Below are 72,089 nucleotides of genomic sequence, written 5' to 3'. Positions count from 1 at the left end.
GCTATTTCTATTTTCTATTTCTTGTTGCTGGCCAGGAAGGAAGTCTTCCCTCCTCCAGCTGGGGTAGTAAAGTGGTTGCACTTCCTGTTTGGGGTCAGTAAATGACCTCTTCCTGTTGGGGTAATTGATGATGAGTGACACGGCATGAGAGCTCCCTCTACGGGCCTTCCAGACTCCAATTCTAGTTGAGGTTTCCTTTTGTTAACACTCACAGCATGTTTTATTGGCAGGAGGATTCACAATGAGGGAGAAAAGGCCACAAGACTCACCATAAAGAAGGCTCAGAAATTCCTGGGTGGGTCCAAGGGAGGCACAAGGTGGCTGTGGGGTCAGCTGGTGGCCACAATGATCACGTGGTTCCATCTGATGGGTTTGCAGCTCGATGTGGAATAGTGAATAAAAGGGTCAGTTCATCCTATCAGAGAAGCATGAAACTGAGATAAGCTTCCCACTGCTAGAAGCATCATGAGCCTTCAGAAAAGAACAGAGAACATGTCTAAAGGGTTTGGGAACATCAGAGCCATATCTCCTCAGAGTGGGACTCCCCAGGCTCTCCAGGTCTCAGTCCCCAACTCTCCCTCAGGGACAAAGCCTCCTCACCACTGTCCTTGTCAGCTCACTGATCCCTAGAGGTCCTGCCTATCCCTGAGGACTTAGGTTTCCATGGAGACAGGTTGGTTGAGACCTAGTGATACAGTTGACCAGCCTGATATGCAACAGTTCCCACCACCCTGGGGCAGTTGGGCTCAGGGACACGTGGCTCTGGACCCCATGTGGAGGGTGTCCTTGCACGTCAGCTGTGCCCCAGAAGAGCCAGTAACGCCTGTAGCTGTCCAACTGATTCTCAGGGTATTTTCCTGGGAGAGCCCTTGGTCATCTGACCGCCTATCCAGGAAGCCCCGTGACTTTCTGACTGCTGCCTGTCACGCCAACAACACACCTGTGAAGGTTCTGCTCTGCATGGCCATCTGTCCACCAGGCCCCCCCTTCTAGGGACCCAGATGCTAGGACCACACAAATGCTGAAGGAGTGTCCACCTGCCTAAGGTACAGACACCCCTGTATCCATCTGCATGATTTCTACTGGGAATCAACAACATTTATGGGGATTCTTTGGCCCTAAAGAACAGACCAACCTGATAGGAGCAATGCAATGATTCACAATTACCAGGGTCAATGCACATATACAGGGGCCCATAGCCCCAGATGCCCCACTCACAATTCACATGGGTGTCCCATACGTACCCACCGATGCCCAAATATTCTTGCTTCATACATACATACATCCAAACACGCACATCAGTGGTGTGCTGGTAAGTGCTAAAAAACTCTCCGAGAAAGGTGGGAAAGACTTCACCTATGCTATCTACGTGGTATAAATATTCCCAGCATGACCAATTTCAAGCTACCCACCTGACATCACTGAACACAGAGCTGGGAAGAGATATGCACCATTGACTATCCCAGGATAGTATGAACCAGTTCCAGCACATCCCATACCTTTTCCTATGAATTTGTGCACACAATCCACTTACACCCCAAGTAGAACCCTCAACTCCCATCACAGATATATAACCAAAAGGATACCACAAACACATATGTGTTTGTACATATACACACACACACACACATATATATATATATCCTGAACACACACGTACATTTCTACCCTCACCCTGAATAAATACACAAACAGACTACCTCTTACTACCTAAATTTTTACAGACAAAACCTTACTCACCCTGAATATTCACATTCCACTCTCACAGCTATATATACACACACAACATGGGCCTGAAAACAAACATGTGCAACCAATATGCCATCCAGATGTACACACTGAGTACCTAAACACACAGGCTCACCAAGTACACAACTGTCTCATGGGCAACCCAAAAAAGACCCATATGCAATCCCACAGCCCTAAAATACATATACTCCAGGATTCCTGCACACACACATAACCTACACGGTCTACTGGTTTCCAAACACACAAACTAAACTCTCACATCCCCCAGAATACATACCCCAGAAGCCCCAGGAACTCAAAAACACACACAGCCACATATAACCTATATTTATCAAATACAGCTGACCCTTGAACAACTTGGGGGTTAGGGCGCCAACCCTCCATGCAGTGGTTCTGCATCCATGGATCGTGTAGTAGTCCTGTAGGATTTACTGGAAAAAAAATCCACTAGAAGTGGACCCGTGTGGTTCAAACGTGTGTTGTTCAAGGGTCAACTGTACATATAAGTCCACCTCACTAATACTGAGAACACACAAACAAGCAACACCACTAAATTCTTCAGGCACTACATTTTGAAATAGACACATAGAGGACTCTAAGCCTCCTGATATACTCACAAATCACAAATACACACACCCACAAACTACTCATGAGTATACACCCCAAATGCTCAGACACACTCAAAACAGAAAAACACCGACAACCTCTGCAGTCTTACTAATATACATACACAATTCTCACACACCTATGGACACACACATGCAAATATTCCCAAGCCCTAAACATACAGATCCCCTCCCAAACACTATACATTATGCTACCTCTCCAGAATACAAGCTCCCCACCACGACCCCAACATATAAACTGTATATGTGTGTGGGGGTGTTTATATATATATATTTCTACCCTCACCCTGAATATATAGACAGACCACCTCTTACTCCTACCAAACACATGTATAAACACCCTAGCATTCTCCAAAGAAATACACTTTGAATACTCCTAACAACTCCATACCTTATCAACAAACTTTGATAATGCATGAACCTGATGATGGACACACACACAGATTAGAATACACAAGTAAGATACATGGAAGTGTCTCCAGCAAACCATTTATGAAACAACTTCCATATATCAAATGATCCCTAGCTATTAGGAGCCAGCTCACACATATGCAAGTACTAACAAATACCCGTATCACATATTTCTAATACATAGAAATGCAATTGTCCAACTTCCCTGTAGAAACATAGAACCCCACCTCTTTATCAGATACACATATACTCACTTCCCAAAATACATAAGCTTCAGAGGCTCCTACTGAAAATTACAAATGCACAACCTCAGCAAATATTCCTCCAAGTGGCCATGCCCCTTGAATACACACACAAACTCATTTAACACATAACTCTCCACAAGTCCCAAATGCAACCACAATTACCCAGAACACTACCAATATGCAATAATATCACCCTATATGCCCTTTGTTCCAAATACACATACAGTACCACACTACTGGCATATACATAACCCCACATTCCCAACCTCTCACACAGAATTAACTCTGCCATCTTGCAGAATACAGAATCATACAAACACAACATACCTACATATACAACATCCACCAGTCCCATAGAATAGTCACAGACTTGCCCTCTACACATCCAAATATACATAGACAGCTCCTGAAAATGCACACACACAAACACCCCATAACCATACAACATGCCCTGAATACACAAATGATCATCCTACATTCCCCAAATATACAAAATAAAGACTGGACACCCAAAGTAATATACACCACTATTTTTCCTGACATTGCCCTTATGCATATGCAGATAATCCTTCCAAATCCACCATTAGACACACATAAATCCCCAAATTCATGGGTGAAAAAAACACATGTAAACATATTCCCCAAACACCTAATTACAAACACCTAACCACCAACTCCTTGAGTATGCCTGCGTCACATCTCAACACCCTCCAAGTACAACACTCACTCTTACACACTCTCACAAAAACACAGACATGACCTCCCTTCAGACACAAACATACACAGACAAAACCAACCCACACATTTGACTACATATCAGATTCCCACCAACCAATTAAATACGTACAGACCCCATCTATGCTTGCAAATCAATCATGATTTGACATCAGACTACAAATACATGTTTATTACCACATTCAGCAAAGTTGCTCCCATCACTGACAAAAGAATGCAGTTTGAACATAAGTGGTGATTGATGTTTTTATGATAAGAAGGAAGACACTAGTGAAACCATGAGTGTGTTCCTTCGATCTTCACTCATTTTCCAATCAGCTGAGCTACACCTTTGGAACCAGATGAGGGTTTTCAACTCGTAAGAACGTCCCTCTAGCTTTTGTACTCTTCAGAACGCGCAGCCTAGAACGGCACCTGGGCACCTGTTTAATAGCTCACACACACTATTTACCCCCCACTGTAGGCCCCGCAATCACTGAACCCTTCATGCAGCCGGCTCCCCAGCGGTGCCAATAACCCTGGGGTAAACCCCTCAAGGGAATCGAGCTCTATGGGGGCCTGAATCCACATTGTGGGGAGTCTCCTTACACGGACAAGGGCACAAAGAACCCACAGGGTGAACAACAGCGCAGAGCGGTGACACCTGAGGGGTGAAAAGTCCCCGTACCCCTTACCTCAGGGTTCCTGGAATTGACTCTCGAGGCCGCCATGACAGGCCCCGCCCCCGCCGGACGGCCGTTGGGGCCCCACCCTCCGCGCTCGCGCATGCGCTCCTGTCTTCCGGAGCCGACTGCCCCAACAGACGCCAGGAGCCGTGGGAGGACGGCGGTCCGCGTGCCTGAGAGCCCCGCCCCAGTGGGCGTGCGCAGGCGTGCAGGCGCGGGGCACGCGGGCATCTGGTCCTGCAGCTCTCTGCCAGAGAGGAGAGAGGTGGAGTGTCGGGCACGCTGCGGAGCGTCTCTGGCGACGCTCCTCGCCGGGAACTTTCGTGATGGTCTCTTCTTAAAACCAGCTCTTGTGAGATGTGCACTCGTGATTTTTCTATTGCACACGTGAAACCCATGCACTTAGCTACAAAGAGTTCTGGAGAGCTCCGCTCTAAGCACAGTAGCCTCAAATTGGGGCAAGTGCTTTCATGCCCTTTAGACTGCAGTTCCTTGGTTCTTGTTTATGCCTTTCAAAAAACAGTAGGTCCTTTTTCCTAGCAAGCCTGAAGTTTCCGTTAAAGAACAATTCTAGCAAAGAATTCAGACCTGGGAAACACTCTTAAGATACTGTCTCCTGACTCCGTTCCTAGAGTTTTTCCAAACGCATTTACTCTACTAGAATATTTTTTCTCAGTGTATTTAATACATGGAGGTTTTTCAATAAATGTTGATTCACAGGTGTTTCCTTTGTACGGTTTTTTTTTTTTATAAATAACTTTGAGAGAGAGTGGACAATCTGGGCCAATTTCAGCACAGCAGGTAGTATGGGAACAATTTTCCTTTCCCTCCCTCCTTTTTTGTAATATCTTGCAGACTTTCAGTTGGCATTAAAAACAACAACAACAACAAAAATAGTAGCGGGATCAACTTACTGACCTGACTTTGTAATACTTCCCAAAGAAACTTCAATCATCAGATCCTCTTTCTGGTCAATTGCAAGATTAGAGCATTTCTCACTCAACAGGATGCCTCTGAAGACCCCTCACATCCAACAGCACTAAGCGCCTCCAAGTGCGCAGACTTGAAAACTCCACAAGACACAAACATGGTATCTCTTCGTTTCTTTAATGTTTTGTGATTGAGTGGAAGATGAACTGTCTTCTGAGGCTTGTGATGCATGTCCAGAGTTGTTTTTCTCAGTAGTCAATGCCTGCCCACAGCCTCTGTGCAGGAATAGTCAGAGATAATGATCCAAAGGACTTTTAGATACTCCCTTCTGTGACTGCTCTTCCCAAATTACATTTGGGCTAATTTGATTCTCTCTGTCCCTGGGGTGTAGGATTTTGAAGTATTACAAAAGTGATTGCAGAATTGGGACTGGCTAATTTTTGCACAGTGCAATTTTTGTATCAGTGGCCTTGAGAAGAGTCCTTCCAATACTGTATCAGAATTATGAGTGAGAATCTTGTAAATAATTGGTTGAATGACTGAACAAAGGGAGGAAGCAACAAGGAAGCCTGCCTTTCTCGAGTGCCTGGGTACAATATTTTGCCTCACCATCCCTTTAGTATGAAGTTATTGGTTGAAAATCATATGAGTTTTCCTTCATTGTAAAAGCTCCAGTACTGAGCGATATTCCCAAACTGTTTATTTTTTTCAGTTCCCGGCAGGAGTTTCTTTAGATATAAAGTTCATTTAGAAACTTTATGTCTAAAGTTTCTTTAGATATAAAGTTTCACCATGATGTTGCTTGAAATATTCTCACCTTATCTTCTCATCTTCTTCTGAGTCAGTTTTTCCTGACAAGGGGCAAGGAACTTCTTAAGCACCAACAGGAGTCTTTTTCACACTGTGGAACAGTCCTTCTAAACCTCTGTTTCCTTCCCCAACACCCCACAATCAGTTGGAGTTCTACTGCAGCTACAGCAGTGAGAGAATCTCGTCTCGCAAGAGATTTGGTTGCCATCCTCTTGAGGTTTTCAGCCTTCATCTCCCTTGACAAGTTTCCTAACAGTCCTCTCTTCTCACAACACAAAACACGAATACTCTTTCATATCCTTTTGATAGTGGTAAACTGACTGACATGGATTCTGAATATGAAAATAATAATCAAACAAGTTTTGTAAAAGGAATGCTACCATGATTCCCATGCAGATGGGGCCATATGCAACGATGAGCCTAGATGGTAAAGAGCAAGTGTATGTAATGCAGACAGGAAATTAACAAACTTGTAAGCAGGGCTTGCAGGCTAGGATTTAGATGGAAGTGGGCTTGTCTGAATGGGGATTGGACACTGGTGGATAAACTCTTGGCATTGTGTCAAGGTGCACATCCATCTCATGGGTAGTGGACTTTTAACACCTAGAAAAACCAGGGCTCTAGGATGTTTAGTCCCTTTAACATAAGGAAAGAGAAGAAGATTTTCTGCCTTCTTGTTCCTTACTTCTGTCCTTACCCCTACTAAGCCAAGATGTTCAGTGCTATATGATGGCTCTTCCAAATCCATTTCATCCAAAGAGCCTGCAGATTTTGTGTATGTTTACAGTTGTGTTTTCTGTTGGAGCCAAGGTGCACACTTGAGTCTCATCACTCCAAGTTCTCTTTCTCATAAGGATGAGTAACTGATAATAGCTTAGTATGTGCTGATTTTTTGGTAGTGTTGCCAGATAAAATACAGATTTCGAGTTAAATGTAAATTTCAGATAAACAGGGAAAGAATTTGCAGTAAAACTATGTCCAAAATGTTGCAGGGGACAAAGTTGTACTAAAAATGAATTCATTGTTTATGTGAAATTCAAAAGTCAAATTCAGTTAGGCATTTGTTACTTTTCTTTACTAGATCGAGCCACCCTATTCTTTCAGGTGCTTTGAAATTTAAGAGACTAGAAATTCTTGTTCTAGGAATCTAGTGCAGAAACAGAGGAGCCACGATACCCGTACAAAGACAATCATTGGAAATATCCTCAGATATATTGGAACATATATGAATTTTCAACTAGAAAAAAAATGAAGGCATTTTATAAAATGAAAACAGATTGCCTTCGTTTTTAGTTGCATGACGTATCTCTGGGAAGATTTTAGTGAAAGAGATAACACTGGTTTCCTCCGGGAAAGAGGATTGGGTTGACAGGGGAAAGAGGTGGGAGGAGGACTCGCCACTGCATATTCCAATTTGCACAATTTAATTTTGAACCATGAGAAGGTGTTGCTCGCTCAAAATATTCTACTAAAATCATTTAAAAGGTAAAAAACTAAATCTTTTACAACCATGGAATACTATGAGAAAGACATTTAGTGAATTCTGGTCTTGGACATGGGGGCTGCATGACGGTTTTTTGATGGATGGGGGCTTCCCAGCACAAAGGATCATTAGTAAGGCTGGTCCTGCTGGATGTTGGTTGGAGCACAAGGACCACTCCCTTAGGAGTGATGTACATACAGCAGTCAAAGACACTGGATCTGCTGAGACAATCCTAATTTCAAATACTCAGTTCCATGTGGCCATAAATACCCAAGTGTTTATCAGACTAACAGTTCTGAATTTTGTTCAGAAAGTCTAGTCTCTGTTGAAGTAAGTCAAGAGCCAGGTAGGAAGCAGAGTGTGTTGAGGGACACAAAACTAGGTTGATGGAAAAAGAAGTGAAAGGAAGGGACCGTCAAGTCCAACCTCGGTGCCGTGAATCAAAAAAACAGTCTATAAACTGCGTAAAGAGGCACACGCCAATTGTGTTGCCACTGTGTGAGGTGGAAGGAACTTCCGGTTCTTGCCTACCTGCCAGAGCCCTCGTGGAATGTCTCCCCACCCCCACCCTACCCAGACCCAGGTGCCCTCTGCCCCTCCCCCACTGCAGAATGTTTCAGCCACATTCTACTATTATGATTCAAACCTGCCCCTCCTTCACTTGGATCCTGAGCGTCTGCTGAAGCAGGTCACTCTCTGGGTCCTGGTCTTGACTTTTCTCATTGAGGCTACCAGGCAGCAGTAGTCCGTGCCCAAGCCTGCAGGATGGCTTCAGAAGGAGGTAAGCTATAGGCTGGGGGTGTGTTCTCAGAGACCCTGCCATCCCTCACATCCTTCGGGTTCACTCGTGACACTTCACGGTGGGCACACAGTTGGACTGAAGTAGAGGGAGAAGAGAGCACTGGACACACGAGGACATTTCACCTGGGGAGACTGGGGAGCCTGAAGAAACCTGAGACTGCACTGGGGAGGAGGGGTCATTGGAGGTGGATCAAGAGGAATTGCCCTGGCTATGGAGAAAGGATGGCAGCAGGCAGGTTGATTCTTTCTAGAAGGGAGACAAGCCACTTTGAAACGTGTGTGTAAGGATGTGTGTGATGTCCTGGTGGTGACACAGGGAGGGTCATGAGGAAAGCCTAGACCTGTCTTGTGTTCCTGAGGCACCTGAAGCTTGCCTCACCATATCTTTCTAAGGGATTTGAACAGGAGCATACTGTACCTAAGGGGGCCGTGGGGAGAGATGGTCTTGGTGAGAAAACTATTCAGCGGGGCTGTGTGTGGCCACACCTGCAGTGAAGTGTCCTCTCCGAGAGCTAGGCAGGAGGTTACTCTAACTGCCGCAGCCCACACCTCGTCCAGTCCTCCCAGCCCAGAGCTCACTTCTCAGTTCAGGCAACTGTTGCTTGGGATTCAACAGGGGATGGGCAACCGTGTAACTTCAGCCAAGAGAGGGCTCAGGTTCCTGAGTTGTTCTGAATTGTTCTTCCTTTTGTGGAATCGCAGTTCTTCAGACTTATTTCATCTCATCCAGTATCTCATGGTGGACCCTCAGGCTGCCTTGAGAGGAAGAGTTTGTTCATATTTCCTGTCACTCCTTCATGGACAGGGGACAGATGTGGAGTGGGGTTGTTTCGGGTGGAATGTGTGTGAAGGCTGCTTCCTCTTTTAAAGGGGGAAGGAGCGTAGCCCAGGGGCAGGAAGAAGATCTTCTGTGTTATTATTACACGTCCTATGACACCTGTTCTGATTAATTAGGTGCACCGTTTTGTGTACCTTGTTCTCCTGAACAGGGATGTGTTCCAGACAATTTGATCGCCATGGCAACTGGCTTATGCCTGCTTCTCAGATTGTCTTTCCGTTATTGGGAGCTGGAAGGGGAAGGACCACAGGCGGTCTGTACTCCCATGACCAATGTAACATGACAATTCCCTGGCCCTTGTTTAATCCTCTGCAGCCATCACTGGCTGTGAAATGACAGAATCTAAGGGACACGTGCCTACTTCTCACACACCACTCCCTCCCACCCCCGCCTCCTAGGAACAGAACTCCTGAGTGATGACAGTGACTCTGGGCACTGGGGAGGGGGTGGCAGGACGTGGCCCATGTTACGTGTCTGCTGTGGGTTGTTCTGAGATGCAGGTGCATTCTGGGCCAATGTTATGGGTTTGTATCGGGATTCCATTAGAGAGATATTTTCCAGCATTTTGTTTTGTTTTGTGAGGCTAGGAAAGAAAGAGGGGATTTATACTGAGCATCAGGAGAAGGAGGACTGAGGAGGAGGTGGGGCCCTAATATTTTACACAGTGCCTGTCCACAAAGGGCCTTTGGGTGCCTAGAACTTACCTTGGAGAAGGTCCCTACCTGCTAGTACGCCGGCTGTGGGGCATTTCTCACAGAGCGGATGTCCACACAGTTCCAGGTCTTGGGAGACAGCCTGTGAGGCTTAGGTGCCAGGGGGTGCCTTAGGGAGGCTCTCCAAGTCAGTGCTTGCTGAGGCGATTTCTTCTCGGCAGACAGGGGTCAGGGACCTTGGTGGATGGGCGCGGGGTCACCATGGAAAAACTCTCAACTGGAGGTCAGGGCATGAAAATCACTTGAAGACATTTGCACGCTGCACAGTTTCCCTTGTCCAAGTGTCCCTCACCTGTGGAGATTTACACTCTGATGCCACAGAAAGCCTCAGTCCCACTTGCCCATTCTCCTCCTCCATTCACTCCTTTCCTTTGCCTCAACAGCATCTCCAGTGCTGGGAACGGATGTGACCATGAACCCCGGTGCCTCCTTGTCTACTTTCACGGCAGTGCCCTTCCCTCCACCCATTCCTGGGGCCCAGCACTGGCCACCCTGGCAGCAGCACCTGCCACGTCCCATCACCCCAGCATTCCCTTCTGGCAGCAGCCTGCTGCTGCCAGCTTTCCCCAGGACGCCTTTGGTGGCTAATGGTGGCCGTGGCCCCAGTGCCCCTGGGGCTTGCAACCTCACTGTCCAAGTCAGGTCACAAGGGAGGCCAGTGGAGGCCCCCCAGACTCAGACCTTTGTCGTTACTCAGGCCCCCCTCAACTGGAGCACTCTAGGGGCCCTCAGCAGGAGTGCTGCATGTCCTGCACCCGTATTCTTAGCAACCCCTGTGATGGGGACCGTTGTGACTGCTCCAGCTGTTGGAGTTAGTCAGGCTGGCAAGGGAGGCTGGACCCCAGGCTTTTCTCCTGAAGCTCCACCACCAGCTGCCCAGCTGGCCCCTATCATTCGCCCAGTGAACTCTGGGCCATGGCCACATGGCACTTCCAGGGAGGGCCGCCTGGCCACCAACCAGTCCAACGCCTCGCAGGATGGCTCCTCTAACCCCCAGAGAGAGTACAGTAACTTCCGACGTTGGCAGCGCTTCAAGCCCCTGGCCCGGAGACACTTTCGCCTGAGTCCTGATGCAGAAGCTTTTTCCTGCTCTCTCATGTGAGTGAACGCTCATGGGGTCCTGAGCTTATGGGAGCTTTTAGATAAAGAGGAACTGGGGATGGACTCGCACGTTAGGTTTCTAGGGATACTGGAAGGAAGGTGTGAGGGCGATGTCCATGCTATGAGAGGGCACATTGTCGGTCACATGGGTGGGCCTGCCAGTCCGTGACATCAGGACTGAAATGTGCCCTATCTCAACGGGCCCCACCACCCTGTGAGTGTGGCCAGCTTGCTCTTCCATGATTCTCATGGTAATATGGACTGAAGACTTGCAGTCAGAGAGGGTCGTGGTGTAAGGTGAGGAGCCAAGGAGTGGATGCCGCACTCTCCTGTGGTGCCGTGTCCTTCATACAGGACTTGAGTGTACATGGCCAGGGGAGGTCACTTCAGAGGAGGGGGAGGAGCGCGGGGCCCAGGAGAGCGCTTCATGCATGCCTCCACTTCGTTGTGGAGAATTCCACTAGGAACAGGGTGATGGTAGAGCTCTCCTAAGGGCGTGGGCTCTCTGCCACTAGAGTTGTGAGCCTGGCAGGCATTTCCATCCTAAACCTCCGGTCCCTCGTAAAAAGGGGACAGTTACACTTCACTCAGAGGACTGTGCAGAAGACGCCTTGGGCTAATCTATGAAGTGTGAGCAGATTGCTTGGCACATGCCATGCCTCATTGATGATGGTGATTTTTATTATGAAAATGCAGCCTTGAGGAGGAAAAGAGCTCCCCAAGGCACAATGTCCCAGCTCTAGCCTGGGAGTGGATGGTCATCCTTGAGTGAGTGTGAGGCGGTGACAGCAGTGGCCGGGAAGGCTTGTCTTTGCCCTCCCAGACGCCCGCCTCTCACCCTCCTGTTGCTCAGTCATTCTGGGTTGAGTGATGTGTGGTCCACATGGGCGGGTGGGGTCAGGCAGGTGGGGGCTGGGCTGGGCCCGGAGACTGACCCCGAGGGCTTACAGCCCAGTGCTTCGATCCGTGGCCCGCCTGAATCCCACCATGCCGCTGGAGGAGGGACTGCGGAGGGCCGTGCAGGAATGGCGGCGCTTGAGCAACCTTGACCGGATGATCTACTACGAGATGGCGGGAAAGTGAGTCAGCGTCCTGGGCCCAGGGGCTTCGTGGAGGGTGAGGCGAGTGGGTGAGGGCAGGGTCTGGCCGTGGGGGTGCTCATCAGAGAGGACAGAGGAGAAGGGCTGTCACCCAGCACAGGGGCCCCGCAGCCCAGGGGCCCTACTGTCCCCCAGAAACCCCTCCCTCACCTTGAGAGTTTGAGACTTCTGTCCTTCCTCCACCAGGAGCTCTGCCTTCCCCTGATTTTGACCTACCCTTGCCTTGACATGAAGGTCTCAGGACGGGGCAGGGTGAAGCTGTGAGTCCAGTAGGGGTCCAACTCCGGCCATATGGGCTGGGCCGGGGAAAGAGCTCCACCCGCCAGCCTGCTGCTTCCTTAGTGGTGGGTGGCTGGCGGCCACTTAACATAGATTTGGGACCACCTCTCCTCATGAAAAGTGCCCTGAGTGGGTACCCTGGCATCCCTGAAGAGGCTGGGGAAGCCAGCTGTCGTCGGCCCAAGGGTCTCCGGCCCTTCCAGTGTTTGCTCCATGGTAATCCCCTTGGTTTAAGAAACAAAAGCAAACAAACGAGCGCCTCTCAGAGGAAGGGAAGGCCTCTCCTCTAAGCTCAGCATCCACATCGTCCAGCCTCTCCTGGGCCCTGTCCCCAGGTCTATGTTCCAGGACTCTCAGTCCTAGCCCAGTGTCCTGGATTCGGGCAAGGACCCCTGTGGGGAACACATGCCTGTTCCAGCCTCTGGCTGTCAGCCCTTCATGTGGCTCTGGATGGGGATGGGGGGCATGAGGAGGGTGCCCATGGGTCAGCCACGTGTCCCGTTGACCTGGTTCAATTCAGCGACCTGGGTCTATGCTGTTGAATGCCCTCCAGTGCTGGTGAGGCAGGAAGGGTCCCAGATCTTGTTATCACTTCCAGGAGCAGCTCTCTGCTGTGGACAGCACCTCACAGGGCCTTGACGGCCCCAAGGCACATCCTCTCCCAGTGCCTCATTCTTGGCTGCCTTTGTTGGGCTCCAGAACCCAGGCCTTTTTCTCAGGGTGGCCTGTGCCTCCGTCACCCCCCAGGTTCATGGAATTTGCGGCCGAGGAGGAGATGCACATTCACAATTTGCAGTGGATGCAGTGCGCGCAGGACCTGCCTCCTCCAGCCCCACCGAAGCTGGATCCTCGGGGGCCCCCAGCCCCGAAAGTGGGCCTTCAGCCAGGCACCCAGGTTCCCACTGGAGCTGAAGGCACAGGTAACAGGGGCCTAGGGTTGGCCACCGTCCCCATGTGGATCCTTTTCTTTCAAGACAGGGGCATTGGTCTTTCAACCAAAACAGCCACCGAGGCGGGGGGTGGGGGGGTGGGGTCTCAGCTGCCCTTTGTCACTACGGGGTATTGACTTGGTCAGTTTTGTAACTCCTCTCACACCTCCCTGTCAAAGGACCCCACACGAAGTCTGCCTAAGAAGTGGGCTTGATGGGGAGACCCCTAGAAAATTGGAGGTTCCCCACTTCCTTACTTGTGACTCTCTTAGATGACCCCCTAACCTCCCCTCTCCAACTGTGCATGAGGCTTCAGATGGTCCTGACCCCTCCCACACCCACATCAACGTCCCCCAAACAATGCCCTCACCAACGTGCGCTCGGTGGTCAGGAGGTGGACCGGGAGTCCCTCACCTTCCTTCCCTTCCTCCTGCTCTGCCTCAGCCTGTGCTCCCAGGATGTCCGGCCCCAGGGCCCAGCCCTCGCACCCGAAGCCACACAGATCCCAGCGGACCCCGGAGCCCAAGGCGCCCAAGGAGATTCCCCCTGAGACTGTGAGGGAGTATGTGCACAGGATGGAGGCGCTGGTGGGGCCCGTCCACTCAGCCAGAGGCAAGTCACATGCAGAATGTGGAAAGGACGGAAATGAGCTGAAGCAGAAAGAGGACGACACCTACTTGGACCCGTGTCTCTTGAGCTACATTGACGAACTGCGTTCCCGGGAAGACTCTGTCACCAAGGTAGGCTGGGCCTGGAGCCTGGGGTCTACAAGATGCCAGGGCATGGAACTCTCAGCACCCAAGATCTGGGTTCTGCTCAGGCCGGTGGGACTTAAGCTCAGCTCCTTGTTCCTGAGCCCGGTGTTAGGGGAGGTTTACGCAGATGTATGTGTGTATATGTTTGTGTCTGTGTGTATGCCTTTGTGTGTCTGTGTATGTGCATCTGTATATGTGCTCTCTTGTGTGTGACTGTGTATGTGCATGTGCATGTGTGTGCGTGTGTGCTGACCATCCCCGCCTTGTGGAGGAGAGTGGGGGTGGGTCTCTGCTTTTCACTTTCCCTCCTGGTCTTCTTGTGTCACAGGCCACTCCTGGCCAAGGATGCTCACAGCCTCTTCTTTCTGTCCAAGGTGGAGGCAGTCATTCACCCTCGATTCCTGGCAGAATTGTTTTCCCCAGACCCACAGCTGGATCTCTTGACCCTTGCTGAGGAGCTGAAGCAGGAGGAAGGACTCACCCCTGAAGAAGTGAGCCAGGGGAGGGAGAGGGACACTTAGGGAGCCAGGGGACTCCAGGGGAGGGGGGACCCCCGGTGATCCAGGGGACAGGGGAAACCAGGTGGCCCAGGGGAGCCAGAGGAGGGAGGGATCGCAGGTAGAACAGGGGAGACAAGGGACACCCAGGAAGACCAGGGCACGGAGGGACCCCAGTGAGCAGGGGAGAGGTAGGGCCCCAGAACAGGAGGCCCACATGGCTCTGTCCGTCCCTTCCCTGCCTCGGAGGCCTGGCATGGGGAAGGGCCCTCTCTGGGGTGGGTGCAGCGCAGGGTGATAGGAAGGAGAGGATGGGGAGCCGGGAGCGGAGGGAAGGACACACAGCTGGGAATAAGGTGCAGGAGGATGGCAGGAATGCCACCGTGTCTGTATTTGGAGTCTAGTCCTGGGGTCACCCGTCCCCTCCTCCCCCCCAGGGCCATTGTCCCACTGCCCAGTGCTCCTCCTCTCACACGTGCGAGTGGAGCTGTCACTGTCCTCCTCCCTCCTACCAGCTGGTGCAGAAACGACTCCTGGACTTGAAAGAGGATGAGGGTGGGCCGACAGCCCCGAGCCACAGTGCACCTGGAATGGGCTCAAGTCCATCTGAGTCCCACGCCGGCCAAGATGCCCAGAGGCACGACCAAGACCGCCATCGAGGGGTCAGTGATGAAGCCTGCCCACCAGAGATTGATGTTGAGGCTCTTCATAGGCCCATCCGAACAGACACTGGCCCGTTCAGGCCCAAAGTCTTTGTTCCCTCTCGAGGACGTCAGGAGGTCTCTCCATTCCGGGCCGGACGGCCCTCCCCTCCCCAAGGTCAAAGGCGCACTGGCCCTCTACTGGGACCGAGGGATGCATGTGTTCTCAGAGAGGCGTCTCCTGTTCGGGAGGCCCGAGGGCCCAGGGACGCGTCCAGTGAGGACGAGGAGGCGCTCCCCATCCTGGCCTCCCTCTCGGCCTCTCCGCAGAGCCTGCCGCCTTGCCAGCTGTCCCAGAGTCCTGCCGCTGCCTCAGGCCTGGCCCCCCCTGGAGGTTGGGGGGCCCAGAGTGCTCCCCAGGCCCCCTCCCCTCAGAGAAGAGGCCCCAGCCCAGCTCCACCAGCCGCTCCCAAGTCGAGGAAGCGGGCTCTGTGTGGGCGCCCAGCCGCTGCTGAGAAGCTGCCCATCCCCGGGGCTGGCCACGGGGTCTCTGCGAGGCCAGCCTTGGCTCTGGGGCTGGCTCGCCCCTCACAGCCGAGAAAGAGAAAGCGTGACCCGTTTGTCACAGGGAAGAGGAGGAAGAAGAAGAGGAAGCACTGCAGCCAGTAGGGATCAGCCGGGCCGGCCCTCCAGGGCGAGCCCCCCAGGGCGGCCCCCAGGGGAGCCTAGGGGCTCCTCCTCACCCCAGTGCTGATCCTGGGATTGTGGGGGGTTAGGGAGGTGGGGGAGGTGGGTGTGGGCAGGACCTTCGGAGTGATGTATGAAAATTGTGAATAAAGATAGTTTTGGTGGGGAATGCTCTCAGGCCACTGTCATCTTCTTCGTGTGGAGCTGCTCCACAGAGAGCGATCCTGAGAGGAAGGAAGGGTGAGGGAGGTCACAGGAGCTATGGATCTCCAGGTGGCCAAACCTTTCCTCCACATAGACAAGGACTCCTCAGGCTGCCCCTGGGAACGCACAGCTCTCACTTTCCCCAGGGACCCCCTCATCATCCGCTTCTCTGAAGCCTGCTTGGCGAGGGGCCTTCTGGGGCATCTGTAGCATCTTCTGCATCCCTGAACCGTCTGGGGAGGGAGAGCTGCTGTTGTGCCTCTCAGCCCTCTGGACACTAACCAGTTTCTAGGACGGAGCCCGGAGACGGCCCTTGTCTTTATGGAGCTGCTCTCTGCTTCCCTGAAGTGGCCAGGCGATGGCGCTGGGGTGACCCTCCGCTCATCCAGGGTTTCCTGTGTGGGTGGCCTGACCAGAGAGGAAAAGTCTTGGCCATGGGGACAGGACTGTCTGCCTCGTCATAGCGGGAGTGTTCTCTAGTCCCACTGGGATTATTGCAATGTGGAGAGTGGTTGAGGCAGCTACCTCTTAATCCCAGTGAGGATGCAACGAGGGGAATGGGCGCGGGGAAATTCATGGGGCACCTGTTGCAGGTGTGTCTAAGGGAAACGACAGTTGGGCCCCTTTGCGGAACTTGTGGGATTTCTGTGCAGCTGCATCTCGTTCAACTGAGGGAGGAGGACCCATCTGGCTGTGGCTGTGGGGACTGGCCTTAGGGGCCTAGGGGTGTGCAAGGACACCCCAGAACTACTGTCCCTTCCCTTTCCACCCATGGCTGGACATGTGTGTGTATTGGTATCAACACTGATTTGTATTCCCATAGAAAACAGTTCCTCCTGACAAACTATGACCGTGTTTCGCAAGAACAGCTTGCTCACAGGGGCAGCAGGGGTGGGGGAGAGGTGTCTGTGGCCCCAGATCTGGGTGGGAGCTGGCATCCATGCTGAGGAGTGTGGAGGCCTCAGTCACCGTCCTGCGGTTGCCGGCAGAGACTCTGAATCATCAGAGCAGGGGAAACGGCCCGCTCATAAGGGTGAGACGAGCAAACAACGAGGGGCAGGGAGCAGACCCCTGCTGTCTCCCTGAACTGCCCCCCCTCGCAGCCTGCTTAGCCCCCGTCATGGCCTGTGCTGGCCCACCTCTGAAGCCCCTTCCTCCTAATGCACTCAGATGCTCTGATCCTTTGTGGACCCGCCCTGGGCCTCACCCCCCCTTCCCTGCTGGCCAAAGCCTCTTCTCCCGGTTCTGAGTTCTGATTCCTTCCCCAGGACCCAGGCGGGGGTTGGGACAGCAGAGACTCCCTAATTCTCCCTCCTCCTCCCTGAGATCTTGACAATCACCTTTGTATGTTTCTATGATTTTAACTACTGTAGATACTTCATGTGAGTGGCTATGATATGTCCTTTGATGAGTGGCTTATTTCACTTAGCATAATGTCTTAGAGGTTTATCCATGTTGTAGCATGAGACATGGTTTCCTTTTATTTCAAGGAAGGAAATATTTCCTTGTGTTTATAGACCCCATCATCCCTTCATCTGTTGATGGACATTTGGGTTTCTTCACGTCTTGGGTATTTTGGATAATGCTACGACGAATGTGGGTGTGCAAATATCTCTTTGAGATCCTGCCTTGAATTCTTTTGGACACATACCCAGAAGTGGGACTGCTGGATCACATGGTAGTTATATTTTTAATTTTTTGAGGAAACTTCATATTGTTTTCCGTAAGGGTTGTCCCATTTTACACCTCTCACCAACAATGAGAAAGATAGCCACCATCAAGAACTTGGTATATATCCATCTTATAAAAATGTTTATGCTTTTAGCAGAGCTGTAGATAATCAAAATTATGTATAATAACAATATTTTTGGTTATATACGGTGTCATGTAAATCATATTGCCTTTGGCTTCTTCTTTCAACATTCTTACTTTAAGAAAAATGGATATATTAGATGTTCTTTAATTTTTTAATTATTTATAATTTTGCATTGTATGCATACATTAAAAATAATTTATCAGTTCCCTTGTTGGTGAACTTTTATAAATTATAATGTGACAGGGTAATCAGTTCCAGAGGAAAAGTTTTTCCTTTCAGAACTTTGAGTATTTATTCCATCGAATATGGCTTTTGTTACTGTTTTTTTCAAATTATGCCATCAATACACCCTTTCATGGTGGGTGATCAGTTTCCTTGCTAATTGTTTTTTGGAAGACTGTCTGTTGTCTTTTGTGTTCTCCAGTTTCTTGACGTGTGATTAGTTTCAGGTTAAAGAAATGTATCCTCCATGTGATCTATTTTGCTTCATTAACTGATAGTACACATTCTTCATCTCATCTAGAACATAATATTATCTTTTTCATATGTTACTTCTACTCATTCTCTCCTGTCTCTACTTCTAGAACCCTGGATATATGTATATTAGACCATCTTATATATTCTCTGTGTCTTCATCAGCTTGGACGGCTATAACAAAATGCCATAGACCTGGTGGCTTGAGAAACAGACGGTAATTTCTTAACAGTTCTGAAGGTTGGAAGTCCAAGATCAAGGTGCCATATTCAGTTCCTGGTGAGAGCTCTCTTCCTACTTTTCAGATGGTTGTCTTCTTACCGCGTCCTCATGTGGCAGAGAGAAAGAGGGATCTCTCTTGTGTCTTTTCTTTTAAGGGCACTAAACCCATTATGAAAGCTCCATTCCCATGCCCTAATTACCTCCCAAAGGCCCTATCCCCAAATACGTTGAAGGGTAGGGCTTCAACATAAGAATTGGTGGGGGGGATATACGTCCATAGCATTCTGCCCCTGGTACCCAAAATTCGTGTCCTTATTCTATGCAAAATACATTCATTCTATCCCAACAGCCTCAAAAGCCTTAACTCATTCCAACATCAACTGTAAAATTTAAAGTCCAAAGTCTGATCTAAACACCATCTAAATCACATATGGGTGAGACTGGAGGTACTATTCATCCTGAGGCAAAATTCCTCTGTAGCTGTAAATCTGTGACCCAAACAAGTTAAGTGTTTCCAAATACCATGTTGGGACTGGCATATGATAGACATCCCTACTCCAAAAGGAAGAAATAGGAAAGAAGGAAGGGGTGACAGTTTCCAAGCTAGTCCAAAGCCTAGCAAGGCCAATCCCATTAGATCTTAAGGTACGAGAATAACCCTCTTTAGTTTGATGCTTTGCCCTCCAGGCCTGCTGGGGTGGCAACATCATCCCCACAGCTCGGTGGGGCAGCCCCACTCCTTCAGCTTGGTGGGGTGCCACCCACACTGCAGCTCTCTGTAGGGCCTCCACCTACACCATGACTCTCTGTGAGGGCGACAATCTCACACTTTGAAACTGAGGCCCCCTGGGCCTGTGGTGGGATTGACAGACCCGATGACCTCGCAATCACCTTTGGGGTCCTTCTTCCCTTTTCGTCAAGAGGAGTACACACATTCACAGCCAAATTGCTCTAGTCTCCCATTCTGTAGAATCCAAGAATTCTGACAGCCTTCCTCATTCTGCCTGGCTTTCTCTGTCCCCTTTAGTTCAAACTGGCAGTGTCCCTTCTCTACTCCTGGCCTCTGCTGAGATGACTAATTAAATTAATATCACACCTATGATCTCTTCTTCAAAGGGTTGCTCAGCTGCACCCTTAGAGTTTCTTCAGAACAAGCTTTCTCACTTTCAAATATGGATAGGCTGAGAAGTTTCCAAATCTCTAAGTTCTGATTTCTTTTTGCTTAACAATTTGGTCTTCAATTTATCTTTCTCCTGATGTGTTTTACTAGGAGCGGTGATGAGGAACCAAGCTACTTCTTCCAAACTTTGTTCAGAGATCTCCTCAGATGAATATTCAATTTCATCACTTACAAGGTCTACCTTCCCCAAAACGCTAGAACACAGTTCAGTCAAGTTCTTTGCCACTTTATAATAATTGCCTCTCCTCCAATTTCTAATAATGTGTTCCTCATTCCTGTTGGAGACCTCACCAGAATAGCATCTAACGTCCATATTTCTATCTGTTCATGATTATTTCTGTATTCTCTACAAAGATGGAGACTTTCTCTCCAGTGTGCCTCTTTGCTTTCTGAGCCATCACCAGAATCACTTTTAATAGGTATAGGCTGAAAGGACTTCATGGCGATTTCAGCTCTTTTTGAGCATGCACTTCAAATCTCTTTCAGCCTTTACCTACTATCCAATTCCAAGGCCACTTCCACATATTTAGGTATTTGCTACTTCTTGGTACTAAAATATGTCTTAGCTCAAAGGGCTATAACAAACTACCACAGACTGGGTGGCTTAAACAAAAGACGTATATTTCTCACAGTTCTGGAGGCTGCAAAGTCCAAAATCAAGCCACCAGCAGACTCTAGGTCCATACATTTCTCATAATTTCTGACCGTTTCTTTTCTGTGCTACATTTTAGCTAATTTTTCACATCTATCATCCATGTCATCCACTTCCTCTTTATCAGTATCTGATCTAACTTTTCCCCACTCCCTTTGATATACAGATGTGTGATGTTTGTATGTTGAATTTCATCATCCACTATAAAATATTCAATTTCAATGGTCAAGATTTACTAACATCAATCATTTTTACTGTTGAAGACAGAACATTCTTAACTGGAACTGGCACTGTTAATACAAGTGTATGATAGTGAATACAAGCCCAACTAGTACTGTTTGGTGCTACTCCTTGATTTGGGTTAAGGTGCCAGCACTTCTGCCACCTTTGCTTTTGCACCATCAGTACCTATGTCAACACAATTGTTCCAGAGTAAATCATGAGATTAAAAAAGTTTCACCAACAGTTTGAATATTACAGCATCATGTTGTTTGTGATCAAGCGTGAAGATCGTCAATATTATCTAGTGCTAGTACTAGACAAATTCAAGGAAAACGGCAAAGCCAGTCACTTTTGGTTTCCTTTTCCATGTGAAAAGCTGTAAGCAACATGTTTTTGCACTTTAAAGGGCTCATATGTCTCTGTTTAAAATATTCCATTCCTCTCTCTCTTTTTTCAGATTCATTATTTATTTGTTTTTAGCTGCGTTGGGTCTTCGTTGCTGTGCGCAGGCTTTCTCTAGTCGCGGTGAGCAGGCTTCTCATTGCGGTGGCTTCTCTTGTTGCGGAGCAAGGGCTCTAGGCGCGCGGGCGTCAGTAGTCGTGGCACACGGGCTCAGTAGTCGTAGTTCGTGGGCTCTAGAGCGCAGGCTCAGTAATTGTGGAGCACGGGCTTAGTTGCTCGGCGGCATGTGGGATCTTCCCAGACCAGGGATCAAACCCATGTCCCCTGCATTGGCAGGCGGATTCCCAACCACTGCGCCACCAGGGAAGTCCCAATTCCTCTCTCTTTAAACATAAAGTGATTGGACTTAAAGCAGTGCTTAAAGTTTACCGGTACTATAATCCTTGTTCAAAATTGCTCTGTGGCATAAGCCACAATGCAGTGAATTGTTGACACCTCCAAATCCCAGGGAGGCCCCTGAGTGCTCTCTCAGGAGGAAATTGAGGTCAGGCGTATCTGATGGCCTGTGTGCTCTCTGTGCTCCTGGTGATATGTGGGGGCTTTCAAGTGAGTGCAGTGGGTAGACTCATGGACTCTTAGTCTTGGCTGGGGGAGACAGCACTGTCGGGTTTATGTTTCCACATTTGCCTCCTTTTGTGTTGCCTTTCTCCCAGTTGCATTTAGCCTGATGAGAGGGAAGGAGGAGATGTCGGTAGCTGGGCAGGTGGTTCTCCAGGAGCAAATGTCAGGGACGGTTGTGTGGGCAAGATCCCTAGGCCCCGTCCTGGCAATCTTGCTGTGCACTGAGCAGTCCAGATGAATCGGGTCCTTGACCAGAAGTCCATGAAACTTCTGGCAATCTGGGCAAAATTTGGGATCTGAGGATGGGCTCAGAAATTTCAGCAAGGATTTGGCGGTATCTTACCCTCGGGCTGTTTAAGAGCCCCTGGTTTGGAATGGCATGAAGCACCAGAGAGCCTTTGATCACATTCTATACAGCTGTCCTGTGTGTGGCCCTCCAGCAGCAAACCTTCTCTGCTGTGACCTCAGGGCAGGCCCCATCCCCCCCCACACCCCGAGGCTCCTGCCCTGTGACACATGAGGGTGTAACGCAGGCTGCTTGTCAGTGCTTGGCTCCTGGCTTGCCTGACGCAAAGTATGGAGTATCTGTTCACCTTGTGCTGGTGCCCTTCCCAGAATCAATGGGCTCACAGCCCAGACATTTATGCTGAGTCTGGGGGCAGCTGTGCCCTGAGAAGCCATGTCTTGTCACTTGGCCCAGGGAGCACCTCCTCAACGGACCACACTTATCATATGGGCCTCCTGCTCTTGTGCCCTCTTGTTTTGTTCTGAGGCAGGTGGTTGTGAGGGCCAGTACTGTGGGGTCTTGTGATCTCAGAGCAGACACTGGAGGCTGACTGACCCCACAGAGGTGGACAAGGATGTGGGCTCAGGCGATGGGTCCTTTCTTGGGTTTCTGCCTCTCCTCCCTGACTCCTGACCCTTGCTCTCAAAAGCTCACCTTTCTGTTGTAGTTGCCTCACCAGGGGGCAGTGACGGGCTTTGCCCCGCTGAACTATACCCTCGGGGTAGGTGGCCACAGCCTGGCTTGTCACACACTGGGGAAATCCTACACTGTGGAAGTCAGGATTGTGCCTTGCTGGGCTTGGAACCCAGGTAGAAAGGTAGATGGTGTGGGTCTGAGGGACTGATGCCCCAGCCCCAGGGCAGGTGACTTCTCCTGGGAGAGGTTGCCCATGGCCCCCTTTGGCCCCTCGACCCTGCAGAGGTGCTGATACACGCCCCCTGCAGGCCACAGCCTCTGTGCACAGGATCTGCCCCAGTATCACATGAGAAGCCGGGGCCAGGAGCCTCGATCTCCCTGAGAGCAGCTGGTCATCCCACACTGAGGGGCGTCTTCTCGGACACAGGGCACATAGCTGACCTGCAACTGACATATGGACTCTTCCCTGGGCTTCACCCCTGAATTTACCTCCATTCTTGTCTCCTGTCTCACGGCCCCTGCCTTTTCCCCCAGACACTGAGATCTCCAGGCTTGGGTGGAGTATGGCATGTTGTCAAGCTCAGTGGTGTCCACCTCACCAGCCCACTGGAATCAAGCCCCAGTGAGCCTTTGAGAGAGCAAGACCAAGGACTTTAAGAAGACTACGGTTAATGTTAAGGAGCAGAGATTGTAAGATGAGGAATTTCACTAGTGTTTTTCAATCCGTAAGAAGAATGAAATAGAAATTGCAGAATTGAAACTTGCACAGACATCAAGAAATAATAGTTTACAGGCCTCAAGAAGTAATAGTTTAACAAATGGCCCATTCACAGAATCAAGGAAATGAGCACCATCCACAGGGTGTGCAAAGGAGGTGCCTAATCCCAGGAGCAGCATGGCCACGGCTCGTCTGAGAGCGAGGCACGTGCTGGGCAAGCTTTTGTATGTAACGTTCACCAAAGGGAACCTTGGCCAGTGATACCACGGAAAGGCTATCATGGTGAAGGACCACTCATCTCCACCACCCTCAACTTGAATCAAAGTATTGGCTGAAGAAACAGACTTGACAGAGACTTTGGCCACCTGGCCTGGGTTCTCCCTACAAAATGTCATGTTCCTCCAAGAACAGGGCAAGGAGTCACAGTTGTCCGAATCACAGACGGCGTATCTTAACGGTACAGCTATTACAAATTTGCACCTTTGTTTGAAGGGAATTGTTAAGTGGTGGGTAGGGAGTGATGTGTTCCAGGGAGGATCTGGGCCCTCTGGCTTGCAGGTGACCCTCTTATCAGACAGGGCAATTCTGCCAATAACTCATCACTGCCTTCATTCCTCAGGTGGTAGGGATACAAAGGGATTAAAAGGGGTGCGGCAGAGGACAGCCCTCACTGACAGCACAGAGCCATCACCTACTGTCTCCTCAACTCCTCTGCCCATATAGCCACCGAGGGTGCCAGCTGCTTGCTTTCACAGCAGCTGTTGATAGCACACCATCATCCAAGGAGTTCTTGAGCACCAACTTTGCACTACTCAGCAGCATAATGGAGAAATCAAGGATGGTCCATGGAAATAGCTAAGGGTCTTGTTTTAGGGCAAACGAGCTTATTCTGCAATATGTGCTTCTTAGTTAATTGGGGTTCGAATGTCCTTTCTTGTATGAAATGATGTTGATAATGTTTGAAAAATAAAAGGTTGGCCACCCCATGAGAAACTATGCTTTTATCTGAGTGGGGTTGGGGAGCAAGAGGGAGTAATGAAAATTTTGGTTGTTGAAGTAGTGACAGGGCAGGGCTAACTTGTTCAAGACTGCCTCCCTGCAGGAGGAAGGCCGACCTTCCTCAAGACTTCATGGACACTACCCATAGCCAGGGCTTACGGCTGTCATAGCTGGTGACTCAGCCATGGGCCTACTGGGCAATACAGCTGCAACCGCAGCTTGGCTCAGCCCTGACCAGCAGGAGAGAGGCTGGGCCTCCCTCAGCCTGACTGCTCGTTCCATGGAGAGGGACTGGACCTGGGTCCTGTGTGTCCCAGTGCTGGTCCTAGTTCCTGCCCACACGGGACCTGGGCTTCCCTGATTCTGCAATATAAACACCAGAGCCCAAAGTTTGGGTCCCTCTCCTGGACCCTGGATCCCTACTGGATCCCTGTGTGCTGGCCCAGAACAAAGTGTGCAGTGGGGACCCACAAACTCCCCACTATTCCTGTGACTGTGAACTGCCCCTGATAAACATGGCTCCAGCAGCCAGGGTTACATATTTTTAGGGAACTCTCTTATGGTTACAAGTGCAAAAGACTGAGAACTACTATGTAAAACTAATATTTGAAAACTTCACTCCAGTGATATTTGAAGAACCTCTATAAAATAACTAAACAAACATAATCGCATTTTATTCCACTGTGTCCACAGTCTAAGCTTTAAATTGTATAAAAATGAGAACGAGAAGTAGAATGCCTCCAAACATTTGGAAATTAAGATGCACACTTCTAAATAATCCATGGTTAAAGAGGAATTTCAAGGAAAATTTTTAAGATAAATAGAACTGAGTGAAAATGAAAATACAACACATAAAATGTGGAAGGATCCAGAGAAAACATTATTAAGAGGGAAACGAATGGCACTAAATGCTTATAATAGAAAGGAGGGAAGGTCTCAGATCAATAATCTAAGCTTTCACACACGGAAACGGGAAAAAAATTGCACAATAAAATCAACACATGAAGAAGGCAGCAAATAACAATACACTCTGATCAACTGGAGTCTATTCTCGGAACACAAGCTTGGTTTACTATTCAAAAATCATCAGCGTAATTTGCCATATTAATAGATTGAAGAAGAAAATCTACATGGCCACATCAATTAATGAAGAAAAAGCATTTGATGAACTTCAACACACATTCATGTCAGAAACTCTCAGAAATCTAGGAATAGAAGGGCTTTACTTCAACCCAGTAAAGAATATCTACAAAAAACCGACAGTGAACATCATACTTAATGGTGAGAGAATGAATGTTTTCCTCCTAAATTCAAAAGAAGGCCAGAATGTCCTCTTTCATCTCTCCTTTTCAACTTAGTACTGTAGGTACTAGCCAGTGCAGCATGGCAAGAAAAAGAAAGAAAGACACACAGATTAGAAAGGAAGAAATATTACTGTCCATACTCATGGATAGCATGACTGTCTGCATAGAAAATCCCAAGAAATCTCTAAGAAGCAATTAATAAGTGGCAATTACTTTAACAAAGTCTCAGGATACAAGATCAACACAAAAACATTAGTCATATTTCCAAATATTTAACAATGAACAACTGGAAACCAAAACTAAAAACACAATGCCGGGGCTTCCCTGGTGGCGCAGTAGTTGAGAATCTGCCTGCCAATGCAGGGGACACGGGTTTGAGCCCTGGTCTGGGAAGATCCCACATGCCGTGGAGCGACTAGGCCCGTGAGCCACAACTACTGAGCCTGTGCGTCTGGAGCCTGTGCTCTGCAACAAGAGAGGCCGCGACAGTGAGAGGCCCGCGCACCGCGATGAAGAGTGGCCCCCACTCGCCACAACTAGAGAAAGCCCTCGCACAGAGACGAAGACCCAACACAGACAAAAATAAAAAAAGAAAAATTAAAAAAAAAAAACAAAAAACACAATGCCATACACAATGCTTCCAAAACATGAAATATTTGATTATAAATATTTTAATAGAGGATCTGTATGATACAACCAAACAAGACCTAAATCAACGGAGAGACATATCGCATTCATGGATTGGAAGACTCAACATAATAAAAGGTCAACTTCCAACAGAATTTTTTTGTCAACATGGACAAGCTTATTCTAAAATGTATGAACAAAAGGTAAAGGCAAAGGAACCAGAATAAGTAAAACAATTTTGAGAAAGCAGAATATAGTTAGAGGATATTAAGACCTACTGTAAAGCTATAAGTAAGACAGTGTGGTATTGGTGGAAGGATAGATACATAGTTCAATGAATAGGATAGAGAATACAGAAATAGACACATGCCAATACAACAAACTGTTTTTTTTTACATAAGTTAAAAAGCGATATAAAAAGCAAAATCTCTCATCCTTATAACCCTGAAAGGAACACAAATCTGTTAAATGACTAAGCAAGACCATACAGTTAGTGGCAGCACCAGAATCAGAACACAGGTCTACCTACTCTTGCTATGACTGAGCCTCTTCCTCTACATCTCCTAAATGTCACTCTGAGTTGAAGAGGGGAAAGAAATGGGAGACCACCGTGATGCCACATCCCTGTGCTTTAACAAGTATGTTTCCTTTATATACTGGACCATCTATTTCAGATTTTATTTGAAGCAAGTTTTGGCTTGCTTCAGTATGTATTTCATATTCTATTTATTACCCTCTTTCATTCATGGCAGACAGGCTCTAGAGGTCCTGAGAATGTCTGAAACAAAGAATGCTATAAAACACCTTAGTAACTCTCGAAAATGCTAAGTGGACCCTGAATCAAAACTTCAAGTTTCAGAGAACTTACAGCCACTAACGATCTGCAAAACAAACAAATAAACAAACAAACAACCCCACACCCTAGCAAGTCTCAACCTTGGATCAAACTACAATATGTTGGAAGAGGTATTACTGAAAAGAGCTTGAAAGGGCAGCCTAAAAGGCAGAGGGTACAGAACATGGGCCATGTCCCTGTAAAGGGGACATGGTTCATAATATTGTGAATCAAGGGGCTGGTTCACAATACTGGTTATGATGTTCAAAACTGTCAATCAAAGAGAGGTGCATTATTATATATTTGCTTGTTGCTATTGCTTTTCTGATTAGAAGATACAGAGTCACTTTAGGTAACTTCCATTTAATTTAATATTTATTTTCATTTTATATCCAGGTCACATTTTCTACATCAAAATATAATCATGCTGACTCCCCCCACCCCCTATACCCTCAGAGAAAAAAAGTGAAGAACTTTACACAACTTGAAAGAAAGATGGAATACACAGAGAAGTTGCTACTGCACCCAAGTAACAAAGAACACAGAGAGACCAAACAGACGTGTCAGAAGTGCATAGAAGACAGCTCAGGGCTCGCAGCAGGAAGGAGGAGGAATTAAAAGACTAAAGCTTTTAAATGCTATCACTTGTGCCACAAGATTACCCTGAAAAGGCAGATAGGTCAGAAAGCAGGACCAAATAGGGGATTTTCCAAAGGCTGCTATCTAACAGAGTTTAAAATATCCATAGATTATATATATATATAAAAGATTCCATACACAGAAGAGCTTTCTCTTCCCCACCTTGCCTTTAGCATCCGGTCAACACTTTAGAAACTTAAAACCACTGTTAGCATGTCCGAATGTAGAACCGATATAGGTTTTTTTCTTTCTTAAAAAATTGTATCCCAACTCTTTCCAACCAAGAATTCTATTAATTATTTTCATTATGATTCCTCTGCATGGAAACCCAGTAAGGGATCATCAAGACAGGGCATCTCACTACTATCAGATCAATGCCAGTTGGGCAAAAGCTGCATGATTCTGTGTTACTCAGAGGGAGGGAGAACAGTAAGACACAGGAGTTGAAACTTATCCACACCAAAGAGGAAAAGGAAACTCCTTTTCTAACCTATTCATTAAATAGGAAACAGCAGGTGGACAGGAAAAGCCATCTGCTTAGAGCAGACCCAGAGGCACACCAAAATCTAAAAACAAGCGCTTAGGAAAGCATCTTGGCTCGGAGAGGAAGCGTCCTTCAGATCCTATCTTGTCCCTAGTTTGGAGATCAAAGCATTGTAACTTCAGATAGTGATACTCTGGAGGGGGTGGACAGGGAAGGTCTGAGAGACCCAAATAATGAGGACACTAGGCAGCTAACTACACCACTACGTACAAAATACACACATCAGTAAGAAAACTTCACCTCCAACCCTCAGCTACTTTAAACAAAGCACTGCAGTTCCAGGTTTTCGGAACAGGGGATATTTTAAAGTCTGTTAGCAGTTTAAAACATTGCAACACTGGCACAATATGTTACCTATTCTTTGTTTTTAATTACAGGGTAACACAGTAAACTCCAACACAAAGGTGGGGATGGGGGAGTGCAAAAGGAATAAAGAAAACAGAACCAGTATTTCACAAGAGCATCGAGCCAGCGATGAAGTAGCAGCTAATGCTTTGCAGAGTCTCGAGGGTAGAATTCGCTCAAGGTGCTCTGAGGGATTCTCTTCAGCATTTCTTTGGGGAAGATTCGGAGCAGTTGCCAGCCAATGTCCAAAGTCTCATAGACAGTGCGGTTTTCGTAAGGACCTTACAAAAAATTGAGATTAGATGAATAAAGGCCAAGTACTTCCAACTTATCAGCGTTATTCAAAATTTATTGTTATGGGTCTAGCACTGTGAGCATGAAGTATAAAAAAGAGACACAAAGCAGTCAGGTCTCCCAGGACTGGATGTGACCAAATGTGGAAATGAGGGTCTAGACAGTAAGTACCCCTGGGAATCAGAGAAAAGGGAGAAAGCCCGCAGGCGAGACGTTGGGCGCGTGCGTGCGTGTGTGTGTTTAACAACGGGTGGGATCTAAAAACACTCCACGGAATAATGGAAACTAGACCCAGAGTTTTGTCCAGAGAGTAGTGAGAAAAGCAGTTTCCCAGCAACACAGGCTGACCTGAAGGAGGCTAGTACAGATACTTAGAAGGCCTTAAATGCCAATGAAGCACCTGAATAGGTCCACGTGAAAGTTTTCAAACTTGCTATTGCTATTATTATTTTTAATAGCAGCATCATTCTTATCCTGCAAATAAATCTCATTTTTTAACTACGGAGTTAGAGTGGCTAGAGTTCTGCATTCTTTTCTCTACCAGAATAATTTTTATCTTTTTAAGATATTAAGGTTCTGCATAAATTTTTTTTTTTTTTTTTTTTTAGAAAACCCAACAATCATATGTTCTGGGGATTTTAATGGTACTTAAAAAATGTATCACACAAATAGAAAAGTGCACAAATCCTAAGTGTGCAGCTGATGCATTATTCCAAAATAAACACATCGTTTGTAAGTATCACTGAGGTCAAAAATAGAGTTTACCAGCATTAGCAGGGGTGGTAGGGAAGAGAGCAAAAAAAACAGCTTGAAAGCCCTACACATGCTATGTAATAAAAACCATTATAGACTTTTTAACAGAAGGACAATCAATAAAATTAATACTAAATTTACCCCGGCAATGGCACATAGAGAGTCAGGGAGACTGGTGAAGATGCTGGCAGTAACGGCCAAGGATGATGGGACAAAGGTCTGGACTAGGTCTTGGGACACAAAGAGTGGTCAGAGATCAGCAGCTTCAACATCGCCCGGGAACTTGTCAAAATACAGGCTCTCTGGCCCCACCCACACCTACCGAATCACAATCTGCACTTCAACAAGATCCCTGGTAGATTCAAAAGCATATTCAACTTTGAGAAACACTGGCCGAAGTTTTTTTAATAGGAATGAAAAGAGAACAGGATAAGATGTTTCAAAGGAGATCAATGCAAATTAGCAAATATTTGATGACTGGAGAATAAATGAAGAGGCTTAAGAATGCCCAATTCCTGAGCTTGGGCTAACTAGGGTAATGGTCATGCCAGAGGTAGACAGAAATTGAAAAGGGAATTGCTAGGCAGGTGGTCAGTTGGGAAAAGACTTTGGTTCTCACCACGCTGAGCCAGAGAGGATGGTGGCATAAACACAGGCTTCCTAGCTGGAGATGTGGGATTAGAGCTTCAGAAAGAGGGTAAAGGCTCATACATAGCAAGTTAGTCATCAGCATAGGGGAAAAAAAGCACAGAAAGAACAGGTAATTAAGCCTTTGGGAACATTAACAATTAAGAAGCAGGAAGATAAGAAATCAGGAGGATGAAAACAGAGGGACTGGGAAAGTCCAAAACCCCCAAAGCCAGAGGAGAGCATTGCAGAGAGGTTAAGAGCGAGGAGAAGTGGCAATGGAGGTAGGAGAGCAGAAGGCCGGTTGTTAAGGAAGATAAAAAATAAGACAGGAGCTAAATAAATGGATAAAGAAATTGAAGGTAGAGGGGAAGGAACCAGAGGGCTAAGAACGAAGACGTGGCAGGCGGCTGGAAGAACCTCTTCTCTAATCAGAAGGAAAATTGTATGGAGACCAATGTAAATTCTCTCAGACTAGGAAAGAAGTCCTCAAAACTACATATGATGCTGTTTCTATTCATAGGAAAATAGTAATCTTACCCTGAGCAATGAAGTTCCTCTCAAACTTCTGCAGAAATTCCAAGTAAAGCACATCATCTGAGGTAAGGGCTTCTTCTCCAACTACGGCTTTCATGGCCTGCACATCCTTACCAATAGCATAGCATGCATACTAAAGAGAAAAAAAGGTTTACATGAACCTTTATAAATGGTAACGGTACTCTGGGCTATACAAGTGTATTGCTGTAGCTATCTTCACAGTATTTCACATTATTTCCAAACATAATTCACATATGCAAGTATTGGAAAGACTTTATTATACAGCAGTCTCACTAAGGAAGGAGTCTTCAGGCATGCAATACATAGACATTACTAACACTCTACAAAAAATACACTCCCTCAATATATCAATGAGCTTCCATTTTGTAGAGCATTTAAAAATCACAACTTACGCAATAGGAGAAATCCATCTCTAAATTCTATTCAAAAACAAATATCTGGGTTATCAGTAGGTTTATTTATCATTTCTACTTTAAGGTCAAATGTATTTTTCTTTAATTATGCTTGGTATACAATCTCAGGACTATAGAAACCAAGGATTTCATAGAATATACACAGCTGTATCCCTTAGCGTTCTGGTGATTGCCTAATATGTTAAACAAAAAATTAGTCAAAATAGTCTTTCAGAAATACTCTATAATAAAGGTTACTAATAAAAACTTAATCGTCTTATGCCTTTTTTATTTAAAAACTACCTCATACAGCATTAGAGGTGGGTTTCAAGCATGTGATCTTTAATCTTTGTCATGAGCAGTTATCCTTATGAAAAAGACTGTTTGGCTCTAATGAATGTTTCTGTATTCCAGTATTCTATATTATATATTCTATATTAAAATTCTACTTTGATGGGGGGAGAAGAAAAGTGATATGGAAGAAAGACAAGAGGTATAAGACAGCAGCATGAACTGAGAAAGTATTCATTTCTTTAAACACAATCCTGGAGAAAACATACGTACCAGCTGGTTAGATACGTCGGCGTGATCCTTTCTGGTCATACCTTCTCCAATAGCAGACTTCATTAACCGAGACAACGAGGGCAGCACATTAATAGGCGGGTAAATCTTGGGTAAAAGGGGAAGGGGGAAAATATTATATTTAAGTACAAAATTCAAGCTTTACTGGTAGTAAAGGAGGATTTTGAAACTCATTTTTATTGCTTAAATTGCATAAAACTGCTACATTTGTTTCCTAGATGATTCCTAATATCTCTTCCTGGTAAGAAAAGGGAGTAAGAAACATTTTACAGTTTAAGATTTCTTTTTGAGAATCAAATCCAAAAAGTAAAATCTACAAAACAGTACAAGATTCTATTAAAAAACTGAATTTTCAACATCTGCCTACAATAGCAAATCCAAATGGTCTTCTGAACTCTGACTCATAAAATCACACATAAAAAGATTAACAATAATTTCACCTAAAAGCTGGTATCAGAAGCTGGCATCTACTAAAGAACCAATAAAAAATCTGTTTTTGATTATTCAGTCATAAAAAAGAATGATCTCTTGCTGTTTGCAACATCATGGATGGACCTTTAGGGCACTATGCTAAGTGAAATAAGCCATACAGAAAAAGATAAATACCATATAATCTCACATATATGGGACCTTAAAAAACAAACAAAAAAATGTCAAGCTCACAGATAGAGAACAGACTGGTGGCTGCCTGAGGCAGGGGATGAGTGAGCCAAACGGGTGAGGGAGGTTAAAAGGTACAAACTTCCAGTTATCAAATGAGTAAGTCATGGGGATGGAACTTTCACAGCATGGTGACTATGTACGTTAATAATACTGTATTGCATATTTAAAGGTAGCTAGAAGAGTGGCTCTTCAAAATTCTCATCACAAGAAAAAAAGTGTTGTAACTATGTGAGGTGGTGGATGTTAAGTGGACTTACTGTGGTGATCACTCTGCAACATATACAAACATCAAATCATGACATTGTACACCTGCGACCAATGTAATGTTACGTCAATTATACCTCAATTAAAAAAATTTTAACAATAAAAGACAAAGAAAAAACTCTGAAAAATCTGTTCTTGTATTAATAACAAAAGCGGTAGATTATACCATTATGGAACAGAAGACCCAAAAAAGTTCTTTGACAACTCACTCCATTTTAAGGCATAATAAAGAAAGTGGAAATTTAATTCTTAATTCTGGCACTCTTTTCCACACCAGGATTTTAGTATTACAGAAATGACAATTTTATAGCCATATTAAAAACAATTCAATTTGATATTTTCTAAATAAATAATTCCTAAGAGCAAAGTCAGAGTCACTAAAGAATAACTGAAGACTAGATCTGTAGGCTTATAGCATCATTCAACTCTCAAATACCTGTCTGTTGTGTAGCTGTCTGTCCACATAGATCTGCCCCTCTGTAATATATCCAGTCAAGTCAGGGATGGGGTGAGTGATATCTACCAGAGAAAGACACTTGATGTTAGTTAAAGTGTCCATCTCATATAAACAAAACCACAGGAAGTCAATCTGCACTACTTAAAACAGTGCTATAGAAAATAGTTTCCTGTGATGATGGAAAAGAGCTTTATCTGTGCTGTCCAATATGGCAGCCACTGGTCAAATGTGGCTACTGAACATGTGAAATGCGGCTACTGTGACTGAAAAACTTTATTTCAAGCTTTATCTGATTTTAATAAACTTTAGAATTTAAACAGCCAAATGTGGCTAGAGGTTACCGTATTGGCCAGTCTCACTTATTTGGTTGCAGCACAGTTAGACATGTGTTGACACAAGTTAAATTAGCTATCTTCATAAAAAGTACTATTTCTCCTAGTTATGCTCTCTCTCCCCCAAATATAAAGTTCCATTTTAAACACAAAGTTCATTTGCAGAGATTTGCCAATTTGATGTACACTGAGAGAACATTCTCAGTCCATAAGCTATCCCAGAGGGATACACAACATTTCAACATGGAAAATACGGAGAGGCTCAACAAGTTAAGCAACACTACACAGGTAGCACCAAGCAGGTCCTACAGAGCAAGACATCTCTAAGTCTGTTAAATTACAGAGAGTAATTTTGTAGCTACTTCCTTGGAACAAATCATTTTCACATCAGAGGTAGTATTCAGACTGCCTGGGTTTTTTTGGTTGTTTTTTTTTTTTTAATTTATTAATTTATTTATTTTTGGCTGTTGTTGGGTCTTCGTTGCTGCGCAAGGGCTTTCACTTGTTGCGGTGAGCAGGGGTGGGGGGGCTACTCTTCATTGCGGTGCGCGGGCTTCTCGTGGTGGCTTCTCTTGTTGTGGAGCACAGGCTCTAGGCGTGCGGGCTTCAGTAGTTGTGGCGCACGGGCTCAGCAGTTGTGGCGCACAGGCTTAGTTGCTCTGTGGCATGTGGGATCTTCCTGGACCAGGGCTGGAACCCGTGTCCCCTGCATTGGCAGGCGGATTCTTAACCACTGTGCCACCAGGGAAGCCCCTGCCTGGGTTCTAAAGCCGCCACTTCCTAACTGTGACACTTTACCTCCCTGTGCCTCACACGAGAGCATCTAAAAAGTCGCTATGAAGGTCAAATGAGTCAAAACTTACAAAACACTTAGAACAGTGCTCAGTTATAATGAGTTATTACTGTTTCTGAAAATAGTTTGAAAAAGTGTTTTTAAAAGACTGAGATGAAGACAAAAAGACACTAACATAAGGGGAATGCTGAAAGTCTCACCCGGGAGCTGCTGGGCATACCTCCAGGCAGGCACTGCACTGTGCACTTACACAAACATGATAAAACCAAGTAATTTTTAGCAAGTCTTTGATGATCGTTCTATCTCTAGAGTCTCGTGGCATTTACCATTTGTGCTCCGTATCTGGCACTTAAGCTACCTTAAATGACTGATGCACAGACATTTAAAAAATATCCAACTAGAATGAGAGGCTTACATTAAGTAGAGCCCATACATTTTTTAAAAATTCGTTTCTTTCATCTAGACCAGTGTCCTGCAAATAGTAGATGCTAAATACTAGCTAATAAATAAAAATTAAAAATTAAAATTACAAGAAAATTTTCCTACAAAAGAATAATAATTATGGGTAGTTTTGAAATGAAAAATTTCAAAACTATGGGTAGTTTTGAAATGAAAAATTTTATTAGAAACAAATCACTAGGTAAGGTAAACTTCTGGAGGATAAACTCAAAAGAATTTCAACTCAAAAAGATAGATGGTCTTCTCTCTTCAAATCAAAGTCCTTACAACGATTAGGGATGCTATAATCCAAAGACCCAAAACTTACCATCGTTAGGCATGGTGAGAATAGGAATTTGAGTAATAGAGCCATTTCTACCTTCCACTCTACCAGCGCGTTCATATATTGTGGCTAAATCTGTATACATGTAACCTGGGAAACCTCGTCGACCAGGAACCTCTTCCCTGGCTGCTGAAACCTGACAGTGAGTCAAGGAGAACAGTATCACATACCAGAAAATGAAAATTAAAGCTTGGTTAGAAAACATTTGTTTGAACATGCCAAATTACAAAGTTGGATCACCTTATTCGTTTTAAATATCACCTCTAGAAACGATTCAGAAAAATCTAGCAACATAAATTCAGATTATTCTGCAACAAAAATGTTGACAATTGGGGACCAGAAGTTTTTTTGCTAAAATCATACTGCCATAACACAAATCTTCAAATAGCTGGCTAGAAGAAAATCTGCTTGCAATTTTATAAATCAAAGGTAGTACATTTTAAAACTAAGAGAACAGTCTCAGTTCACAAGATTTCCTTCATGTTATGGATCTTGCCAGATTTACATAAGCTAATCCTGAAAAGATCAAAAGGGAAGGAAATACATATATCAGAAATCATCTGATGCACTTTACATACATTATTTAATTTAATCCTCACAACAACCCTATGAGGAAGTTAATGTTATTAACCCCAACTTACAACCGCAATCAAGGGCCAGATGATTTCCCTGGATCACCGTACAAGACAAAAATAGTAATAAATGGTCTTTCTCTTAGAGACATGCACACTAGAATATATGCATACATTTTAATCTACAGCCAACAAGAACTGTAAATCATTAAGCCCAACTTCTAACTGCTACTTTGGTTCCTCCAAGAGTATGCTCCAGCAGTGCTACTCAAAGCGTGGCCTGCCTGCAGACCAGCTTTTATCAATGTGAAAGGAGATAATGCAGAAAGCAAGATAAACATATAGAAAACTTTAGTGGCAATTTGATAGAATAATTGTCTGTCGAATCTAATAATACTAATAAAAAGGGTTTGTAAATTGTTTTTTTTTTTTAATTTTCACTTTTCTAATACTTATTTTTACTGCCTTTTAGAAAAGTATCTGTGATGGATGGGAGAAAAGAAGTCCTTCAATGAAAAAGCACTGTAGCCGAGTGAGATATGATGATGGATCTTAGGGAATCTTAAGCTAGATATTTATATAGCCTGTCTCTTCAAAAGTCTTCTTCCCTTTTTTGCACACTTTAAAGAGCAAGTCACTCAAAATTTCAGTAACTTGCATTAGAACAAACACCCCACACTTCTGGATGGTAACTGCTAGAATCTTATATTGTTCCTAAATAATCACTGAGTTTTCTGAAGGAAAAAAAAGTTCTGAAGAGGGTTCTGCCACAGTATAGTCTTTACTTATGTAAATAAATAAAAATTTACATCATTAAAAATGGAATTCTTGAAAAGGGCTAAAAACTGACAGTCTGGACAGAGACAGAACTACCTGGGAGAGTAACTGATTAAATAGCTTGCATCATTTCCTCTCTCTAAGAATCCAGTCTTAACCAATGGAGACAGTGAGAGTATGATAAATAGGCTAATAATTTAAATCTCGTCCTCTAATCATTTCAACTAGGTTGACAAAAGTAATATTTTCTTTTCTGATTAATTAAGGTATTCTACTAATATATGAGCAATGCATTTTAAAAAACATGATTTAAAAAAAATTGAAAACTTGCAAAGGGACAAGATAACCCTGACAAGATAATCCATTTTAATTAAGAAAAAAATTACCTCTCGAAGTGCTTCAGCATAAGAACTCATGTCTGTTAGGATAACCAATACATGTTTCTCACACTGATAGGCCAGGAACTCGGCCGTGGTTAGAGCCAAGCGAGGAGTGATAATTCGCTCAATACTGAAATGAAACATTAAGTCCTACGTCACTCAAACAAAAAGGCCGAAAACAAAACAAAATGATTCCAGAAATAATGGTACAGTCTCCCTTTTAAAGTTTCACATAAATTGAGGAAGGTTAAGCAATTATTACTTTAAAAGTTCTTAAGTAAGGCAGAGTTCTTTTATGCATTTACATAATAAGAATTACTTAGTGCTACACAGCTAAATTGATTTACTTTATAAATGCCCCATAATTTCTCAGAACTATATAGTTCTCAAAACTGAGCAAGAAAGGAAGAGAGAGAGAAGGAGAAAGGGATGAAAGAAGTAGGGGCCAGATTTTGCAGGTAAGAGGAAAAGGTAATTTATTGAGTATGGACTGTGTGCTAGGTAACTTACACTATTATCTCATTTCATATGCACAACAATTCTGTGAGACAAGTATTATTTATCACATTTTATGAAAGAAGACACTGAGCTTCACAGCCTAAGTGACTTACCCAAAACCAAATAACTTGCAAGAAGCAGAGCTGGAATTTAAATACGGTTATCTCATACCTAGGCCTGTGCAGCTTTCACTCTAATGTTCTACCTCCTTAGTGTAAGGTGACATTTTTGACCAGAAGGCTGCATGAGTAGGGGGAAAACAGCTCTATTTGTTTACTTACGTTGGGTCGTTAGCCAAGTTCAAAAAGAGGCAGACGTTGTCCATTGAGCCATTTTCTTCAAAGTCAGATTTGAAGAACCGGGCAGTTTCCATGTTTACCTAAATGGCAATGACTTCATCAGTGCTGGGAGAAGAAAAATTCTCAATATTTTTTCTCTCTTTTTCTTTTTCCCCCCCAATATTTATTTCTGATGAAGGCCAAGCTACAGATCTGCACTGCTCCTTCTTTTAAAGGTTCAAGTACCCCCAAAACGTTCACAAAAGCCAACAGAGTAAACAGCTTGCTTTGGGCACAAAGGGAATTATTCTTACATTCCACAGTCAAATGCTAAATACTAATCCATGGTTTGCCCAAAATGCCAACTTGCAACTTCTCTGCCTAGAGATAAATCGAATAATATATGTGTAGTTTTCTATATTGTTCTAAGAACACAAGCACTTTTACATTTCATACTAAAACAGAAAAAGATAATACTTACACCCATAGCAGCAAATACAATCGCAAAATTTTCCTCACTGTAGTCCACTACATCTTTGGATTTTTTTACCAAACCAGCCTGGCGACAGATTTGAGCTGCAATCTGATGAGGAGTACAAAAGAACCAAGTTAAAATCTAAAATAATAGTTCTACAACAAAATAACTTTTACCCTAAACTTTGGGGAACTGTAATCATAAATGAAACTGGGTTGTCTTAAAGGGCTTTACCCAATGAAACTATTTTGTAATTTTTGCAGATTCCTAAGAGTAAGCAAGAAGTCAGATATGTGTGGATAAAGAGTCAATGTAATTGGATTATATAAACAGTAACATTGGGCACTTACCTTGAAAATCCTATATTTGGTTTCTCACTAAGAGTGAAGCACTCGGAAATTCTTTCTCCTTAAATTTCATACCAAACAGATTCTAGGTCTCACCTCATTGTGCGGTAAGCCAGCAGCAGAGAAGATAGGAATTTTCTGCCCCCTAGCAATACTGTTCATGCCATCTATGGCCGAAATGCCGGTCTGAATCATCTCCTCTGGATAGATCCGACACTGAGGATTGATTGGCTGGCCTAATGCATTTCCAAAAGGGAAAATTTTAATATGTCTCTATATTAAGACTACAACCATATAAAGCATTTCTTTCTACTCTTAAAAAATCAGTTATTTTTGAAATCTGAAACTGTTTAAATATTCTTTTCCATTAATCTTTTGTAGATTCACAAATTATATGGTAGTAAAGTGAAACGTAAGGGTATAGCAAATAAGAGAGAAATCCTAATTTCAAAGCCATTATGGCTTTTACATCTCAGATATATCCTGGTGATATTTTACAATAAATAAAATATAAAAATTTAAGATAACCTCAAGGAAAAATAAATTTATTAAATAATAAACAAAACATAATTAATCAAACATGGAGTATGTTGGTTATCTACTTAAAGTATCATAAAAATCACCCTTTATCTGACAAAGGTATAAGATAGGTAGATGCTATTTTCCCCAAAACACAGAAATCCATTTTCTGTCCCTACCCATGATATCAAGGAAGTCTTCAGCCAGTACAACAGGACCTCTGTCGATGGGTTTTCCTGAGCCATTGAATACCCGACCTGGTAAACAGTAACGAGACAGTACAGAGTGGACAATGACTCAAATGTTCACAATCTTTAAAAAGACTTCATGGAAATACGTTAAAAAGGAAGCAGATCTCTGCTCAGCATGAATAATAATATCCGTTTACCAAGCATATCCTCAGACACTGGCGTTCGGAGAATATCCCCAGTAAACTCACAGGATGTCTTCTTGGCATCTATACCTGAAGTCCCTTCAAATACCTATCAAGAAAGAAAAGTAAACAGAAGGGTAAAGGAAATTTAGATCATAAGTGCTTAAGATTTATTTGTCAGCCCTTATAAAGTAAAATACATCAACGTATATACTGCTTGTAGCCTCATGACTGAAGAAGTGTTCATGGTGGACGACGAACCAAACTGTCAACCTCTTACCCAGAGTCATGCCTGCAGGCCAAATCGATCAAGCAAGCTAAGAATGGTTTTTACATTTTTAAAGGGTTGATTTTTTAAAAAAAAAAAGGAAAAGAAACCATAAGAACATGCATCAGAGACCTTAGGCACAACCCTCACAAAGTCTAAAAAAGTTACTATCTGGCCCCTTACAGAAATTCTGCTGACCTCTGCTCTAGATTACTTTTTAGGGCAATATGTTATTTGAGAAAACTGGCACTTCCTATAATCAGTAACATTAAAAACTAGGAATTATCAGAGACAATTTAAAGGAGTAGACTCAGATCTCGTTTTGGTTTCAGCCCATAAGCTCTGAATTCTACTTTTCATCTCTCCCCTTCTATGTGACTGTTTCATTTTATCCATTAAAAAAATTTTTTAAAAAAGCCATTTTACCAGTGGAGCTATTGGGCTAGAATGGATATTGGTGGCTGGCATTTAGCAAGAAAACATGAAAAAATACTTTTCTCCCCTCACAGCCAGTAAACAGTCGGGTCTCTGGCTTAAGAATTTTCACCTTCATGATGGTGCAAAAGCAATACACATCTGGTAGAAACCGTACTTCAGAAAAATCACATGAGAAAAAAAAAAAAAATCACATGAGATATTTAACATTTTATTATAAAATAGGCTTTGTGTTATATGGTTTTGTGCAATCGTATGCTAATATAAGTGTTCTGGGCACCTTTAATGTAAGCTAAGCTAAGCTATGATGTTCAGTAGGTTCTGTGTACTAAATGCATTTTCAACTTATGATATTTTCAGCTTATGATGGGTTTATCAAGATGTCACCCCACCTATAAGTTGATGAACATCTGTATACTTATGTGATAATTACTAAAAAGAACTATTGGTGTTTCTTATGTTTGTTGTGATCAGAAAAACGTTCAACTGGCCAGGTTTTGAAAGCGATGCTTACCTGAACCACTGCTTTGGAACCACTAACTTCTAGAACTTGCCCACTCCTCTTCGTGCCATCAGGTAGTGTTAAGTGCACAATCTCAGCATATCTGGGAAACTAAATAGGAAAAAAATAAAGGCTCAATAACCAACATTTTAAAAGCTCCTCAAAATACTCTATATGCTCTATGTCTTTCACAGCATGTATGCACATGCAGACCCCACACCTCCCCAAAGCACACAGGTATACATCCAGAGTTTAGAATATCCTCAGGTAGTTTAAGTCCTTAGAACACTGATCCCTGGCACATATACTGGCAAACACAGCATAAGGTACAGAGAGAAGGATCTTAAATCTATGAAACCACGGCAATTAAATTCTTTCCTTCTGTGTGTATGTTTTTAAGCTTTGAGACTACAGAAAGTTAAAAAACTATGTTCCCACTACTCAGAAATGATGTTTGCTTCTGGGCTGTGTAATCACCTTGTGCCTTGGGAGGACAGGAATAAAATGCAACTGAACCATAAAATAATTACTATTTTAATAAATAATGCTAATATTCCCTCCTCACTCTAATTCTCCTAACCAGAAATGTATTCCTCTAATCCATTTTTAATATTTTAAATTGCATGTTTCCAAAAATATACTGTAGTGTTTCACTTACCTAAATGGCAACATACTAAATGTATCATCCTGCAACTCGTTTTTTTCCCACTTGACCGTATGTTTTGGATCTGTCATAGTCATATTTACCTTATTTGATTAACAGAATCTTTTGAAAAATGCATCACTACGTTGTGTGATGTGAAGGAAAACATCTGCCAATGCATCTGTGAATCAACACTGACTGTAGGACACTTGATTCTGGAGATGCTAATATGAATAAATGGGCATCTAGAATCAATGTTAGAACAGATATAGCTAAAATAAAATCAGGTGACACTACATTTTATTCAGCTGTTCTTCTACCACTGGTGTTCAAGGCTGTTCCAAATTTAAACTACTACAAACATGCTGCAATGAACATTCTCACATGTGAGCCCAAGTTTCCCTAAGGTAGCTGGTTCCGTAGTGGTGGGCTATAGGCTGTGTCCATTGTTATGTGAAATTACTCTGCAAAGGAACCTTTTACTTTACAAACTCCCTAGTAGGATAGAAAAGTATCTTTTCCCTACATCTTTGCCAATCTTACATTATTAAACTTTAATTTTTACCATTTTGATAAAATAAAAAATAGTATCTTTCAATTTGCATTTTCCTGATTCTACTAATATTGAGCACCTTTTCATGTTTACTGACAATTCAGACTTCATTTCCTATAATGGCCTTATTAATAATATCTTTTCCTCGCTTTTCAACTACATCTGCTTCTTTTATTTACTTTTAGGTAAGTTTCATAGATTCTGGATATCAATCCTTTTGCGAATATCTGCTCCCAGTCTTCCTTGTCTTTTAATTTTGTTTATGGTATCCTATCATACAGAAGTTTTTGCAATAAAATGACTTGTTTTCCTTTATGATTTGTGTCTTTTGTGTAGGAAAACCTTCCAATCTGAAGTCATAAAAATGGCCTTCTATACTGTCTTCTAATAGGTTTTTCATGTTTTGGTCTTTAATCCATCTGGATTTATTTTTGGTATGTAATTTTATTTTTCTCATTTTTATCTTTATTTTTCATACAGGGAGCCAAATACCCCAACAATATTTACTGAGTAGCACAAATGTAATTTGTGCTACAAGTAGCACGACTTGTAATGTAGCCTTTATCATTTACCAAGTCAAATTCTCAGGTGTGAGGAGAGTTGGTTTTAAGAATTTTAACTTTGCTCCACTGAACTATCTGCTTACTCCCTCACCAAATCTTTATTCTTACTGTATTTCTAACTGATTTTGTTACCTGGAGAGAATCAACATCTTTTCTATTCTGAGTCTTTCCATTCATGAATGTGGAATCTCCAGTTATTTGAAGTCTTCTTTTATGTCTTTCAACAAAGTTTCACAGTTTTTTGTAAAAAGTTCCTAATTACCTAGTAGTTACTTCTGGCATACAAAACACTACTGATTTCTATAGACATCCTCTGTATCCGGCAACACTGTTTTACACCATTGTTTCTAATAGTTTGTCCACTGAATGACTTGTGTTTTCTGTTTAGTTAATCATACTACCAAGAAATGATGACAGCTGTGCCTCTTCCTTTTAATCCCTTTTCCCCACAGCACTGATTAGGGTCCAAGCACAAAGACAGAACAAAGATGGATAGTGGTGCTGACAACAGGGGTCCTCATCTTGTTCCTGATTTAAATGGCAATGTTGCTAGAGTCTCTCCTTAAGTACGCTGTTTGCTGTAGGTTATGGTGGATATCCTTAAAGAGGTTTTAAAAGTTTGTTCTAGCCCTTATTTCTAAGACCACCTTCTTCTTTTGTTTTGTTTTGTTTTTTAGAAACAAGTAATTTTATCAGATACATACTCCGTATTTACTGAGAAGAGCGTAAGCTTTTTCTAGCTTAATCTATGAATGACCTGAATTATACTGACATTTGCTAATATCAAATCATCTTTGTATTACTGGGATAAATTCTACTTTGTCATAATTCTGTTGAGTTTTTAAAGTATATTTTTGCTAATATCCAATACATGAGAACATTTTTATTAAGAATTTTGGAATCTGTGCTTGTAAATGAGAATAGCTACATTGTTTCTTTTCTGATACTAGCCTTTGTCTGGTTTGGGAATCAAAGATGTGCTACCTTCAGAAAATGAGTTGGACAGCAGTCTCCATCATCATCTATTCTGATACAATTTGTATAAAATTATCTATTCCTTGATCCTATGTGTATGTTTTAAGTTAAAAACAGGAGCCAAAAACTAAAAAAAACAAAAAACACTCTAAATCTGGTGGTATAAAGCCATTCTTACAACTACATAAACTTTATTTACCAGTTTTTCCTCAGCTGGAGTTATACCCCAAACAAACATTCAATAAAACTTTTTCAGCTTTCTTAAAATTACTTCCCCCAAGATGTTTTCTAAGTCCTTCCCATTATTGACTCTCATAGCATCCTGCACTCACCCTTCATAGCACTTACCAATTAGACACTTATGTATTTGTATTGTGTATTTTTGGTGCTGAGTTCAGCGCTTAACATAGTTGAAGCATAAATATTTTTAACTGTTTTTGAAAATATATTTACTAATATAAAAGCTCCATATTTTTAAAATATGAGTCAAAAATTTTATCCAATAAAAAGTATATAAAAAAGAAGAAATAAATGACAAGAAAGCAAATAATGCTTTCAATACTTCCTCAAAAAATAAAAGTGTATGCTTCATCCTTTCACAAAATATTAACGGGCACCTGCCTAAACCCTGTACAACTTGTATACTGAGGCTTTGAATCAAACTGCAGACTAGTATGAAACTGTGGCCAGGAGTAAGCCATATGCTTAATCTTGCAATTAATTTGCATAGGTACCTTGTCATGCACAAAAGTATCTTAGTGATAAAGCTGAAGAGACAGTGCACTTTGCCCTTTCCTTTAAGAAACGGTTTTCAATTTATTTTCTGCTTCCAGAGGGGCCACATGCCAAACATACTTCTGCCATTACTTCTCTCCACAAACTAATAACTGTGTACCTTTCCCCTTCATCCACTCCCAACAACAACCAATGCAGAATTACTGTTCTACAGAGCATATTATACAAATTATCTCCTCTGAAGATATTTTAATCACTGAACTCAGGCAGGAGGCTTCACCCAGGGTGAAGTCTATTCAATTATAGACTATATTCTATGCCTCTTTTTCTAAGATAATTCTTATGTATAGGTGTGGCTAAAAAAAACCCACGTAACTAAAGAGTCTTTCAACAAACTGAATAAGTAAAAACTTTTCTCTGCTTTATGGTTTTAGTCACTGTTGAGATAATCTGTTGTTTATTCATTACTTGAATACCAGTGTCAGGCCCTCAAAGACAAAAGTAACATTGTTTACTCACTCAAAGACCTTAAAATTTAGTAGAGAAGACAAAAATGTAACAAGTAGTTAGAACACACAGTAGTCTATGACACGAGCCACAAGATACCGTATATCTAAATAATATCTTACAAGTCATAAAACACACAAATATTACTGTTGTTTTCCTAATAAACCTGTGAGGTATGATTAACAAACAAATAAAATTTTAAATTTTACAGACAAGGGACTCAAAGCCACAAACAGAATCCACAACAGATCCAGTACTAGAATCCCATCTTCTGACTTCTGACCTAAACTTCTTGTCTCCATATAGCACTGACATTCCGACCAAGGAATGGCTTAAAAGAATCATAACAAAAAACTTAAAGTGTACTAAACAGTACTTAATACTATGCTTTTAACTTCTTAAATGGTTAGACGATAATGATAGTGGTATTACCTTAACATGATCTAAGATCACTAGTGGACCATTAACTCCTGATACCGTCTTGTATGCTGGAAAGAAACACAAAAAAGTCAGTTCTTGTCAAACAGGACAACAGTCTAAATGATCTCTCTGGTATTACCAAAAAGAACCTCTGTCTACTTTACCGTATCTATTATTATATGGAACACTCAAAAAGTATGAAATTTTTCATTGAATTTATAAAATATGCCTGCATCTGTACAACTTCTCATAATCCCCTTCATCAAACCAAAAACATGTTTAATTCTTACTATAAGTCACATTGTTTCAAGGACCCAGAATACAAAAACAAAGGTAAAGAGGGAGAGTTCCCACAAGAGTTCACAATTTTATATGGAGAAGGGGGAGGTAAGGGCTCTACCAGAGGTGTGCTGAGGGTCTGTGGGAGCACAGGAAAGACCCTGCAATGGTTCTCACTTAGAAAAGAAAAAGCTTTACAGAAACGGTAGCACTTAGCAAAGTAGATAGAGAAGGAGAAGGGAATCCTTAACTTTAAGCAGAAGTGACAAAACTCACAAAAGAAATCTGACAAAATGTAGTCTGTTAAGATAAAATGCCATGATTAAATAGTATCATAAAAACTATGAAAAAAAAAGGAGTTTATGAAGGGGGATGGAATGAAAGGTCAGAGATCATATAAGTATCCTTTAAAAAAAAAAGTCAAACGTTACTGTCATTGTAGAAGCTTATATTTTCTACCGCAAATTATGCCCTAGCAACAAACTACCCAAATCTCTCATTTTAGAAAGGAGGTAGCTGTCATTGAATTGTATCACACCTACATACATGCCAAGTATAATGAATGGTAATCAGGTATAAATCAGAACAGTCAGGAAAGCAATTCTAACAATGTCAGAATTAACTAAATTTCATGATCAGAAAAGCTGAAAAAACAAATGAAGTGTTTACAAGACCTAAAATAATGTATAAGAAGCTGTCAACCAACTGGGAATTTTTCACTTGCTTGATTTCTTATGATGTCTTAGACAGAAATTTCTGGCATGAATGTAGACTCCCAAGAATGAGGAAACCATTTAATAACCAGTCTGTCCATTCAAGGGGCTTCAGAATTTAAAAACATAAATTTCTTTAGCCAGGAAGCAAGTGCCCTGGTAGAAACACTGAGACAGGGCAGGCGAGCACTGTCACGAACCCTAGTCTTTCATACTGAGGACCTTTAAATCCTCACACTAAATATTTGCTTGAATACATTTGTAATTGTAATGATCAACAGAGGCTCCTAATTACTTCTTTGTTTTTCAACCTGAGATAAAAAGTAAGTCACAAATTTTAAATGTTAAGTTACTTGAATGGATGGCAATGTAAACAAATTAATCACGCCTCCAAGATTATTAAAAATATCCCAGTTGTTGGGGCTTCCCTGGTGGCGCAGTGGTTGAGAGTCTGCCTGCCAATGCAGGGGACACGGGTTTGAGCCCTGGTCTGGGAAGATCCCACATGCCGTGGAGCGACTAGGCCCGTGAGCCACAACTACTGAGCCTGTGCGTCTGGAGCCTGTGCTCTGCAACAAGAGAGGCCGTGACAGTGAGAGGCCCGCGCACCGCGATGAAGAGGGGCCCCGGCTCGCCGCAACTAGAGTAAGCCCTCGCACAGAAACGAAGACCCAACACAGCCCAAAAAATAAATAAATAATTAATTACAAATAAATATCCCAGTTGTCATATATTCTGCTACTTTTATGTTAATCCTCCCCATTGTTTTAAAATAATCTAACACTCTTAAAAATAAGTCCTACCCCTAAAACAATTTCTTCATTGTTCTCTTTTATTTTTATTTTTGGCCTCGCCACGTGGTTTGCAGGATCTTAGCTTCCCGACTGGGGATTAAACCCACGCCATGGCAGTGAAAGCGCCATGCGAGTCCTAACCACTGGACCTCCAGGGAATTCCCTCATTGTTCTCATTTTAAAAGAATCCAAATATGTTTTCAATTACTTTCTAAAATTGCTATGTGGATAGGCAAAGTGAACTACATTAGAAACATGTTTTCTTGGCACCCAGGTTTTAAAACTATAGAAACACAGACTTTTTCAAAACCTAAACAGCTGGGAATGGGCGCAGGGAGTGGGCCAGTGGGGGCGTGGGAATTCAGTTTTGAGATTTACAGGCAACTGTTTTGAATAAAATGTAACATCAGTAAAATGCTTCAGGTTCTGAAATTCTCTTTACTTTCTGGACAAGATTTGCATCTCCTTTGAACTTTTAACCTCTACAACAATGATCCTTTAGAATCTCATGTTTAAATTCAAGCCCGTTCAAATTATGAGGTTTTGCCAGTCACAAGGCAAAAGCATGACCAAGAAAAAAGAAATGCTAGTCATTGCTTTTCCCGGAAACAGTGAATCAAGTTGATTTCAACTATAGAAGATTCTACTTCATCAAAAGCAGTCTCTAAATTTGCAACAATGTATGTAGACTTTAAAAAAGCTAGTAACCATTGGAATTAATTAATAACAAAACTACCAATACACATTTAAAAAGTACTTGTCAGGAATTCTTTTTTAATCTCCATAACAGGTCTATGAGTTACCAAATACTATTCCAAGTTTTACAAGAGAAAAATGATTCTCAGAAATTAAGTAACTTGCCTAAGGATCTAAACTTACATAGTCTGCCTCCAGTCACTTTTTCCTTGACTCTGTGCTACAGCTCAAATTCTAAAAGTGAACTGGTCATTTTTTGTGGTCTGAGGCACTCTTGTATCATTACTGAAAAACAATCTTTCTCTAGTGGGGGTGTAGCCACTAGAAAAGTTAAACCAGTAAAGGAAGAAACTACTGGAGATGCTTCAGCAGTTTTCTGTCACTGCAAAGCATGAGGAGACCACTTCAGATACAAACCAGAGGTTAAGCAACAAGCTTGGTTTAAATTAAAATGGGATGCAAACTAAACTAATAAATGTTATAATCCAAACTAAATAAAAAATATTACCAAATGAAAACTGCTTCACACTTTACAGAGCATCTTCAGATAGGTTACCTTTTCAGTTTCACAAAACACTGGGAGGTAGGCAAGGCTGATAGACCTACTCCACACTTAAACTACATCTATGAGAAATCTGTTACTAAATGGAAGATCCAAGATTAAAATTATTTTTGTTTGTGGCCCACCCCCACCAATTCTAGGTTTATACTCTATGACCCTTAGTCTCCAGTATAACTTAAAAATATGGAGATAACACAGTTCCTAGCACTTGGACTACAAATAGGGAGTAGAAAACAGTTTATATACAAACTACAGCTCCTTTCCACAATAGTAAAACTACTGGGGGGGAACAAGCAGAGAAAATAATATCAAATACCACATTTTATCTCTCAACAATATTTACCCAGCTTTTCTCACCATTAGTATTAACAGCCCAAAGCAGAGACAACGCTTTAGATTAAAGCTGCCAAAGACATAAAGCTGTTCTTCAAAAAGTCAATACCCATTCACAAATTACATAAATATTTCTGTTTACAAACAATAATGACCACTCTTCTCTTGAAAATTCCAAATGAAGAAGAACTTGGGTCTGCAGGGGATGATCAGAACTTCTGAAAACACAGCAGACACATGTTTACATCTTTGATCCTGAATATTTATGGAGACAATAAATATTTATGGAGTAACATTTAAAACCCAAAATCTACAAAGATTTTAAGAAGCACATATTTTGTTAGATGACATCCTCTTCCTCCTATAGGATATGAGATTGTTCAACAGAACTAACACTACTTAATGATTGTGAAACTTTCAAAGAGAAAATTTGACAGCTGTTGCACAATAAGAGATCTAGTCCTTCAGCCTCCACCTTATTAGCAAAACAAAACCAGAACAATCGTCTTCTATTGTGCAAGAAAAGTAAAGACCCACACTTTGTAGTGGGCAAGGAGGGAGAGGTTCTAGAAAAAGGCAGGCCGACCATTCCTTTACTGCACTTTTCACTGAGGCTAACTCTGCTTTATGACATAAGAAACGTAAGATTAGTTGATCTAGGATCTCAAGAACAAAGGAGATTATCTAATCCAAAATGTTTAACATCCAAAAGCTCTGCGTATATTATTGAACCTTGCTCAAAGTTTAAAAGGAAATCAAGTTTTCTTTCCTTGTGACTTTAGAAATTCAACTAATGTGCTCAAGATTATTTCAAGCCTGCATATCTCATTTTCCATCTCTTGTTAACGGCCCCATAATCCTGAAATTTTTTAAAACCAGGATCCAATTTGTACAGTGGAGCTGCCAATATTCCATTCCTTTGTTCAAAAAGCACACATTAAATAACTATAACTTTTTACCTAGGATGGTAACATCCACCTTTAATCAGAAAAATTAAGACGTTAATATTTATTCAGAAGCAATTAAGTGTGTTAACTAGAATCAAGAATGTGGCAATACAGGAAAAAGATGACATTCAAATGCAGTTAGCTGTTAGCCTAAGTATGATATCATTTGTGCTTTTTAGAATAACCCAGACACAGAAGTGAAACTCAAACCAAGTACCCCAACTCCCTACTCTGGTTCCATCCACATTAAGGATCCATATACTAAACTATTAGAACAAGGGGTTTAAATGCAAGTTATACAATTACAAAACACAACGCTTCTATGTGCCAACACTGCGCTAGGCACTGAGGATACAAAAAGGATTCCTGAACCCTAAAGTTTCAGTTTTAAGCATTATGTCGCAACAATCTTGTCAGGAGGAATCTCATCTGGAGAAGTTCTTCAGTCACTGGCTAAGCACACACAGAATGTTGAGAAATCATACTCATCTCCCTTAAGGGTTTACAACCTCAACCATGGAGTACTCTTTAAACTATGTTATTATTTCAATTGATACTCTGAATTGAGATTGAGTGAATAATTATATGGAAAAATGACTACTGCCCCTTATAATCTTTTTCTAGAAGCACCACTAATGTCTATCTGTTCTACCCAAAGAACAGCAAAGCATACAAATGCAATTCATAAAAGAGTATTTGTAACTGTTGGGCACAAATTAATTGTCATAAGAATACAACATCTGTCAATTTCTTGAAACATTCAGCTGATGTAAACTCCGAACAGGCATTCTCTAATGCAAATAATTCCCATTATAGAAAGCACATGGGGGGGGGGGAATAAATTAGGAGTTTGGGATTAAAATATATACACTACTATATATAAAACAGATAGCCAACAGGTAACTACTTTATAGCACAGGGAACTATACTTAATATCTTGTAATAACTTCTAATGGGTAAGAATCTAAAAAAGAATATAGATACATATATAATATATATAACTGAATCACTTTGCTGTACACCTGAAACTAACACAACGTTATAAATCAACTATATTTCAATTAAAAAAAAAAACCACATCTCTGCAAACCATAGAATCAAGTCTTTTCTTTCTTCCTTACACTGCAGTGCTGTCACATGACCTGACCCAGTGACTGATAAGGATGGGATTAGTCAGGCAGGAGAGCGCCCAGACTGAAACCCTTCATCTGAAATTCTTTTTAACCAATGAGCCACCCACCAAGAGGTACTGTGGCAATTAACGGGTGCAAATACAGTCTCACCACCTTGGAAAACATCAGGTGCTTTCCTAAGTTTTAAAGAGTCTACTTCCAGCGCTCATCCCCGGTTCCTAAGGAAACTGTTAAGAGATCTGATGCTACACAATTTTATTGTTTAGTAATCAAGAACCATTTCTTTCAGAACTGCTGAACGGTCCCCTTAAGCCTGGTTTATTAAGGTCTTTTTGCAATCACAACACTTAAACGTGCTTATGCATATGCTTTGCATATATGCTACATAATACGGGCAAAGCTGCTTGTCTTCCCCAAGATAGCCTTGCACTCAAGTTAATGGCAGAAAAAGGTCCAGCAAGAATTAAGAAACCTGGAGTTTTCCTGCTCTGCCAGTAATTAGGGGTCTAAAGCCTGGCAAGCCCTGTCCGTTTCAGAACCTTAGGCTTCTCACTGTAAAATGAGAGAGTTAGACTAGATGACCCGCAGGGTACTTCTCAGCTCTAGCTTTCTCTGATATCTAGGTGTCCTCCTGCAGAGCAGCTTCTCCACTGAACAACATTTCCCTCTGGCTGTGGGCCTGACCTCCATCCACGAAAGGCCTGAGCACGTCAGCGATGACACTACATCGTCCCCCTCGGCAGGAGCTCAGGACCTGCCCTGAGGTCCACACCCGAGGCAGGGGGAAGGCGAGGGGCGGTTCCCTCGACCCCTGCAGATCCAAATGAGGTCAGCAGAAGATTAGGATAAGAGTGGCAAGAAGTGGCCTTCGCTCAGAGACAGGAAGCAAGCGCCTGAGCATGCTCCAGCCTCGGGAAACTGGAGAGGGTGGGGCAATAGCCAGGAGACCACCAACCCAGGAAAAAGTTCCCGTTGGTGCTCTTCCCCTTAGCCCACCCCTGGCACGGAAATTAAGGTACACTCAAATCGCCTTCTAGAGAGAGACGTCGGAGTAGGGGGACGCGAGAGGGAAAAACAATCCCCCCATCCCACCCCTCTGGCTAAGCAGGTGAGTGGGAGCAAGGGGCTGGGCTAAGAGCAAAGACAGGATTCGTCTTGCTCTCTGATACTCACTGAGGCGAGGCTGGGAGAGGTAGTTCCGGCTAACTGCCAGCGCCTGTTCTCGAGACCCCGCCATGGGCCCACTGGTGGGTACAGGAAGCTCAGGCGCGGCCCCGTTCACGATGCCCCGCATCACCCGCAGCGCCATCTTGTCTCCTCCGTCCCGACTGGCCCCGCAGCGGCGCCGCGCAGGCGCAGATATAGCTGGGGCAGCCCGCGCCCCGCTCCGCCCATGCGCGCTGAGGAGTCCCCGCCTACTGAGCTGCACCCGGCCCGCGGCCTCGTGACTTGGGCTCCGCGTGGGCGGGGCTAAACCCGCGCCCTCCGCGAGAGGAGCTGACCAGCGTGCTGGGAGGAGGACGCCGGGCCAGGGAGAGGGATCCAGAGAAAGGCAAGAGTTAAGGGAGAAGGAGAAGAAAGGAGGGAGAGGGAAGAAAGGCAACTTCGTGCAAGAAAACGTCAACGGCATTTCATGACATTGAATGAAGAGAACTCAAGTTCTAAAAAAACACTTTGAAAAACAGAATCTAAAACCTCTTCTAGTGGATATTAACGTGGGGAACCGTGTGCCATCATTTCTCTCACTTTATCATCTTCCTTTCCAATACATTCACTCATGTGTCCATTCAAAAAACATTGGACTGTTTTAGGGTGGTGGTAGTGGTGTGAAAGACAAAGTGGGATGTATTTGAAAACTATTAAAGGGATAGAACCGATGCAAGAATGATTAGCTGGCTGTGGAAGGTGTCAATCCAGGCTTGGGTCCTGAGTGATTGGTTGATTGTGTTGTTGTTTACTGGGTAGAACACAGAGAAGGAAGTGAGGAATTTTGCTGGTGGTAGAGGAGGAAAAGAGAAAAGCTAATTGTCTGGGGATCTGTTAAGTTTCCTGTGGAATATTCAGAATGAGATTTCTATTCAACTGAATAGGTAACTATCCCAGGAGAAGCTATCTGGGCTAAGTCAAGATCAAAATTTATAACTTATCACCATGTTAGTAATATGAAAATAGAAGAGATAAGCCAGAGAGTGTGTGATGTATTGTGGAAGATACTAAAGGCCAACTTTTAAGAGATCACTAAGGTGAGGGGATGTACCAAGAAGAGTATCTTGTAATCAAATCAAACTTGCAGTGATATTAGAGTTGGAGAGAACGCAGAGCACATGTTCTAGAAGCAAAAAGAAGAGAAAATCTTAAGGAGGGATTACTGTACTGTTAATGCCAAAAACTGACGAGAAGGGAAGTAATAGGAGTACTACAAGTATCCATTTTATTTGGCCATTAGAAGACCATTGTGATATAATGGGAAGATATATGCTTAATGGAAAACAATAAGCTTTTTTACATAGGTGAAAATTGTAGGGGTTGAACTGTATATGATGGTGTCATATTACAAATGAAGCGATCATTACTTAGTTATTTAAACTCTACTTTAGGGGCATCTCATCTCCATGCCCTTTGGTATATATACCCATAGCCCTTTTGAACCAAACCACTGAAGCAAGTACTCCTTAATTTTGAGTGAGAGTTACCATCATTTAGTATGTCTTATAATTTAAAAAAAAAAAAGGTGAAATAATATGAGGTACCATTTTTTTTTAAATTCATGGGATTGACTATAATTTTTAACTAATGTCCAAAGTTGTCAAGAGTAGGGACACATAGTTTTTCGAGGCAGGAGCCTGCTGTGTCCTCCTTTGCCTGGTAAAGCAATAAAGCTATCCTTTTCTGCTTCACCCCCCCCCCAAAAAAGTTGTCAAGAGTATAAGAAAACAAGAATCTATGAGACCTTGTGCAAAATGTATGCATATGGGTATCTTTCATGAAGATGACCCATAGGTTTTTGTCAGATTCTCACAGAAGCCTGAAACTTAAAGAAAACAAAATAGCTGAGCATCATTGAGTAATTGGAAAAGTGATATTTCCATTTATAGAATCATATTTCTGTACGGTACTGTCAGATATCTGCTATTACTTGGCACCATCTCCAACTTTTTAGACAATTACAGTTATTTTAATTTTATAATGTCTTAGGGTCCTATGATGGTATCTGTGTAGAGTTGAGGTAATTCAAAAATATTAATCAAGTGAAACTGAATATGAGAATTTCTCAGTTATTTAGAGCATTGATATTTATACACCGTTCCTCATGGTTTTTAAAAAAGTATTTCCTTAATATATAAGAAAGACAGGGTAAAACAAATATTCTATACATAGAAAAATATAGGTAGGAAATTATGGAACAATCTTAGTTTCCCTAATAATGAAGAAATTCAAACTGGAACAGCGTGCGGCTCTACTGTATTTGTTAAATTAGCAAAACTAACCCAGTGATTCTTTTTTTAGGCATTGGCAGGATTAGGGACTAAGGGATGCACCAACACGTTTCTCCTGGCTTTGTAAACTGGCCAGTCCTTCTGGAAAGCAACCTGGTATGGGTTGGGGATTACAACACTGTTCATAGTGTTTGATCCAATAATTTGAGCAATCTCAATAATGGGATTATGAACCAAAGGAATATGTTTATAGCTTGTTATGGCAATATGGTTATTCATCATAGTGAAAATGAAGTAGCAACCTAAATATCTAGCAATAATGAACTAGACAAGGATTCTATATTTAATGGCTACTGGCATGCATGTGATGTATAAGCTAGTGGAATTTAAGTGTATGGAACTATTTATATAAAATAATAGTGAGTGAAAAGAGCTAAAACAGATATAGACCAATTGCAACACTTTTGTACACGGCTAATAATCAGAAGACATAGTGCAGTGATATAAATAATTGATATTGTGGGGCTTTGTGGTAGGGGGGTGCCTAATTTTTTGTTCTAGAATGTTAAATGTCCAGTCTCATACACTCACACAGAGACCATCACCTGGGGAGTGGGTAGAATACAGTATTATGTTTAAGAGGCTCTGGAGCCAGACAACTTAGTGAAGTCCTGGTTTTCTTAGTTCTATGATCTGGAACAAAAACTTATTTGTTTATTGTCTCTAGGTCGCATTTGCAAACTGAGGATCATAATACTACCTTCTTCATAAGCTTGTTATAAGCATTAAAAGAGATTACTGCAAAGTGTTTGGCAAATAGCAAGGGCTAAATATGTTTTAACTAGCATTGTTATTGTATACTTTGATCAATCATGTACATATTAATTACTATGTGTCAGGCTCTTTACTAAGAGCTTTATAAATGGCATAGCTACCTGACTAGTTTGTATTAAGCAGGGACTATATCTTTTTTTTTTTTTTTTGGCTGTGTTGCGTCTCTGTTGCTGCGCATGGGCTTTCTGTAGTTGCGGCGAGCAGGGGCTACTCCTCATTGCGGTGCGCGGGCTTCTCATTGTAGTGGCTTCTTTGGTTGTGGAGCACGGGCTCTAGGTGCGTGGGCTTCAATAGTTGCGGTGCGTGGGCTCAGTGGTTGCGGCATGCGGGCTCTAGAGCTCAGGCTCAGTAGTTGGGGCACATGGCCTTAGTTGCTCTGTGGCATGTGGGATCATCCTGGACCAGGGCTCGAATCTGTGTCCCCTGCATTGGCAAGCGGATTCCTAACCACTACTCTAACAGGGAAGTAGCAGGGACTATATCTTATAATTATCTTGTGTCTTCTGTCTATAGTACCTAGCAAGGTAACTTGCACGTAATACATAATGAATATCTAGTAGATGAACACAAATGGGGTTCTCCTTTCCTAAGGATGAACAGTTCTCCACTAATTTTATACTTCTATATGGAGGGTTTTTCCTAAGGAACACTCACCCTATCAGATTTTATAGTGGTTACTGTCCTCTTATCATTTGTTGAAATCCTATCCTTATTTTATCCCAAAGAATGCAAGACCAGCTGGCCTCAGCAGCAGGGAATGTGGTTGGAACATGAGACTCAGAGTCACCAGCCCCAGTCTCAGTGTTGACTGTCCGCTTATGCACAGTGTGACCCTGAGCCAATCCCCAATTCCTTTTGTCTCTGAGTCTCCATATGTCATTTGGGAAGATTTCTTGCCATAGTTCTCAAGAATTTAAAAGAAGGATTCCAGAAATCAACAGTGCAAACAGAAATGCAAACACTTACTCTTTTTCACAAATGATTAAGAGGAAGAAAATTATAGAAGGGCAGGGGAAGAAAAGCTCATGCCAGTGACCTAATTTTCCCCATATAATGTGTGTCTTTCTTCATTTGCTGGAAAATCCTCATCAAGAAAAACATTATGAAGACAAACCACAGCAAATCAAATCACTAGGTCTGTACATTTCCATGTAACAAGGCATAAACCAGTGTAAGATCATCAACATAAAAATTTCAGCATGAGATGGGAGAGGAAGCTAATTAATTTATATATATATATATTTCTCTTTCTGTGTTGGGTATTTTCTAATTCTGACCATCAGATGCAGAGTGAGCTTTATAGGCTGGAAACTATACTTTGACCTCCTGAAAACTGAGATCTCTTGTTCTATTTCATGTAACTTTCATTGTCGCTAGGGTCCCTAATGTGTTGTGGAAAGAAAGGGGACAGCAGAGGGCCCCCTATGATCAGGACATGACTGCTTAAGTGTGAACAGTGCAATGTTTAAGCATATAAACCCAAGAAGAAGCCAATGGCTGGAAGTTCCCTTACCAGGTGCTGGCTGTATCATTCTCTGGTAGTGGGAAAAAGTGTCTTGAAACTCCGGGTGCCCTTTGTCAAAGACTTTCTTTTGTTGCCAGATCAAGATAGCCCTTTCTCATCCCAAATGTTCCAGACAAAATGAATCAGTTGGATAACTGCTGATGCATTTATTTGTTGAAATATTACTCAGACTTTAGGACAGACAGAAGAATATCTTAAACCTGGGAAAAATTTTCACAATACAGTATTGAGTAGAAATTCTATAGGAAATGTCATACACAGTATAATCTCTATTATCTATAGGTATACATATACCCTTAGAGAAATTATTGGAAAGAAAGATATATAGATGTTACCAGTATCTATCTCTGAGTTATGGGATGTTTTGCATTCTTTATATTTGTCATTTTATTGGTATGATCCTACATTACACTTTTTAATCAGAAATAAAATTAGAAATATTAAGGTACTTCTGTTTAAAATGTTACAGTTTTCTTTTTAACAGGCAGCAGTTTCAACTAGTGGTAAAATAAGCATGTGGTCAGGCAAATGAAAAGTTCTGTACTGCAGAGACCTGGAAGGAATTTGGGGCAAAGAAAGTAGTGAAGGATGACACAGAGTCAACATTCGATGAGAACTCATTGTTTTACCTTTAAGACTAGTTTATGATTGTTAGACTTGGAATAGACCTTGGGAATCAACTAGACCTAACTCTCCAATTTACAAATGAGGGAACTGAAGCTCCGGGAAGTAAAGTGATTTCCCAAGTTCCAGAAGCAAGGCAGTAGTAACAGGACTAGGAAGACAATCTAACCTACCTAGACTTTAGACCATGCCTTTTGTTGCTCCATAGCCTCCTTAGCTGCCCAGTTCTGGCTCTGTCAGCTGTGTACACATTAGGATAAGTCTGGAAGATTCCCTCTGATGCAGGCTAGTTACAGATGGGCTGTTCTGTCCCCATGTAGGGGAACTTTGGAAGACCAAATTATTTCTAAGACAGGTGGGGGCTTCTGATGATCTGAAATGAGAATCCAAGACCCAAGCTCTGACCTGGTGTCTGTCTGAAGCCCCCTCTTTAGTTGCAAAGATGACCTGGGGACAAGCTGGACTTGGAACATCTGGGATTCTCAGGAAAAATTCTAAGGATTTATTCTAATTTGGATCATTTCCACTTTTTCTTAAGGTGTCATGGCAATGCGCCTGTACTATCTCAGCATCAGTCAGACCAGTGCCAGAAAAGGGCCTCATTTCCTTGCTTACTTAGGATGTACTCATTGGGAAAGTGCAGTGAAAGCTTGAATGACATTTTTTATCAAGAAATACATATTGGGACTTCCCTGGTGTAGCAGTGGTTAAGAATCCACCTGCCAACTCAGGGGACATGGGTTCAAGCCCTGGTCCGGGAAGATTCCACACACCATGGAGCAACTAAGCCCGTGCACCACAACTGCTAAGCCTGCGCTCTAGAGCCCACGAGCCACAACTACTGAGCCCGTGTGCCACAACTACTGAAGCCCTGGTGCCCTAGAGCCTGCGTGCTGCAACTCCTGAGCCCGCGTGCTGCAACTACTGAAGTCCACACACCTAGCGCCTGTGCTCCACAACAAGAGAAGCCACCGCAGTGAGAAGCCCGCGCACTGCAATGAAGAGTAGCCCCCGCTCGCCACAACTAGAGAAAGCCTGCACACAGCAATGAAGACCCAACACAGCCGAAAATAAACTAAAAAAAAAAAAGAAATGCATATTGAATGAGCATTGATAATGCACTCAGCATCGTGCTAGGCACTGGAAAACCTCAGAAGAACTAGAGGGCATGTTCTTGCTCTCAAGTGGTAAGTACATTGGGCCGAGCTCTGTGTCTTCAGGCAGACAGTGTCTCTGGGCCTGAGTCACATCTTTAAAGCAAAGGTGACATTACTGTAAAGTATGTTGCTAAGGAGCTAAAGGCTAAATTGTAGAGACAAGATTAACACACGTGACTTGACAGAGAGAATATGTAAAACAGCATGGATAACATACTACATTGTCTAACTGGTAAGAGATAGGTGAACTAGGATGTACCGAGGTCAGATTAGTCTCCACAGGAAGGCAGATCTTTTTGGTTAGACAGAATTCGGGGCCAATTTGGATTAGAGGAGCAATATTGCATGTCCCATGTGTTTCTTGAGCAAGATGCATAAATTCTCATGGTTAGAAAGACATAACACCTCTGAAGCAGTTCATGGTGGATAGTACATTTTGAAGAGGAATTTATTTTAGGGAACTTAGTGTTTGGATATTTCCTCAACAATTAGAGTCATTCAGTCAGAGCAGAGTCAATGTGTTACTGTTTTTCTGATAAGTGCATAGGATCTAATATTATGCACTATGATGTTGCAGGCATTCTTCTAAGTGCTTGTTGTTAATTTTCTCATTAAATCCTCACAGGAACTCTATAAATTAGCAAAGTTAGCAAAAACTCTATAAGTTGAGGCACAGAAAAATTAGGTAGTTTCTCCAAAGTCTCACAACTAGTAAATGGCAGAACCAGGACCCAAACCCTGCTAATTCAGGTGCTTCTTCTCTGCTTCCTGGTATTTATAGAAAGATATTTATAGAAAACATGGCCTTTGTTCCTATGAGAATTTACCACTGGCCTTTCATATCCCACTAAAGTCATGGACATTTCCACAGGCTGTCTGATCAATGGTTTGTGGGATGGTAGATTTTCCAACTCTAGTCTATTAATTAAAGTTAATAAGAAGCCATGACTGAGGCTAAGATTCTAAAGGTTAGTGGTGGATTTTAAAACTCTCAGTCCTGCCTGTGGAATTCTGCTCACAAAGTCAGGGATGGGTAGGTTTGGGAGCTGAATTTCTAATGGAAGGTTGAATTTCCTTATTCCCATTCTTAAGCAATGAGGCTCTGGGAAAGTACAAGTCTCTTTCCAGGCTTCCAATACCTCAGCCAGTCTTAATGCTTAGAGAGGCAAGAATGTTCATTATCATCATCAATAACAATAACAAATAGTTACAGAGCATCTCTACTAGGCAAGATGCCAGGTGCTGTGTGGAATACAAAGATGACTAAGATAAAAACCTGTTCTTAAGTAGCTTACAGTCTAGAAGCAGATAACTCTAATTCAAGGAAAAATGTCTTAAAATATTATCTCTGCATCTGGCTCTTGGCCAGTCTTGTTCTTTTTGTTTGTTTTGTTTTGAGTTCTTTTTTTTTTTTTTAACATTTTCTTTTCTTTTCTTTCTTTTCTCTTCCTTCCTTCCTTCCTCCCTCCCTCCCTTCCTCCCTTTCTTCCTTCCTTCCTTCCTTCCTTCCTTCCTTCCTTCCTTCCTTCCTTCCTTCCTTTCCTTCTTTCTTAAAAATATTTATTTATTTATTTGGCTGCATGGGGTCTTAGTTGAGGCAGGTGGGATCTTCATCGCGGCATGTGGGATCTTTAGTTCTGGCATGTGGAATCTAGTTCCCTGACCAGGGATCAAACCCAGGCCCCCTGCACTGGGAGCGTGGAGTCTTAACCCCTAGACCACCAGGGAAGTCCCTATTTTTATTTATTGAATGAAAGATTCTTTAAATTCTATAGTCCTTTACAAGTTTCAAAAATTGCACACAGATGATTATGATCCCATAATAATCCGTTTGTCCCCCCCTGCCCCTATATTGACCAGTTTTGTTCTTAACCAACTCCTGCATAGATGCAATGGGCACTAAAGGAAAGGAGGTGGGGATGCTGACTGGTAAATGTAGCTGAGGCTGTGTGTCCTGAGCAGAGCAGGCTTGAGTCAAACTAGGCAGAGATGGTACCCTCTGATGATCAGGGGAAGACGGCCAGGCTGAAACTTGATAGTTAAGGGAGGATTTTGAAATGACATAATGAGAGGCAGTAAAGAATTAGAAAGGAGAGCCCTCACCGGGGAAGAAAAGATGAAGGAGTGTTGATAGTAGGTAGAGAGTTCCAGATAGCCAGGCGTGTGGACATGAGGCTTAGGTCTGTACTGAAGAATCAAAGAAAAAGACTGAGGTAGCAGGTGAGAAGCCACAGCCAGAAGAGTCCCCCATGGGCAAGTCCTACCCACCATGGGCAAGTCCTACCCACCATGGGCAAGTCCTACCCACCATGGGCATCCTCCTACCAAGTTCTACATTGTAATGGGACAGCTGCAGGCTCCCCTTGGTGGCCCTAGCCAAAGGAAATCCAGACTGAGTTTGAAGGGACCTGGCTCTAGGGATAAGGAAGCTGGTTTCTCAGGGGCAGATTCTGTATCTTCTTTGGCTTTAAATGTTTCTGAGTCTGCTGCCTCCATAAGCAAGTCTATATTTCCTCAAGATCCCTGAGGGTAAAAGGATGCTGGTTTGCCGGTGGGGAGGTAAAAGGATGCTGGTTCCCTGTCTCCAGTCTACTTACTTATTGCTGAGTTTGCCACCAGTTCTCTACAGCAGGGTTCCCCAACCCCCGGGCCGTGGACCAGTACCGGTCTGCGGCCTGTTAGGAACCGGGCCACAAAGCAGGAGCGGCGGGCGAGCGAGCGAAGCTTCATCTGCCGCTCCCCATCGCTCCCCGTCACTGGCATTACGGCCTGAAGCACCCCCTCCCACCCCACCCCGGTCCATGGAAAAATTGTCTTCCATGAAACCGGTCCCTGGTGCCAAAAAGGTTGGGGATCGCTGCTCTACAATACATTCAATGAGGTTCCAGCTCATTTTGAGTTTAGTTTTTAAAGCACCTTGTTTCCCCTTATCTGAAACAAGCTCTTTCCTCAGTTTACGAGACACAGCAGTTCCCAGGTTTTTAGACACAGATCCCTCTTACAGGGCCCACAGTGCCATGCAGATGATAACCATAAGATAGAAATCCCCTGGTCTTCTTTTCAGAAGCTTGTGACAGGAACCAAACCTCTCCAGCCTGAGGCTGGAATGCTGACATATTCTTGATATAAGAGGAAGTCTGAACTTATTGTTAAATATCTGTACAGCAAGAGAAAGAGGAAACAAGGAGAAACGAAAGCACCCTCCATGTCAGAGTCACAGGACCATCCACTCTGGCAGGCCATATCAGCTGCAGCCAAATGTAAGTATAGTTAGGTTATACGTGTTATTTGGTCTGCAGAAAAAAGCTGTCTGTCTGAGGATGCTGTGTTCCAGCCACTTTAATTGGAGTGATAACAGAACCACTGTCAAAGAGCCTCTAAGTTCCATTTCAGTTCTAGACTGTTCTCAACAGGCTGCTCTGGCTAGAAATCATTAGTCCTGGGGGCTCAGAGCCTACCAGTCTAATTACACACAGACTAAGCTCTTACTTTTACTCGTGACTTTTTATTTTAAAATTTTTCCACTATAATTTGGATATTAAATAAAAAATCTCCTATAATTTTTGCCATTTAGCATAACCGCTAATATAACTTAGGTGCATTTGTCTTATGTATATGGAATTTTTAGAGATATATAATGACAATGCACATAAAGTTTAAAACATTAATTATAATAAAATATACATAACATAAAATTTATTACCCTAGCCATTTTTTTAAAAATTTTATTTATTTATTTCTTTATGGCTGTGTTGGGTCTTCGTTTCTGTGCGAGGGCTTTCTCCAGCTGTGGCAAGCGGGGGCCACTCTTCATCGCAGTGCGCGGGCCTCTCACTATCGCAGCCTCTCTTGCTGCGGAGCACAGGCTCCAGACGCGCAGGCTCAGTAGTTGTGGCTCACGGGCCCAGCTGCTCCGCGGCACGTGGGATCCTCCCAGACCAGGGCCCGAACCCGTGTCCCCTGCATTGGCAGGCAGACTCCCAACCACTGCGCCACCAGGGAAGCCCTACCCTAGCCATTTTTAAGTGACAGTTCAGTAGCATTAAGAATATACATGTTGTTGGGCAACCAACCAATCTCTGGACGTTTTTCAGCTTGCAAAACAAAAACTTACTTCCTCCTCCCTCCAGACCCTGGAAACCACCTTTCTACTTTCTGATTCTATGAATTTGACTACTCTAGTTAGCTCAAATAAGTGAAATCAATATTTGTCTTCTTGTGACTGGCTTATTAAACTTAGCATAATGTCCTCAGGGTTTATCCATGTAGCATGTGTCAGAATTTCCTTCCTTTTTAAGGCTGAATAATATTCTACTGTATGCAAATATGACATTTTGTTTATCCATTCATCCACCAGTGAACATTTGGGTTGCTTCCACCTTTTGGCAATTATGCACAATGCTGCTGTGAATTTACATGAAGTTTTATACCCTACCTTTTTACTTTCCATTGTAATATCTAGGTATAAACATATATAATTTTTCCAGGTTGATATATAGCCTCCATAATAATCTTCTTTTCTCTGTTTTAGCAGCAACATGGTAGTCCTTCAAACCCATATTCTTAAATCTTTTCTACAGTTGGACATTTGAGATGTTTCCAGTTTTTCCCTCACTGCTGATAAAAATTTTGTACCTGTGATATTCCCCCCATATTTTACTTTATATTCTTAGAGTAGATTCCTACGAAGTGAAATTACTAGGTTTAAAAGATATGGACATTTTATAACTTGAAAGACAAGAGATTGGGGAGGGAGATAAATAAGGAGTTTGAGATTAACATATATGCACTACTATATATAAAACAGGTAAACAACGAGGACCTACTGTATAGCACAATGTTTTGTAATAACCTATAATGAAAAATAATCTGAAAAATTATATATATATATAAGTACATATATACATAGCTGTATCACTTTGCTCTTGAAACTAACACAACATTGTAAATTAACTATATGTTAATGAAAAAAAAAAAAGAACTTCTTCCAAAGGGAAGAAAAAAAGAAAGACAAGAGATAGAAAGCCAAATTGCTTTCTAAAAGAATTATTTCTATTTGCACACTAATAGTGTATATGAATTTACATTTCCCCATATTCACACCAGCTTTTTAAAAAATTTTCCTGGCTGTGCTGCACGGCATGTAGGATCTTAGTTCCCCAAGCAGGGATCGAACCCCCACCCCCGCCTAAGTGGAAGCCTGGAGTTTTAACCATTGGACAGCCAGGGAAGTCCTTATTTATTTATTTATTTTTTAACATTAGAAAATAAAACAGGAGGAAGATAAGGGCTCATTTCTTTTTTCTTTTTTTTAAAAAATATTTATTTATTTATTTGGCTGCACTGGGTCTTAGTCGTGGCACACGGGATCTTCATGGTGGCATGCGGGATCTTTAGTTGCAGCATGAGAACTCTTAGTTGCGGCATGCGGGATCTAGTTCCCTGACCAGGGATTGAACCTGGGCCCCCTGCATTGGGAACGCAGAGTCTCAGCCACCGGATCACCAGGGAGGTCCCAAGACCTCATTTCTGTTTGATAGACAACACTGTGATTATTAACAGTGATGGGCATTTATGAGAACACTCCAAACTTGGCTAGCCTGTGAATACTAGCATGGTTACAGTTAACTGAAATATATATAATGTATAATATATGCATATAGTAGAAACATGTCTGCTATGTAGTGGGGGGCTCAATAAATGATAGCTATTATTATTGGTGCTATGATTTCTATTAATGCCCAAAGTATGATGATTCTTAGCCAGGACATGGTCTCTCAGGCCCTCAGCTCCTCTAAACCAGGGGTCCCCAACCCCTGGGCCACGGACCAGTACCGGTCTGTGGCCTGTTAGGAACTGGACTGCACAGCAGGAGGTGAGCAGGGGCAAGTGAGTGAAGCTTCATCTGTATTTATAGCCGCGCCCCATCGCTCGCATTACCACCTGAACTCTGCCTTCTGTCAGCATTATGGTGAGTTGTATAATTATTTCATTGTATATTACAATGTAATAATAATAGAAATAAAGTGTACAATAAATGTAATGTGCTTGAATCATCCCAACACCATCTCCCCTCCCCCGCCCGGCCCCGTCCCTGGAAAAATTGTCTTCCACGAAACTGGTCCCTGGTGCCAAAAAGGTTGGGGACCGCTGCTCTAAACCACGGTTTTCCAACTCTATGGGGCATTTGCAGTTTGGTGGTCTCTCAAAACAGTTTATTCTTCCCTGTGGAGGTGCTCTACACGAGCTCTTTTCTGCTAATGCTCTCTACACACAGCTTTGCTTTGCTCGTGGCTGCCTTGAGACCTCAGAGTACCAAAGCTGTACTTAGGCTGGAGGGCATCATGGTAGAAGTGTCATCTGGGCTCCGGCATGACACTGCCTTATGCCCAGAATCTTGTAAATGTCTTTATTATTAATACGCCCCTCTATCTTTTGGCCCTAATGCCCTCTTTTCAGAGAGGCTCAGGCAACAGGAGTGAAAGGGAGCCCGTATGCCGTGCCCCCTGCAATAGGCAGAATAATGACCCTCCCTCCCCCCGAGATGTCCACACCATATTCTTGGAACCTGTGAATATGTTACCTTACATGGTAATGGGCCTTTGCAGATGTGATTAAGTTCAGGATCTTGAGATGGGGAGATTATCTTGGATTATCTGAATGAGCCAATGTCATCACATGAGTTCTTTTAAGTGAAGGAGGGAGACAAGAGGCTAAGAGAGAGAGTGATAGAAAGTTAAATGGAAGAGAGAGAGAGAGAGACAATTAATGCTGTGCTGCTGACTTTGAAGGTGGAAGGGAACCCTGAGCCAGGAAATGAAGGTGACCTCTAGAGGCTGGAAAAGACAAGGTAACAGATTCTCTCCTAGAGTCTCCAGAAGAATTGCACCTCTGCCAATTCCTTGAGTTTTAGCCCAATAAGATCTATTTTGGAATTCTGACCTCCAGAACTCTAAGATAATACATTTGTGTTGTTATAAGCCTTTAAGTTTGTGGTAATTTGTCATATCAGCAATAGCAAACCCATACACTCCCCTCCTCCTATTTCTATTGCTTCCTTCCTATTTCTCTTTCCAGGGTTCCTTTAAATCGCTTTCCTTTTTTTTAAGCCTGAACTTGAAAGTTCCCAAGTTAATTAAGACAATTAGGAGGGGCTACAAATTCCACAGTTAGGAAATCTCCACTGCTACTCTGCTCAATAGTTCCATTTGCTCTTTTGTAAATTATTTATGTTCTTTGCCCCACTGATGACTCTTAATGTCATAAGAGTATAGATCTATAGGGCCACTCGAAGATTCCACAATGAGCCATACTCTCTCATGTAACCATCCATCCAGTCATTCATACAAGAAATATTTACTGGAGACTTCCACGTGCCAGGCTTTGAGCTAGTATTGGGATATAAAGATGGAAGTGTGCAATCTGTGCTTCCACAGAGACCCATAGGTGCTGGGTTTTTATACTTGAGAACAATATGCATAGTTTTTTTCATTTGTTTGTTTTTTGTTTTTCTTTTGTTTTTGGTCCTGCAGGTGTTGTAAGATTTGTTTCTTTCCCGAAAGCAGTTGGGTACGTGGAGCCTCTTTGACTAAGTAACAAGAGAGAGGAACCGTACCCTTTGTTCCCTTGTGTCTTCCAGTTTGTATTCAGACCCAGACAAACGTTAATGTGTTTGATGATAGATAAGCATGAATGAAAAACGGTGTAGCCCAGTTCGTCTTTATTTAGGATAATTTCTCCCCTCTCTTTATCCTCTTCAGTGCTGCTTTCCTGCCTGTGATGCAGGGAGCTAAGGTTCCAATTAAATCTTTGTGGACAAAAGGTACACATGACATCCCCAGATAACAGGTGGCAATAAATCCATCAGCACATCCACTTTCAGAGACCTGTCCTGGCTGAACTGCTAACAGCTGCCAATACCTCACTGAGTACCTTGTACAAGGTGAGCTCTAAGGTAAGATGTTTTTCTCTCTGGACAGATTCAATCCTTCCTTGTAATTTGTTTCTCTCAAAACAGAATTATGACTTTAAAGTTTACTACTGATTTGTTGACAGATTCCTGGTTTCGTTTGGTTTGTTGTTTTGGTTTGGTTTTGTTTGCTTGAATATTTTTGGTCTGTCCTCAGAGAACTTATTTTATTTCATTTTACATCTTTTAGTTTTCCATTGCTTTTCTTTTAATCTCTTCTTATATTCTTATGTATGCATTTCTTACATATCCTAACTCAGTTTGTATTTAGATATAGCTTTTCCTTATATAGAGAGAAATGAAGGGTCTTAAATGATTTGCATGCATTTTCTGGTTAAAACTGATCTGGAAATTTGGTTCCATGGGCACCCCTTGGTCACTTGGAACTGTAGTGTGGATGGTGTTCTTCTTCCAGCCCTTGCCTTAAAACAGAGTAGCTCAGTGCTGGGATACTTCCAACATTTGAGGCTGATATTGAACCCCAATGATAATCATTTAAAATTATTTAGTTCCTGTATTATGAAAGTAGTTAATTATAGAATAACTCAAAATTACAGAAAAGGAGAAAGAAGATAATTTGTCATTGATTATAATAGCTGACACTTGTGGGTGTACCTTTCTAGTCTAGTCTTTTAAAATGGTGCACATATATTTATATTTTATATAATTGAGGTCAAGCTGTAGATACAATCTAATATCTTTTTTTCTTAACATATTAAGAGTATTTTCTAAGTCATCAAAATTATTTGAAAATATTGTTTTTAAGAGCTACTTATATTCCACCATTAAAATGTATCATTTTTATGATACATTTAAAATATATCACTAACATAAATAATTCAACAGTTATTAATTTTACACATAAATCTTTGGCTGCATTTCTGATTATTTCCTTAATATAGGTTCCAAATCAAAGTGTATACATTTTTTAGAGCCTGATATGTTTCATGACAGTAATCTATTTTAAAATTTATGAGATTGGAATTGTTGATACTACAACAGAAACAACATAAAAGAAAATGAAATTCTTCCCAGCAACTGTTATTACCTGAAGTTTAACAAAGTACTCTGGCTTAATGCTGACTAATGACATGAAATCCTAAGTAGAAAACGAATCATCAAAGTTAGTATTTTACTTACACAGAGTAGCACACCTTTCTGAGCAGGGGTTTATAGCTTAAACAAAAGAATAGGTGTGTTTCTAGTACCATAGAGCAAGGGAAGATGGGGGGGAACATTCCTGCAAGTTAAAAAAAAACTTGGGATTTTGTTCTAGTTTGACACTGATTGTGAGACCTGAGACACATCTCTTAGCTTCTTGAAGCTCAGATTTATCATCTGTGAGATGAAAGCCTTGGTCTAGGTCAGTGTTTCTCAGTGGGCAGCACAGGTAACACTTGTGGCACATGGGCTATTTTGGGGTGGTACATAGACATAGACAGTTATTTTTTTGGCATAGCACATAAAGTTATCTTTTTAAACGATAGTATTTCAGTTTTTAAAAAGAGTGGATTTAAAGGAAAAGATTAAGTAAATAACAATACAGGTAGTCCTCAGATATGACATAAACTACTGAGGTGATGGGCAAATGTCTGATGTTTGAGAAATATAGAGCTAGGTGATCTCTGTAGAACTTGCTTAATGTGTGAGGTAGAATTTCAGATATAAAAAGCCGGTCAGCAATGCTTCCTTGGAAGGCATTCTGAGAACGAGGTAGAGTTATTCGGATGTATAAGAAGTAACAGAGACACAGGCATGGAAAAGGTTCAGATACCATCCTATCACTGGGAGTTTGGGATTAGCAGATGCAAACTAGTATATATAGGATGGATAAACAACAAGGTCCTACTGTATAGCACAGGGAACTATATGCAATATCCTGTGATAAACCATAATGGAAAAGAGTATGAAAAGGAATATATATATGTGTACCTGAATCACTTTGCTGTACAGCAGAAATCAACAGAGCATTGTAAATCAACTATACTTCAATAAAATATAGAAAAACCAAAAACAAACAAAAATACCATCCTATCACGTGCAACTCTTTGTACTTCTCATTTTAATAGTGAGTTTCACTTGTCTGGGCAGAATTTCTCCCAGATCCTCCCTAAAAACCTGGCAGAGAAGCCACCCCTGGCACAGCCCTCAGCATGCTCAGGGCAGCTTTGGACGTTCCTCAGTGGTTGCTGAAGAAGGGGAGAGAGTCCCGGAAGCTGGTGTTGCTGGTGGTGTTTGTTGCTCTGCTCCTGGACAACATGCTGCTCACTGTGGTGGGTACGTTTGGGGGGCTTGGTGCTGGGGGTTAATTTGCTCCGGTTCCCAGAGGACAGCACATACCCTGTTAGAATTCAGCAGTGAACGGACTGGAGAATTTTTCTTTTTGTGCTTGAAAACACAAAGATTGCTGGGGATTGGAAGAAATGACAGGAAATGGGAGTCTGAAGCTTGCCAACCTTTGCTGAAAGACCCCAGAGGTTCAAAGAGAAGGAGGTTCAGAGAGCATCTGACCAGATCAAAGGGGCTGACCCAGAGCCAGAACTGGCAATACTTTTCTTCCTCCGCATACTCTCTTCCTAAGGTGCTAAGGACTCCAAGTGCCCTCTGGGTTAGTGAGCGTCTTCCCACCGTGTTGCCTTTGTCTGCTCTGTCAAAATAACACACTTTATATGGATATCCAACTTCTTATCCAAACCTACCTTTCCTGTGGTGCATTCCCTCCCAGTCCTTCTTTTTTAGTTGGTAGTCTATTCATTTTTACATTCAGTTGTGCTGGTATATAAATGGGCGCCAACATGTTTCCCCTTCTGGGTAAAATATATGGTTTTAAACAAGAATCTTCCTGAAACAAATTATAAATCCAATACAGTCAGTTCTTATTATTCATGGTGTTATGCTCTATAAAGTTTCTGTGAACACTGGATTTAGTCCATACTAAATAATTTCTCCTCGGGGAAATACACACACGCCCCCCCCCCACCCCACCCCCATACATATGTGTGTGTGTGTGCGGGAACACACACTGTATAGATTATAATCTTAAATCTTAAAAACAACACATCCTTGTAGATAGTATTTTCTTTACAAAAGAGAAAACGAACTTCAGAGGTGTTAAGTGACTTGCCTGAGGCCACCACACTAACAGGTGCTGAGTTGGGATTCAGGCTGTGCCCAACTGGCCCCAGAGCTGGGGTTTCTTGCACCTCGCTGCCCTTCCCCACCCCATGCTCTGCATCTCTGTGTGAGAGTGAAACAAGAAGGCAGAGCCCACCTTGTTCAACCTCAGCTGCAAAAGTGAGCATCTGGTGACTCTGTTTTCCACACTCTCTGCATGTATGTCTGAGAAAACCCGTGATGGCTTTGTGAGCATTGATTTTTGTGATTACAAACGTTAGCCAGTAGACGAATTAGCCAATATGGAATCCATGAATAATGAGGACCAATTGTATGATGGTTGGAATTCAGGTACTTGAGCTAATAGGGTAACTCGGGCAGGCGCAGTCTTTGAGTAGGCTTCAGATCATGTCACTTAGATGCCTTCCTGAGCATGAGTCTGGACCTCATGGTAATGTCCCTGAACTGACTAGCAGTCAGAAGACAGTCTGTCCTTAGCCCTCATTACTTGTTCTTCTTAACTTTCAGTGCCCATTGTGCCCACCTACCTATATGCCACAGAGTTCAAAGTCAACACTTCTCTGTACCCTGGGCCCACCACAGCTTCCCAGCCTGCCCTCACTTCTGCCTTTTCCACCATCTTCCCCTTCTTTGAAAACAACACCTTGGCTATCGAAGAAAGTGTGCCCAGTGGCATAGCATGGACAAGTGACACTTCCGGCACCATCCCCGCTCCGGTCACCGAAGCCATCCCAGCCCATGAAAACAACTGCTTTCGAGGCACAGAGTTCTTGAAGGAAGAGAACATATGGGTTGGGCTTCTGTTTGCTTCCAAGGCTCTGATGCAACTCCTGGTCAACCCATTCGTGGGGCCTCTCACCAACAGGTATCTCAATGGGTACAGTGCCCCACAGGGTACTCAGGGGCTCAGAAACAAGAGAATGGGCTGAGGTATCATAAAGGTGGTTAGAAGGGATAAAGGAAGGAAAACTCACTTGTCTGCACCCCAGGGTGGTCAGCTGTTTGGGAAAGATAACATGATATTGATAAAATGACTTGGGCTTCAGATTTTCTTAGTGATGTAATGACTACTGAGTACCAAGAAGAGAACCAGGGAACAGAAGTATACTACTGGTATTATTTCAGTGCCCTGGAACATGGCTTGAATGGGGTAAGGGTAGAAATAGGACAGGCCTGTTGCAGGATAGAGCACTGGCTTCTTAGTGCTTGTGTTTGGGATTATCCTCATGTTTCAGAAAGATATGCCTTCTGACTAGGTTATTTATCTTTTCTGGAAAAGAGGATTTGGGCCCTGGCCGACAGGCAAATTTGCATGTTTGTTTATATGCATTCACATGTCATATTCCATCTCTATACCTGCATTCGGAGACATGTTTTGCCATGAACTCAAATAACTGCATTTTTGTCCCCAATTACATGAAAAAATATAGTGCAAGTATACGGATGCCTATTGGAATTGTATCTTTTTTTAAATTCCCTTTTAGGATTGGATATCACATTCCCATGTTTGCTGGCTTTGTTATCATGTTTATCTCCACAGTTAGTAAGTAATTTGCTACCTCTTTTCTTCACTTCATTGATTAACTTTGATTTTATCACATGCCTTACCAGGAAGAGAGCAGGGTCAAGTTAGCTAATTAGTCATCTGACTAAGTGACCTATGACACTGATTTAAATACTTTACAGTTTTCGTTATGGGGACTAGAGCAGTAGAGGCAACTCAGTCTAGTTGGCCTTTGTATATCATGCTATAAAAGAACAGATACTTCACTTCCTTCAGCTCTGGAAAATTGTGAAGGCTGTTTTAATTTGTATGCTATAATGTGTATGTGTATCTATCAGTAATCCCTTGAATGAGTTTAGTACAAACCTCCCATCTTTTTTTAAAAAATAAATTTATTTATTTATTTATTTTTGGCTGCGTCCGGTCTTTGTTGCTGCACACGGGCTTTCTCTAGTTGCGGAGGACGAGGACTACTCCTTGTTGTGGTGCACAGCTTCTCATTGCGGTGGCTTCTCTTGTTGCGGAGCACGGGCTCTAGGCACGGGGGCTTCAGTAGTTGCGGCACACCGGCTCAGTAGTTGTGGCTCACGGGCTCTAGAGTGCAGGCTCAGTAGTTGTGGTGCACGGGCTTAGTTGCTCCGTGGCATGTGGGGTCTTCCTGGACCAGGGCTGGAACCCGTGTCTCCCGCATTGGCAGGCAGATTCTTAACCACTGTGCCACCAGGGAAGCCCCAAACCTCCCATCTTTGAAAAGAGGTCATAGTATTTTGATATGTAAAGGTAAAGGGCAACTAACAAAGAATCTAAATTGGGCAGTAGCAACTGGAAAATTCCATAAAAGTTTACTCCCTTCAAGGAAGGCCATTAAAGATTATAGCTTTGGAAAATAAATTTGCTAAGGAAACAAGAAAGAGAAAGACAAATAGTCTACCCAGTATCAGATAACTGTTCCCAATAAAATAGAGATGGAATAAGAACAGTAAGTGAAATAAAATACATCTGGAAATTGACCCTGAGAAAATAAGAAAAAAATGAATGTGGAGTTGGGGGGGGGGTAGAGTTTAATAAAGGGGAAGGCATCCTGCTGCCTCTCTGCTCCGAATAACATACCTTCTCCCTCTTGTTTTTCTTATTACCTTTCTGTTACTTTTCTACTTTTTCTATTGCTCTTTCTCAAATTTTCTTCCCTTCCAGCATAGGACTTGACTCCTGTCAACCAATACTGAACAGGAATTTGTTGCATTCAGGGCTGGAAGGTGCAAAGTGCAGGAGCTCAATGTGTGAAGTTCTGTCTGAGAACTTCAGCTTACTTGTGACATTCTAGTTGAATCAAAGAAAATGAAGAAATTAAAGTTAGAAATCTTTATTGAACTTCTAGGAGCTCAACCTATGCCAAACAGTAAGTTAAAA

General features: G+C 42.7%; 3 protein-coding genes across 4 annotated transcripts in view; 2 read left to right on the top strand and 1 right to left on the bottom strand.

Annotated features, from left to right (window-relative positions):
- The first annotated feature begins 8,419 nt into the window (after positions 1-8,419).
- On the top strand, positions 8,420-15,977 carry LOC137771000 (NUT family member 2G-like). Its single transcript, XM_068554024.1, has 7 exons — positions 8,420-8,435; positions 10,390-11,104; positions 12,058-12,186; positions 13,234-13,406; positions 13,860-14,155; positions 14,545-14,661; positions 15,183-15,977. The coding sequence occupies exons 1-7, from the start codon at positions 8,420-8,422 to the stop codon at positions 15,975-15,977; spliced, it is 2,241 nt and encodes a 746-aa protein (XP_068410125.1).
- An 11,573-nt stretch (positions 15,978-27,550) lies between these two features.
- LOC137770116 (V-type proton ATPase subunit B, brain isoform) lies at positions 27,551-51,846 on the bottom strand. Its single transcript, XM_068552552.1, has 14 exons — positions 51,668-51,846; positions 45,050-45,105; positions 40,654-40,752; positions 39,452-39,545; positions 39,243-39,320; positions 38,641-38,780; positions 38,204-38,305; positions 37,726-37,823; positions 36,953-37,076; positions 35,203-35,353; positions 33,291-33,373; positions 31,910-32,014; positions 30,936-31,065; positions 27,551-29,002 (listed from the first exon to the last, which is right to left on the bottom strand). The coding sequence occupies exons 1-14, from the start codon at positions 51,801-51,803 to the stop codon at positions 28,863-28,865; spliced, it is 1,536 nt and encodes a 511-aa protein (XP_068408653.1). The 5' UTR covers positions 51,804-51,846; the 3' UTR covers positions 27,551-28,862.
- Positions 51,847-68,193: 16,347 nt separating this feature from the next.
- SLC18A1 (solute carrier family 18 member A1) overlaps positions 68,194-72,089 on the top strand; it is a 21,619-nt gene continuing 17,723 nt past the window's right edge. For both annotated transcript variants that reach the window (XM_068552773.1, XM_068552772.1), the window contains exons 1-3: positions 68,194-68,317; positions 69,683-70,040; positions 70,660-70,718. In XM_068552773.1, the coding sequence (XP_068408874.1) occupies positions 68,194-68,317; positions 69,683-70,040; positions 70,660-70,718 (541 nt within the window). The remainder of the gene's footprint in view (positions 68,318-69,682; positions 70,041-70,659; positions 70,719-72,089) is intronic.

Source organism: Eschrichtius robustus, chromosome 10 (genome assembly GCF_028021215.1).
Source record: "Eschrichtius robustus isolate mEscRob2 chromosome 10, mEscRob2.pri, whole genome shotgun sequence".
NCBI lineage: Eukaryota > Metazoa > Chordata > Mammalia > Artiodactyla > Eschrichtiidae > Eschrichtius > Eschrichtius robustus.
This window is presented reverse-complemented; position numbering and strand designations above follow the sequence as displayed.

What these genes read in the sequence shown, in the direction of transcription:
- LOC137770116 (XM_068552552.1), bottom strand. Translation starts at nt 51,803, where the DNA reads ATGGCGCTGCGGGTGATGCGGGGCATCGTGAACGGGGCCGCGCCTGAG. An exon ending in AGTGTCTGAGGATATGCTTG is followed by an intron (nt 39,321 to 39,451) that starts GTAAACGGATAT and finishes ACTGTTTACCAG; the next exon opens with GTCGGGTATTCAATGGCTCA. An exon ending in GAGGAACTTCATTGCTCAGG is followed by an intron (nt 29,003 to 30,935) that starts GTAAGATTACTA and finishes ATTTTTTGTAAG; the next exon opens with GTCCTTACGAAAACCGCACT.
- LOC137771000 (XM_068554024.1), top strand. An exon ending in GCTTTTTCCTGCTCTCTCAT is followed by an intron (nt 11,105 to 12,057) that starts GTGAGTGAACGC and finishes GAGGGCTTACAG; the next exon opens with CCCAGTGCTTCGATCCGTGG. An exon ending in CACTGGAGCTGAAGGCACAG is followed by an intron (nt 13,407 to 13,859) that starts GTAACAGGGGCC and finishes GCTCTGCCTCAG; the next exon opens with CCTGTGCTCCCAGGATGTCC.